Source organism: Nicotiana tomentosiformis, chromosome 12, assembly GCF_000390325.3.
Source record: "Nicotiana tomentosiformis chromosome 12, ASM39032v3, whole genome shotgun sequence".
In the NCBI taxonomy this organism is placed as follows: domain Eukaryota; kingdom Viridiplantae; phylum Streptophyta; class Magnoliopsida; order Solanales; family Solanaceae; genus Nicotiana; species Nicotiana tomentosiformis.
The window spans coordinates 8,107,883-8,171,673 of NC_090823.1; the positions used below are offsets into that span (position 1 = coordinate 8,107,883).

At 36.9% G+C, this 63,791-nt stretch overlaps 3 protein-coding genes across 6 annotated transcripts; all 3 read left to right on the plus strand.

Annotated features, from left to right (window-relative positions):
* Positions 1-4,135: 4,135 nt before the first annotated feature.
* On the plus strand, positions 4,136-6,868 carry LOC104106728 (shikimate O-hydroxycinnamoyltransferase-like). Its single transcript, XM_009615339.4, has 2 exons — positions 4,136-4,753; positions 5,926-6,868. The coding sequence occupies exons 1-2, from the start codon at positions 4,280-4,282 to the stop codon at positions 6,568-6,570; spliced, it is 1,119 nt and encodes a 372-aa protein (XP_009613634.1). The 5' UTR covers positions 4,136-4,279; the 3' UTR covers positions 6,571-6,868.
* A 28,728-nt stretch (positions 6,869-35,596) lies between these two features.
* On the plus strand, positions 35,597-40,790 carry LOC104106727 (vesicle-associated protein 2-1-like). Of its 4 annotated transcripts, none has more exons than XM_009615334.4 (8): positions 35,597-35,620; positions 35,822-35,894; positions 37,745-37,815; positions 37,938-38,019; positions 38,209-38,318; positions 38,445-38,561; positions 39,648-39,722; positions 40,540-40,790. In XM_009615334.4, the coding sequence occupies exons 2-8, from the start codon at positions 35,837-35,839 to the stop codon at positions 40,666-40,668; spliced, it is 642 nt and encodes a 213-aa protein (XP_009613629.1). In that variant the 5' UTR covers positions 35,597-35,620; positions 35,822-35,836; the 3' UTR covers positions 40,669-40,790. The 4 variants fall into 4 exon arrangements, with proteins under 4 accessions (XP_009613629.1, XP_009613630.1, XP_009613631.1 ...); XM_009615335.4 differs by having other exon boundaries at positions 35,599-35,620; positions 35,812-35,894; XM_009615336.4 differs by having other exon boundaries at positions 35,615-35,711; positions 35,812-35,894.
* A 2,878-nt stretch (positions 40,791-43,668) lies between these two features.
* LOC104106726 (bax inhibitor 1-like) lies at positions 43,669-51,129 on the plus strand. Its single transcript, XM_009615333.4, has 6 exons — positions 43,669-43,919; positions 45,154-45,297; positions 45,421-45,512; positions 50,294-50,480; positions 50,589-50,744; positions 50,842-51,129. The coding sequence occupies exons 1-6, from the start codon at positions 43,800-43,802 to the stop codon at positions 50,887-50,889; spliced, it is 747 nt and encodes a 248-aa protein (XP_009613628.1). The 5' UTR covers positions 43,669-43,799; the 3' UTR covers positions 50,890-51,129.
* The last annotated feature ends 12,662 nt before the right edge of the window (positions 51,130-63,791 follow it).

The window sequence follows — 63,791 nt, forward strand, 5'->3', positions numbered from 1 at the left end:
ATAACGGATGGAATAAACAAGCTAGTGGACTTTAAATACTTAAATAGATTAAATTGAAAAAACTATATTCTCCAGCGTATCTTTTGATATACCAGCAAGGTTGCAACATTATATGTTTAATACTTTTGGAGGGGAGTGTAAAGAAATGAACTAAGGCAAACACTAGCTTAACCAATATACCAAGTTTTTCTACAAGTGTTGTGTATAATCTAATAACAAAGATTGTCAATTTGCATAATATACTGTAACCAAATGCAAGAAATAATTAATACTAACATAATGACGGTTAATATATATTTCTTCTCACAGATCACCTAAAACTAATTTTACGCGCCACATGAAAACATCATTGGATAATGTGACTCTAATAGTACTCCTTTTGATCCAAAATAAGTGATTTTTTGGTTGTTTTCACACATATTAAAAAATTTCCTTTTTAGCATTAATTAACAATAGAATTAACCATATTAACCTTTACTATCTCTTCACATAAACACTTCTAAAACATATTCCAACACTATTTACTCCAAGGGTAATGTAGGAAACAAATAAATAATTCATTCTTGGAATATGAAAAAATCACTTATTTTGGACCACAAAAAACAAGCCAAAAAAAACTTTTTGTGGACCGGAGGGAGTAATGTTTCATTTGACCTAAAAAAGTTTAACTTCTTTAAGTTGATAATGTAAAAGAATTTTTATACAATCATGTCTACTAAAAAAGATAATTGTTCATGAAAGTGGGACTAGTAACATGAAAAATACTATAGATTACCACCTATAACAAACATGAGCGGATGTACCGTTTACTCTATAAATTCAGTAGAACCTAGTAACTTTCGCTCAAACCCTATATTTATCTTACAATTTCTTTGAATACAGTTAAACTTTTCTATAACAGTCATCCTCTATAGCATCACTTCACTATAACGGTTAGGTTTTCTTTGGAACAAATTTGTCATATTATGTTATAATATTTGTTCTCTATAAAAGTACTTCGTTGTAGCATGTAGCAGTCAAAAAGTGTTTTGAACAAACGAAGTTCTTATATAAAAGTTTGATTGTATATACAAATTATAAAATCTAGAACTCGATAACTCCAAGTCGTTAAAATTCAGAACCCATAAATTTTAAATTCTAGATTTTTGACCAGTTAAAATATACCGATAGTGTAATTTCTTTTATTGCATCACTTACTTATAAATTAAATCCAAAAGATGATAGCAGCAATGTTTTCAGCTAGAACCCATCATATTTCCCCATCAACATAGCGGCACAATAACTGCAGTTGGTAACTCCAACAAATAATTGATTTTTTCAAAGGCCTCATTACTGTCTGTGTCTGTTCCATTTTGATGACCAATTAATGTTGTCAACTGCATCTGCATTTTGATGACCAAATAATAGTATGTTTGGCTAAGCTTCTTTTATGGCAAAAATACTTTTGTTTTGGTCAAAAATATTTTTTTTCTAAAATTAAGGTGTTTGACCAAGCTTTTAAAAAGAAAAAGGTCATTTTAAGGAGAAACATAAATAATTTTGGAGAAGCAGAAAAAATGAGTTTCTCTCCAAATCACTTTTGAGAAAAATACATTTAGAAGCAGTTTTGTAAAGCTTGGCCAAATACTAATTGCTGCTCAGGAGTACTTTTCAAATTAATTAGTCAAATACAAACTGCTTCTCACCAAAAATACTTTTGAGAAAAGCACTTTTGAAAAAAAATACTTCTCAAAATAAGCTGATTTTTGCAGCTTGGCCAAACGGGCTATAAGTATTCACGTTCACCTGTCTCCAACCTACTCCCTCTGGTCCACAATAAGTGATTTTTTAGCTATTTTCACACAGATTAAAAAATTCACATTTTAACATTAATTAACAATAAAATTGACCATATTAACCTATCTCTTCACATAAACACTCCTAACACATACTCTAACACTATTTACTTCAAAGGCAATGTAAGAAAAAAATAATTAATTCATTCATGAAATCTGAAAAAATCACTTATTTTGGACCACAAAAAAGAGCAAAAAAAATCACTTATTGTGGACCGGAGGGGTAGCATATATCCCCTCAACACACACACACACACACACACAAGAAGTGAAGCTAGATTATGAGGTACGGGTTCGACCGAATCCAGTCATTTTTACTTAAATAGTATATTTGTATTAGGTTCAATTGCGAACCATAGGTTCCACGACAGATTCAGAATAAATAAATTTCAAATTCTGGCTATGGACATGCACAAAAGCCGTATTCCAAGCGAATTGATTATCATTTGGCCCCCTCTTAAACACGAAGAAGGGTGAATTCCAGAGAGAATTGCATGCCAAAGCTCTGACTCCGAAAATGAGTTGACATCAATTATACTCCCTATGGAGTAAAAAGCGTAGGAATATTTATTATATTTTTAATGAATAAATTAAAATTAATATGGCTATTTTCATTATTAATTAATATTAAAAGGTGAATTTCTAATATATGTGAAAACAGCCAAAAAATATCAATTAAAGTGGATCGAAAAGAATAACAAAATAGATTTAGCCTCGGAGTCCTGCTTGGTTGGGACACCCTTTAAAAAAGTCAAGTGAATGAACTTAACCATTGTTTAAATATAGCAGGTTCTAATAGGTTAAAGATTCATTGGTCGAGATCCATTCCTCTTTCTAAAAAAAATAATAATCTAAAAGGGCATAGAAGATTACGGGTTCGAGCCATGGAAATAACCTATTGTAGAAATACAGGGTAAGACTGCGTACGATAGAACCTTGTGGTCCGGCCCTTCCCCGGATCCCGCGCATAGCGGGAGCTTAGTATACCGGGCTGCCCTTTAATCTAAAAGGGCACATATAGAAAAATCTTTGTTTGATATACTATAAGTATATATAACTATGCAACATAAAGATCAATGAATATATTATATATATAACTTTCATGAAAATTATAGCTGTAATTAACTATGTATTAAATGTTACAGGTACTCCATTTTGAAGAGAGTACTCCAATAGCTAATGCCCTCTCATATTACAACTAATGTATTTAGGGCCAGTTTGTCCATAATAATAATAATTATTATTATTATTATTTTTTTCAAAAAATATGTTTGTTCATGAAATTTTGAAAGTTTTTAAAAAAATTTCGAAAATGAGATTTTCACGGTACCAAATTTTCAAAATTTTAAAAAATTTCTCTTCCCCCCACTAACAAAACTGCAACATTTGTTTTTACGTGAAATGCATGTCCAAACATAATTTCAAATTTCAAATACCATTTTCAACTTAACTCCAAATACTACTTTTTGTTTTTGGTTGCAAAAATTATAATTTTTATGTCCAAACGCCTACTTATATATCTATAGCCAAAAAACAGAAATAAAAATTGATACACAACTTGTAGGAAGAAGAAAGAAAAAAAAGACTTTTCCACTTTTACAGCAAAACTTCTTAAATGATGTTAGGTGTATCAGTAAACTAATCTTGATAATGTAATATATTGACTGAAATCTTTTGCAGAGACCCAATTTATGACATAAAAGCGACAGATCACCATCACCTGTACTATTATTATTAATTTTTTTGGGTCCTTTTTTCTTCCTTTTGTGTGTTTCATTTTTTTTATACCATCTCCCGTCCATCCTAACAGTCATTTAACAGTAGGTCTTAAGTTAATAGAGTTGACTAAAGTCAATATCTTAGGGTAAACAGTTTTGGAATTATAATTTAAAAATTCATATATGTTCGTATGATAATTTTAAACGTGTACGTATGTTCGGATTAGGATCCGAGAGGCTGGGATGCGATTCGGCAAAACTGCATGAAAATTAGAAGCATAAGATTCATAAATTTGACTTGAAAGTTGGTTTTGTGTTGCAGTACTTTAATTTGTGTTTTCAACCGTTGGACAAGTTCATATAGAGTATTTGAACTTGTTGGAATAGTTTAGAGGTGACCGAGGGGCTAGAATGAGTTTCGACGTATTAGATTTCATACCTCTTATTATAAGAGTATTTGTCTGAAATATCATTTATCTTTCTCTAAATATGTCACTTAAAAACACTTTACTAATTGGAATAGTAAAAGTAAATCTGAAAAATAATAATAAATACTTCTAACTTTTCTAAAAAATCAAGTAAGCGTCCTAGACATACATTATTTGCAGATAATATTTTCAAATCAACATTTATTTTTTAATTTTGTCTATTATTTTTAACTTCCCAATTTACCTATATATAAAGGTACATACTCAACTAGTGTATTGCACTCAAGTCTCTTAAAAGATGGCAACTTGCAATGGAAATGGAGCTGCAGAATTTTCCTCCAAATTGCAAGTTGAAGCAATCCAAACTGTGATACCAATGAAGATAACCGATCCACGGTTATCAAGGCGAATCGCGGTATCTGAAAATTTTTGCTCGGGCGATTTGCAAAGGCGATTTCACATGGTGTTGTACTATAACAAAGCATCAGAGGCGGATTCAGGATGGATAATTGCGGGTTGGTTTAAAGAGTCACTAGGAATGGCAATAGTTGAAAGTCCATTATTTGGTGGAAGACTAAGGAAATTAGAGGATAATAATGATTTGGAGTTGGTTTCAAATGATTCTGGTGTTAGATTGGTTGAGGCTAATGCTCAAATAAATATGGCTGATTTTATTGATCTCAAAAACAAGGAAAATGTAGAAACTGAGCTTGTCTTTTGGGAAGATATTCATGAAACAAATCCTCAGTTTTCTCCCCTTTTCTATGTCCAGGCAAGTTCAATTATATACTTAGCATAGTGATTAAATTCTTGTTAATTAATGTCACAAGATTCTTGTCCATGTTTTATTTATAATTGTGGTATTCGGATCAACTTATATGCACTTGACTAATTTCATGGTGTATTTGTACCTTCTACTAGCACAAATATCGAGTAACTCTATCTATTAAGACTTTAAACATCTGAAAAGAAATCACATAGTGTTTCACAAGATTCTTGTCTGTCTAGGGATGCCAAATTTGGCCCAAGCCTAATTGACTCACCCAACCTGTCCAAGGTTGGGCTGGTTATTGACCAGCTCATTTATTGAACTCAACTCATCTTGATCCAACCCATCTCAGGTTGATTTTTAGCCCAAATTAATCAATGAGTTACTTTGCTCAAAATATCATAGAAATAATTTTTGTTTTGTTTGATATGTTATACATCACCATAACAAAAGAAAAAAAAATCTTATTTAATAATTATACAATTCATAAGAAAATAACATATATTATTTAAAGCTTGATAAGTATTGGGCGGGTTGGGTTACGACCCAAATTTTAGCCCATCTTGACCCAATTCATCTCAACCCAAGTAACTTTTGGGCGGGTCAATGACCAGCCTATTTATTGACTCAACCCATTTTAACCCGCCCCAAATCAGTCCAACCCGTCCATTTGACACCCGTATCTATGTCAATTTACATAGACAATATAAAGATTTTTTGGCACTATCAAAATACTTTAACTTGTTGTAGTAAGTAATTTACCTCATTTTATCCGTTACTAATTTCACATTTTATGGACAATTTCTTGAAGTTACTTTGTAGATAACCTAATATTATAAGAATTCTTTTCCATTATCTATATATTTTAACCTATTGTAGCAGGTAACCTATCTTATATTTTATCTACATAAACCAATTTTATTGAATATATTACTTATAATTATCTTTGCAGCGATATGATGCTTGTTCTAATTGCTACTTATTTAGTAATTTTATTAATACATATGCATGGTCTGAGCCAAAGTCATTGATTCCGATAGTTCAAAACCTATAACTTGTGCAGTACATTCACCTTTAACTCTTCCAATAATAATAGTCACTTAAAATTATTAAAAGATGTAGGAACGTTGGTAATACACTTTTCAATTTTAACCTTTGAAATAACTATTTTTCAGGTGACAAATTTCAAGTGTGGAGGATATTCAATTGGGATAAGTTGCAGCCTTTTTCTAGCAGATCCTTTTGTCATGACAAGTTTCTTGAAAAATTGGTCCCAAATTCACAACAATTTGATCTCACAAATTGATGCACCAAAAATTCCAGCATTTTACACTCCAAATCTAAGAAAAGTTGGCTTTTTACCAACTATATCAAGTAGCTTAACCACAAGAAATCAAACCACTCAAACTCTAATTTTCAAGATTCCCAAAAATCTCTTGAAAATTAATGATAAATTCCTCAAAAATCTTGCATCAAAATGTGTTGGAGAAACAGAGGGAAAACTTGGTAAACAATTGTCTTCAAAATTCACTTTGTTTGTGAAAGAGAGTACTAACTTTGAGAATGTTATTAGGGTGGAAACTTGTATTAGAGAGGAGATAATTAAGGAAGAATCTGAATTAATAGCTAAAAGTGGTGGATTAATTTCAGCAAGTTGGGATGATTTGGAAGGTGATAAAGTGAGTTTTAATGAAGGAAATAAGGCTGTTAATATTTCATGTTGGATTATTAATGAAGAAAATCAAGATCTTGTGATGATTACTCCATCTCCTGATGAAGACGGCTCTCAACTAAACATTATAATTATAGTTACTAATTAGATTTTTATAACCGACTCCAACCTGTCTGGGAATGAAGCGTCCTTATGGCTGCAAATGAAATTCTTGAGAATGGTTGAAAAAGATGTACTCATTTTCCTCACCCTAACCCGCACTAAGAAAGAAAAAAAAAGAAGAGAAATCTTTGCTCTTTTTTTTTTGCTCTTATTATTTTGGGTTTTTGGGGGACATTGGTTTTCTCTTTAGTAGTTGTTTTAAGGAAATTGGTTGTGCTATGTTATTTAGCAAATATTCTGTTATATTCTTCGAAATGAATACTTCCTTTTGATTGTCTTTGGAAGTCCAAGCTTTTGTTTATCTCTAGAAGAATATAGCTGTCAAAACCACTAGATAAAAGGTTTCCTTTAACATTAATACTCCTCAACATGGCTCGATTTGTACTGGGGATAAAAGGATAATTAATTTCGAAATTAAATTTGAGATAAGTTTATCTTATATTTAGTTGGGATAAAATTACGGTATAACTAATCCTTGAATTAGTTATTCCGGGATTGTAGTATTACTTTTATCCTTATGGGATAATAGGATAATAATTCCGGAATAACTAATTCCAATAGTTAATCCTGTAATAACTTGTTTCCCAACCAAACGACCTCTAAGTTCACAATTTTGTAAAGAGTTTAATTTAAGTGCACGAATTATTTAACGGGAATCTTACATAAATGTCCCAAATAAGTCCTAACTTACCAACCTCTAACCATTAATCATACACTTACCAAAACTAGAAATATGCACACAATCTTTTTCATTGAACAAAGTTTATATCATGTATATGATATAAGTTTGAAGATTTGCACATGATATCTTTTCCATTGAATAAATTTTAAAAAAATATTTAGATACAAGATTTAATTGTTAAGCTCTTAGATTGTCTACAAGGTAAAGCTATCAGATACCTTTTGCAGAAAATTTGGACGCGCGCCAATTCAAATGTTATATCGTTAGCAAGAGAATGAAATCTATGAAACAAGCTACAATTACAAAGTTCTTGAATCAATCTTTAAAAAAATTATTTTTCTAGGTAGCTTTTAAATGTGTGCATAAGAGTTTAAATCTTTATACGTTTATTTATGAAATATGCATATCTTTTGAGATTTTAAATTTGAATAATTTTCTTATCTTTTATATGTAACATTAAAAAAGGAAAAATAATTGATTTTTAAATAATTTTTTATATATAACAACCAAAAAATATTAAAACATCAAATGTTCTTATAGGTGTATAACAACCATTCACTATAAAAGCTAAAAAATATTGAAACAAGCGAGACTGTTATATAAAGGGTTGATTGTAGTTCTCACCATAATATACGAGTTTATTATTCTGCATGAGTTAAGTGAGCTTATGCTTGGTCTGCAATGAAGCACTACACCAATATAAACATGTCAATTTGAGCCATGGCAAATGAGTTCAGATTAATTTTATTATTTTCTTAGCTTGAATCGAGACTTCTGGTTAAGAGTGAAGGATCACATCCATCATATCCGACCTTTTGGTGGTACGAGTCCGACTTACAATACTTCCTCATGCTTGAGGGTTATGGGCTATCTAGCGGTCCTATCGTATTCTTCAACTGATTCAACTTCTTAATTTATCTAGTTTACTAGTTAACCAGAATATAAATATGACTAGCATGCTCCTGCAGTACTAATCGTCTATTCAAAATATATCAACCCTTTATTTAGCGAATCTATCAACAATGAATAAAGCACATCATTCAACTGAGCAAGACTATTAGATATATCCCTATTCTAATCACGAAATTATTCAGCTCAATGCTCTTTGCAACCTAAAATTTTCTCTCACGAGTTCAACACTAGATTCATAGATAGTATTTAATTGGTGATTAAACAATCAAATAAATAAGCATAGGATTGAACAAATAAACTAATACGGCATGTTAATAAGCCAAATCAATATTCAAACAACAATAGTCATGAAAGAACCAAAATCCTAGAACGTGAAGTTTAACTCCATATAGACATGGTAGTTGATGGATATAAATTATTCATGTAATTTCATATGTAAAAAATAAGTTTTAAAATTAAAATATGAATAATGATATCCTATCCTCGCATATTTTCTAACAAATATTGTAGGAAGAAGAAATTATGAAAAAGAAGAAAAAAGGCTAAAAGATAAGAGAATGAAGCAAAGCCACAGTTACACACATCATCTTCATATTCACAATTGTGGAATATACATATGGGCTTATGGAAAGAGATAATTAAAGATGAAAAGGAGCATAGTTGCATATGTGGAACCTATATACACAAGGTCACATTCACATACATGGAACATACATGTCGTAAAGACCCGATCGGTCGTTTTAAGCTCTAGCATGTTGTTCGGCGGTTTGAGGCCTGAGTAGCTTCACTTCAGGTATTATGACTTGTACGTATGGTCAGAATTTAATTTCGGGAAGTTCGGGATTGATTTGGAAAGAAAATTTGAATTTCGGAAGCTTTAAGTTGGAACAATTGGCTAAGATTTTACCTTTGAGTAAACGACTTCAGAATCGGGATTTGAAGGTTCCAATAGATTTGTATGATGATTTCGGACTTGAGCGTATATTCGGGTTGAGTATCAGATCACGCGGGAGCATTTCAGCGCTTATTATAGAAGGTTGGCATTTTAAAGGTTTAAGAATTTTATAAGTTTGGTTTGAAGCGGATTTTGATGTTATCGATGTCTGTTCGGGGTTCCGAACCTTGGAATAGATTTGTTATGTTATTTGTGACTCGTTTGCGAAATTTGAAGTCATTCCGGATTGATTTGATATGTTTCGGCACACGATACAGAATTTGGAAATTTATAAGTTTGATTCGAAGCGTGATTCATGATTTTGATGTTGTTTGACGTGGTTTAAGGCTTCGACTAAGTTCATATTGCATTTTGGGACGTGTTGGTATATTTGGTTAAGGTCTCGAGGGCCTCGGGTGGATTCCACATGGTTAACAGATTGATTTTTGGACTTAAGAAATGCTAAAGCTGGGCACAGCTGGTGTGATCGCTTCTGCGATGTCTTGGTCGTAGAAGCGACATCGCAGAGGCGAGGTCGAGCTCGCATAAGCAAAATGGGAAGGGACTGGCATTAGCTACAGATGCGAAGATTTACCCGCATCTACATGACCGTAGAAGCAGCCTAGTGGTCGCAGAAGCGGTAGAGAGTGAGGCAGGCTGGAGGCGCAGGTGCGAGGTTTGTGTCGCACCTGCGGGACCGTAGAAACGGATTCTTGGTCGCAGGTGCGACTCCGCAGAAGCGGAGTCCTGTACGCAGATGAGAAGGCAGGGGGGCTGAAGGGCGACCGCAGAAGCGGTATTTTGGCCGCACTTGCGGAATCGCAGAAGCAGTCAAGTAGCCGCAGGTGCGAGAGGTCGTTGGACAGTGTGTTCTTTTAAGAACGGAATTTGGCCCCTTTTCTTTTATTTTCACTTGGTTGGGGCGATTTTGGAGAGCTTCAAGGGGAGATTTTCATCAAGCAATGCAAAGTAAGTGATTCCCACCTATTACAAGTTAAATACATGGTTTGTATATGGATTTAAACATGAAAATTAGTAGAAATTTGGAATTTTTGGTAGAAAACCTAGAATTTGGCATTTTTGGATTTTCACCACGAAATTGGACATGGAATTTGGAATAAGTTATATATTTTAGTTCGTGGTGTTATGGGTAAAGTTTATCTTCGAATATTTTTGAAATCCGGACACGTGTGCTCGAGGGTTGATTTTATCGATTTTTCGAGCGGAGTTGGGGATTGTTATTAATTGATTAACTATGGGTAATATAGTATATATTTATAGATTTGCACATTTGTTTGGCTAGTTTTGAAGAGACGGTCATCGATTTGAGGTGTTTGAGAGGCGTTGGAACCGGTTTTGGAACTTCGGAGCGAGGTAAGTCTCATGTCTGACTCTGTGAGGGGGAAACAACCCCTAGGTGATGTATTTGTTATGTGCTACTTGTTGCGGGGGCTACGTACGCACAAAGTGATGAGAGTCCGTACGTAGCTAGATTCATGTTATGTCCGGGTAGACTTAGGTTCCCGCCATGCTATAACTGTACTATTTGAGTTGTCTCTTGCCTATTAAATTCTTTTATTTTACGTTGCGACTTGAGACTAGACTTATGTAGGGTGATAGACTTGCTATTGTAGATATTCGACGGGCTTCATGATTAGCCGCAAAATAATTGTACTCCTCTTACGAATTTCTCCCACGTTATGTGTTCTCATCGAAAGGTTTCCCTTAAAATATATAACTGACACGTCTATTCGTGAGTGGGGTTAAGGAGCCGTCAAAACTTCTTATTCTAATGGGATCGGGCTGTTCACCTCAGCAGGATAGATACATCTATGGTTCGTGCCGTTCAACCCTCGGCAGTGCGCACATTATGATTGATCGAGTCGTACGCCTCAGCAGGATTATGTACCACACTCTCATGGGAGAGGGCCGTTTGCCTCGGCAATAAAATAGATGTATCTATGGTTCGTCAATGTTATGATGGATCGGGTGGTACGCCTCGACATTTCTATAAAATACTCTTATGAAATCGTGCGTAATAATTGGCAAGAAGCCAGCATATCTGTGAGCTTTTTCGAATTGAACTGTGACGACCTATTTGGTAAGGTCAAATATATATATACTCCGATTGAGGAGCTAACTACTAGCTGAGAGTTTGAGTCATTGCTGAGATGAGGATTGTGCCACGTATTATACTTGTTATTTCGCTTATTACTCTAACTCACACATGTTTACTTCTATTGTATCTGTCTTATTGGACCACTAGTAAGTGTTGATGTCGACCTCTCGTCACTACTTATCTGGGGTTAGGCTAGATACTTACTGGGTACGCGTTGATTTACATATTCATGCTATACTTGCTGCACTTTTTGTGCAGGTACATATATGCCTGGTGGTCTTTTTGGCGCCGAGGTGCAGCTATTGCGGGGACTTTACCGTGAGCTACATTTCATGTTACGATCCGCCTGCAGCCTACAGAGTCTCCATCAGATTTATTTATATTCTCCTGTCTAATTTGTATTCCAGACAAATGTTGTATTTTATTATATTTCCTAGTTGATGCTCATGCACTTGTGACATCGGGTTTTGGGGGTTCCTACGGTTTGTTCATTATTGTAGTTCGTGTAAATATTACCCTTTACCCTGTAAATTCTATTTCATATTATTTAATTAATAAAAATTATGATATCAAAATACTAAAATGAGTAATTAAGTGATCAATTACCATTGGCTTGCGTGACGGTGGTGTTAGGCGCCATCACGACCTGTACTGGATTTTGGATCGTGACAACTTGGTATCAGAGTGCTAGGTTCACTTAGGTCTCACGAGTCATGAGCAAGTCTAGTAGAGTCTTGCGGATCGGTACGGAGACGTTTGTACTTATCTTCAAAAGGCTACAGGGCTGTTAGGAGAACTTTCCTTCTTGATTTCCTCATCATGCGGTTTGATTCCATTGAGGCTTGTGCCTTTATTTCCTTCCTACTCAATCTTATGCGACGCGAAGCGCTTTTTATCAATTGGGCGTCGAGGAGTTGTAGTGGTACCGCAGACGTGGTGCAGGATGTTTTCCATGCCTATTCAGGCAGACGATTATCGTCATCTTGCAGAAGGATGTTCTTTTGTTCCAGCTCAGTATTTGTATTTTCTATGGTTTCGAGACTGTGCACGGATTGCTATGATGTTTATGCGTTGTTATCGCACAATGTTGGTGTAATGGTAAGGTGCTCGTTTATGTGTTGAGGCAGTCAATGGCTTGAAGAGATGATTTCTCAGTGCATGATTAATGGGTTCGGCATTTAATTCCAGCGGAGGAAAGGCAATCGGACTATAGATGTCCAAGTTTGGTTGATGAAGTAACGAGACTTGATATTTTCGAGCGTGGTGAAATTTTCATTTTGATGCGGTATCGCCATCATTGTTTGAATGCATTACGGTTCGCCGGTGTTATGGTCTTCTTGGATTTTGCCTTCGAGGCAGGGTGTTGTGAAATGGTGCCTGAGGGGCGGTTGTCAGAGATAGCGGTGTGTAGCGGTTCAGAATCGAATTGGTATTTCTAATGTTGATGGCTTGAGGAAGATGATCTTCTAGGAGGTTTAGAGTTGGTAGAAATTCCTTAGTTCTGGTGCTACATGTATGGATTTGATTTGAGGCAACATTCATGCGGCGAAGTATGAGGAAGGACATGGCGGGAGGTGTCTCGCGGCGGATGAATTACTAGCAGGTCAAGCATGAGAAGCGGAGGTCGAGAAGTTGCTTAAAGGAGATGGTTTGACCGAAGTGAGAGATTCTGTGGAGGACTAGCCGCGTGCCTTGAGAAAGTGTGGAATGGTTTGGGAATCGTGATGGAAGGTGATTTGATCTATGAATTTTATTTGGAATGATGGTTACTGTACGAAGAAAGATTGAATATGGCAGAAAGGAGTTTGCTTGAAATGAAGAGGGGTATGAAGATTTGATTATCGTTTCAGATGCAATATGACTTGAGTTTGGAAGGTCTTGTTGAACTGTAAGTTGATGTCAATTGTCATGACACAAAATCTACTATGGGTCGTGATGGCACCTAATGCCGCCGTCGGGCAAGCCAACGTTAATTTATCAATTTATTTACTTATTTTTTTACTTTTGAGATCATAATATTCATTACTTAAATAGTATAGAATGGAATTACAAGGTAAAAATATAATAACTACGTGAGCTACAATAACGAACAACCAGTAGGAACCCCCAAAATCCGGTGTCATAAGTGCATGCGTAATTTTCTAAGGAGTACAATAACATTACAATACCTGCCTCGAATGTAGTAAGAAAGAATAAAATAAACAGTACAATGGAGATTCGGTGGACGGCGATGCATAGCCTGAAATGCAGCTCACATAAAGTTTCCTCCACATGTATGCCTACGCGCCAAGGTGATCATCAAATGAACCTGTCAGATCCTGCACATTTAGTGCAGAAGTGCAGCATGTGTACGTAAATCAATGCGTACCCAGTAAGTATCTAGACTAACCCCGAAGAAGTAGTGACGAGGGGTCGACATCAAAACTTACTAAAGGTCCAATAAAACAATGTAATAAAACATGAGCATATATGAAGCATACGGCAATGATGGTGTAAATTTGTAAGTTACACGATCTTTCAATTGGCATTTTTGGACCTTCATTGCCGTAAGTTACACGATCTTTCAAATCTATAAGTTACACAATCTTGAAAACCTAGAATTTGGAATTTTTAAATTTTGACCACGAAATTAGATATGGAATTTGGAATAAGTTATATATTTTAGTTCGTGGTGTTATGGGTGAAGTTTATCTTCGAACATTTTCGAAATTCGGGCATGTGGGCCCGAGGGTTGATTTTATCGACTTTTCGAGCGAAGTTGGGGATTGTTATTAATTGATTAACTATGGGTAATATAGTATATATTTATGGATTTGCACATTTGTTTGGCTAGTTTTGAAGAGACGGGCATCGATTTTAGGTGTTTGAGAGGCGTTGGAGCCGGTTTTGGAACTTCGGAGCGAGGTAAGTCTCCTGTCTAACTCTGTGAGGGGGAAACTATCCCTAGGTGATGTATTTGTTATGTGCTACTTGTTGCGGGGGCTACGTACGCATAAGGGGACGAGAGTCCGTGCGTAGCTAGATTCATGTTATGTCCGGGTAGACTTAGGTTCCCGCCATGCTATAACAGTACTATTTGAGTTGTCTCTTGCTTATTAAATTCCTTTATTTTACATTGCGACTTGAGACTAGACTTGTGTAGCGCATAAGAATGCGTGGAAGGAATTCAAAGAGTTATGTTTCAAGCTGAATTAATTCCGCCCGATAATAAAAGAAAGATGGGGAGTTTATCCTAATTGTCATGTAGCCTCTCGAAGATAAGTATGGACGTCATCATACCGATCCGCAAGACTCTACTGGACACTTGCTCATGACTTTAGAACCTATGAATCTAGGGCTCTGATACCACCTTGTCACGACCCAAAATCCAATTAGTCGTGATGACACCTAACCTCACCTGCTAGGTAAACCAAATAACAATAATCTGATTCAATTAATATTTAACTAACTCTAATACACTCCTCAAGGACTGGTAGTATAAATCATGAACTTCTAAGATTAGAATTTACAAAACTGGTGTGAAATAAAAATACATCATTTGTCTGGAATATACATGAACAGATTAAAAATTCTAAAGCTACCATGAACAAGAGGGTGAAATAGATGGAACACATGTACATCTTCAGATCCAGCTCCCGTCGTACACAGCAACATCATCGTCAAAATTTTGCACGCAAGGTGCAGAAGTGTAGTATGAGTACAACCAGCCGCATGTACTCAATAAGTAACAAACACAACCTTAGGTTGAAAGTAGTAACGAGCTGGAACACGATCAAAGTACAACAACAGCTCATAACAATATAACAAAAGTGGTACAGGAAATAACTCAGAAATAAAATGTTTAGCTCATTCACAGTTCCAGAAAATAGACATGCTTTTCAAGTATAAAAGTGAAAACCCAAATCTTTAACCGAAAACACCAAAATATGAGTAAGTTTTAAAATTTGTGATTTTCCTTCAGAAACTTTTCAACAGGTAAATGTTTCATTATCAAATGGCATGAGGAAAAGTACATCTCTATGCCTACATGTCAATGTGTATGAGAAGTCATGAATGATGTGATACCGTACAACATGAGAAAAATATGTCTTTATGCTTGTATGTCAAGTGTGCATGCCAATGCAGTACAACATAGTGAACAACTATATGCATACTCTCAGAGTATTAATCAACTCAGTCCTCCCAATCACTCGCACTCGCACTTAATAGGTACCTACACTCATTGGGGGTGTGTGCAGACTCCGGAGGGCTTCTTCAGCCAAAACGCTATAATCCGTACGAACAACTCACGTGCTATAGTATCAATATTTGGATCCGCACGGATAACTCACGTGCTGCACGGATAACTCACGTGTTATAGTATCAATATCTGGATCCGCACTGACAACTCACATGTTGTACAGACAACTCACGTGCTATAGTATCAATATCTTAAAATCAGGCCCTCGGCCTCACTCAGTCATCAATATCTCCAGTATCTCGGGCTCACAATGTCATGAAACTAGCCCAAAATGATGATATGATGTATTAATAAATAACAACAGAGACTGAGATATGATATGCAATAAATGAATATGACTGAGTATGAAATTGCAATGTAAGCAATTAACTCAACAATAGTAATGACTTCGGTGGGTCCCAACAGGATAAGCATATAGTCTGGACATGGGTTCTAACATGATTCACAATACGATAACTCCAGTATGTAGAGATTTTATGATTACAGATAAGTTCAGGTAACTACACAATACCACAGAAATAACGGAGTCACAGTTCACACAGTGCACGCCCATACGCTTGTCACCTAACATGAGCGTCACCTCAATACCAAACACATAACACGTATAATCAGGGTTCATACCCTCAGCTCCAAGTTTAGAAGAGTTGCATACCTCGAACAAGTCGAGTCCAATATCGAGCAAGCTAAACAATGCTCTGAAAATTTCATTTTGTGTGTATCAACTTCCGAACGACTCGAATCTAGTCAAAATTCATTTATTTTCAGTCAACATAAATTATAGGAATTAATTTCATATGAAAATACTAATTTTCTCCCAAAATCTGAAATTACACTAAAACATCGCTAGTGGGGCCCACATCTCGGAATCCAACAAAACTCACAAAATCCGACAACCTATTCAACCACGAGTCCAACCATACCAAAATTACTCAAATTCGACCACAACTCGGCTTTCAAATCCTCAATTAAAGTCTATGAAATTTTCTAACATTTTCAACCCAAAACACTGATTTAATGATTAAAACAACAATATATTCATATAATTTAACCAAAACTAAGTTAGAATCACTTACCCCAATCTATATGGTGAAAATCGCCTAAAACATCGCTTCAATCCGAGCTCCATAACTCCAAATATGTTAAAATGGCCAAAATCTCGAAATATAGCTTCTGCCCAGGCATTTACTCTTCGCGATCGCGAAGCACAAAATTTTCCAGCCCCAAAAATTGCCCTTCGCGATCGCGAAGAACAAACTCCCCAACTCTTCCAGACAACCTCTAGTATAACGGTCATAACTTTTTGTATAAAACTTCAAATGCCAAATGGTTAGTCTTTCTGAAAACTGGACATCAAGGTCTACAACTTTCATTTTTCGATCATCTCCATTTTTTTATATAGATTATGAGATATAAGCTTCCAAAATTGGGTCAGTGCAGCAGAGATTTTGTTCTACGCGATCGCGAAAGAGCTTCCGCGATTCACAAGGCCCCAAACTGTTGTTTTCTCTTCGCGAACTCGACCAAATGTTCACGATCGCGATGCACACCTCTGTAGACAAAAACCAGCAATTAAAAATGGTCCGAAACCACCCTGAAACTCACCCAAGACCCTCGGGACCTCGTCCACATACCAACAAGTCCCAAAACATATTACGGACCTACTCGAGGCCTCAAATCACATATAACAACATCGAAACGACGAATCGCGCCTCAATTCAAACTTAATGAAACTAAGAAATTCCAACTTCTACATTCGATGCAGAAACCTATCAAATCAAGTCCGATTGACCTCAAATTTTGCACATAAGTCATAAATGACATAATGGACCTATTTAAATTTTACAGAATCGGATTCCGACCCCCGATATCAAAAAATTATCTCCCGGTCAAATTTTCAAACTTAAATTTCTAATTTTAGTCATTTCAAACCCAATTTAACTACGGACTTCCAAATAATTTTTCGGACACGCTCCTAAGTCCAAAATCACCATACAGAGTTATTGGAATCATTAAAACTCTATTCTGGAGTTGTTTGCACAAAAGTCAAAACACCGGTCAACCCTTTTCATTTAAGTTTCCAATATGAAATTTATTCTTCCGAACTAATCCCGAAATACCTTAAACATCAAAACCGACGATTCACACACATCATAATACATCATACGAAACTATTCAAGACTTCAAATAGTTGAAAGGAGCATAAATGTTCAAAATGACAAGTTGGGTCGTTATATTCTCCCCCACTAAAATATATGTTTGTTCTCGAACGTGACAAGAGTTGTTCCTAAGCCTTTAAATCATTGTTCAGCCCTACCACGCACATTCTCGGGGGTAATCCCACGTCACTCTATTATGTATAGGCCTGACAACATAGCTGAAAATCATTAATTTAACCTTAGCCCATAAACCTTATAATTCAATTTCCGACATTCAGAATTTTTTTTCAACACCTGAATCTCACATCTACACACTTTATAAGTCTGAACAAGCTGTATTAATCCTTAACCATAACCTGAGATATAATCACATAACATACTACACAACTCGCATACTCGCGACACCATTTCTGATCACAGTAACTACTCAAAACTAACCAAGTACTAGTATTAAACCCCATATCAAACAAAACCTCGTTCCCAAAACCTTCATACATTGTCGATAATGAAAGAAACACGCAGAATCTTATAACCACTTTCTAAGCCGACTTTCGATATTATCCTCCCAAATATACAGTAATATAATCTGATAGTACTCATTCTAGGTCTAATGACCTCATCTCATCAAATACAACCACTTTATTGACTTGCAACCCCAACACAACCTAATATTTACAACCAATTCCTCAAATTTCGTGAAGAGGATAACCGTACGTGCATGTGCACAATTCCTCAAATACGTTGCTCAAATAATTATTATTTTTTTTATCGTAGAGGAAGGAAAACAATGAAATCAGATGAATTATCAAAGAAATGTAATTCCCACACACTGCACGGACAACTCACGTGCGACACGGACAACTCAAGTGTCAATGATATAAATCCCCGGGCAAGGTCACAGGCCTCCAGTCCAAGCATATCATACATGAGCAATTAAACAAATACACATGTATGTGATAATGAAATAAGATTCTCATGCTCCTGGACTGGTATAAATAATATGCCATAGTGTAGGCATGTGAACAAAGTGTGCTATCACAGCTCAAATCGGCAAGTTATCGCAAAAATAGTAACAACCAAGTTTATTCAGGGAATTAACCTCTTTGTAATCTCAAGTATAGCCTAGATAATTCTCAACAATGGTACAAATATGAGAACATTATAACTTTAAGCTTAACAGTCAACTCTAGGCATATCATAGCCTAAGCATTCTTCTGAGTATGAATACTTGCCCCGATGCCCGTACATGGGCTCAAACCTCACATATATGCACACTCATAGCATGTTGCTATCACAAATAATTAACGCAACTAATACCTCCACTGAGTTTAAATAAAATACTCACCTCAAACAGGTTGCAACCCTAAAACAATATGTTTCTGAGAACTCCCAGTCTTCAGATTCATAGAATGCATAAATCATCGTAACTGATACCTACTTCAGCGCTCAAATGACTAACACATCTTTCATGCATAATCATCCCATGAGGGATACTTCTATAATTCCCCCGTGCCACATAGAAAAAATCTGAATATCGGTAGTTGATCAACCATGTGAGTACTGCAATACCGATGAATATGCGTAAGTCAAAACACAATGCGCCTTCTGAAATGCGCACCCTTCTCAAGAATTACCGAGCAATTATAACATTCATCTAAATATCTAAAACTGACCATTCTGTCCAAACTTTGTGACCTTCCCTTCAAGACTGAATTGCCATCTTGTACATATAAATCTTAACCCCACACAACACACCACATCTATCATGCCATCATGTGAAAAGCACGAGAATCTCGTTATCAACTCTAAGTCACCAACAAATTACATACTCGATTAGTTAGAAACCTTCCTTTTTCTTCCTTACAGGAGGAAACGACAATACACAACACATTCCCTACACCGGAAGAAAATATCTGGTTCAAACTATCAAGAACACTTTGAAATTCATTTGCACATAACCGAGCTATCAGAACTGAATTCCTCTAACTCGACCAAGCCACGCAGATCACCAAAACCAAGAATATTGCCACCAAAACATCTGTAAAGTCTCACCACATCATAATTACCCCTCATAAATACCACAACCGAGACACCCACTCTGAAATGACCTTATGTGAACTTAAAATTGTTCTCTTACCTTTCTTATACTGGAATGTAGAATTCATAGTCATACAAATTACTGCAAGTCCCGGCATCATCAAATGTAAATCTCATATTCTATCCATGCACAAGTCCGGAAAAATTCTCAATTGCTATTTATAAATCTCGAACCCATTAGAACCTTCTTGAGAGTCGCCCACTTTGCTCAAATCTAAATTGCACTACCCAAACGGGCGAAAAGACACATGCCCCATTAGCACAACAACACCAAAAGAAGTAACTCTGCCTTAACACCACCAATCAAATTCATACTTCGTGCACACTACATTCTTCAAAATAACAACTTAATCATTTCATGATTTTCATATTTTCATAAAGTGCAATGTAACCCGTATTGAAGAAAATGTATTTTTTATGTGCTACTTGTTGCGGGGGCTACGTACGCACAAGGTAACGAAAGTCCGTGCGTACCTAGATTCATATTATGTCTGGGTAGACTTAAGTTCCCACCATGCTATAACTGTACTATTTGAGTTGTCTCTTGCCTATTATATTCCTTTATTTTACGTTGCGACTTGAGACTAGACTAGTGTAGAGTGATAGACTTGTTATTGTAGAGATTTGACGGGCTTCATGATTAGCCGCGAAATAATTGTACTCCTCTTACGAATTTCTCCCGCGTTATGTGTTCTCATCGAAAGGTTTCCCTTAAAATTTATAACTCACACGTCTATTCGTGAGTGGGGTCAAGGACCTGTCAAAACTTCTTATTCTAATGGGATTGGGCCGTTCGCCTTGGCAGGATAGATACATCTATGATTCGTGCCGTTCGACCCTCGGCAGTGTGCACATTATGATGGATCAGGTCGTACGCCTCAGCAGGATTATGTACAACACTCTCATGGGAGCGGGCCATTCGCCTCGTCAATAAAATAGATGTATCTATGGTTCGGCAATGTTATGTTGGATCGGGTTGTATGCCTCGGCATTTCTATAAAATATTCTTACGAAATCGTGCGTAATAATTGGCAAGAAGCTAACATATCTGTGAGCTTTTCCAGATTGAACTGTGACGACCTATTTGGTAAGGTCCAAAATATATATACTCCGATTGAGGAGGTAACTACTAGCTGGGAGTTTGAGTTATTGCTGAGAGGGGGATTGTGCCACGTATTATACTGGTTATTTTGCTTATTACTCTGACTCACACCTGTTTACTTCTACTGTAGTTGTCTTATTGGACCACTAGTAAGTGTTGATGTCGACTTATCGTCACTACTTCTCTGGGGTTAGGCTAGATACTTACTGGGTACGCATTGATTTACGTACCCATGCTACACTTGATGCACTTTTTGTGCAGGTACATATATGTCTGGTGGTCTTCTGGGCGCCGAGGCGCGGCTATTGCGGGGATTTTACTGTGAGCTGCATTTCATGTTACGATCCGCAGCCTGCAGAGTCTTCATCAGAGTTATTTTATATTCTTCTATCTAATTTGTATTCCCAACAGATGTTGTATTTTATTATATTTTCTAATTTATGCTCATGCACTTGTGACACCGAATTTTGGGAGTTCCTACGGGTTGTTCATTATTGTAGTTCGTGTAAATATTATCCTTTAACATGTAAATTCTATTTCATATTATTTAATTAATAAAAATTATGATTTTAAAATACTAAAATAAATAATTAAGTGATCAATTACTATTGGCTTGCCTGACGGCGGTGTTAGGCGCCATCACGACCTTTAGTGGATTTTGAGTCGTGACATACATTTGCAAGTCTAACCCATAAAGTCAAGAATGAAAGCAAAAGAGCTATAGATGCATATATGGAATCTATATACGCAAAGGTCACATTTGCATACATGGAACCTACATTTGCAAGTCTAACTCATGAAGTCAAGAATGGAAGCAAAAGAGTCATAGATGCATGTGTGGAATCTATATTTGCAAAGGTCACATTTGCATACATACATGGAACCTACATTTGCAAGACTAACTCATGAAGTCAAGAGTGAAGCACAAGTGCCATAGTTGCATATATTGCATCTACGTATACAAAGATCACTTCGCATACATGGATTTCACGCAAAAGTGGAACATGACAAAAGCTACTCATCTTTTTCTATAAATAGCAAGCTCTCTTTGTATAAGGATATCCAATATTTCGTAAGACAAGAAATAGTCTTGGTCTTCTTTTTTTGTAGTAAAAATATTTTCTTAGTCTTTTAAATATTTCTAGTCTTCTAAATATCTTTTTTTTAGCTTTTCTTACTCCATAATGGAGTAATCTCTTTTCGTTGGGATAGTTGATGAAGCTTGATATATTTTATAATACTATCTCAGTTTTTATATATTCTTGGGTTGAAACGTTTTATTTACATTTCATATTGTGCTGAAATGATGGTTTTTAATTACTCTATTATCACGTCTATATATTTTATCTCAAAGTTATTCATATATTAATTTTGTAATTCTCGCAGAGCAAAATTAATATTTAATAACCGATGAATAAAATAGTAGAGTGAAAGTAATTTTTCAGTAAACTATTATTTCAAGTCAGTAATAGTGCTTGCCTCAGTTTTAATTCTCACGGAGGAATTGTTGTAGGCAAGATTATTGATCCTTAATAAAAATATTCTCACAAAATTTTTACTTTCTTTTAGTACAATTCAAGCAAGAAAAATATTTCTTAGTGAGTAAAATATAATTGTATTAGAAATAAGAAATTATTCTTTAAAGAAATAAATGTAAAAATTGAGATTTTATTATAGTAATATTATCAAGTGAATTCAATGATTTCTAACTCCTTTTTAAAAGTATAAATCTTTCAAAAGTTATTTGTTTTGTTTAAGTAATTAACAAGTTTAAAACCTCACTCATTTTTCATCTATTTGATTCTCTCAAATAGTAGTTAAAATATTAAAAGTCTGTAGCATAGATTATCCAGTCTCTGTGGGATGATATCTTAAACTATACTAGAATTTGACAGAGTACGAGCAGGAAATTCCAATACATATTGACCTCGTCAGTAGTCAAACGACCAATCATCCAAAGAAACTTAAAAATCACCAAGTTTGACAGAAGAAAAGATGAACTTCAAGTTCCATGCGACCGCTCCTTGCTCTCCCTAGGTCGAAGGATCTATAAAAATCGTGTTTACGGTGTATTTATAGGTGTAGGAAATGTTTTAGTCCAATCCCAAGTCAGCTAGAAAACTGAGGACCGCATCTCTCCCGCGCACGACACGTGAACTGCGAATGAGCGCCCAACTCTCTTTCTTCTTTCTTTCCCGCGCTAGCGCGCATTCTACTGAAGTTACTGTTTTGTGTAAGGCCATCCCTCATGGCTCGCCAGCCTCACACGTGAAGCGCAAGGCAGTTGGACGAGCTGCCTTCAACTATTTTTTTCTTGTGTTTTCGATCTTTTTCGCGCCAAATCATCTATTTTCTATCAACTTTCATCTAAACAAGTCCCAACACATAATAAATATATAATGAGCATAAATTAGTACAATAACCATGAAATATATATCAAAATCACATAAAATACAAGGTACAAACATACTCAAGAACATGTACTTTTTGCTAATTACCACCTAACTAGGCAATATACTTCTCGTCAAATATGTGAAGGAAAAAAGAACTACTCATTCTTTAAGGGGGGAGTGCATAGTTAGCCACTAATTAGAGTTTTATTTACTCTTAAGCCACTGTTTAAAATATATTTACTCTTTAACCAATACTTTAATAAACTTTTATCTGCTCGGACGAAAATACCCCTGTGCTAGACATGGTGTCCTTAAGTTCATGAGTGTTGTGTAAATATTAAGGACAAAGTGTCCTAAATTAGCACCTTTTGTTTTAAACTTTAGGTCATCCTGTCCTTAACTTCATATGTGCAGTGTAAATATTAAGGATATGATGTCCTTAACTTCATGAGTGTTGTGTAAATATTAAGGACATGATGTCCTTAACATCTTGAGTGTTGTGTAAATATTAAGGACAAAGTATCATGTATTTGCACCTTTTATTGTTAAACTTTAGGATATCATGTCCTTAACTTTATATGTGCAGTGTAAATGTTAAGGACATGGTGTCATTAACTTCATGTGTGCAGTGTAAATGTTAAGGACACAGTGTCGTTAACTTCATGAGTGTTGTGTAAATATTAAGGACATGATGTCCTTAACTTCATGAGTGTTGTGAAAATATTAAGGACAAAGTGTCATATATTTGCACCTTCTGTTATTAAACTTTAGGACATCATGTCCTTAACTTCATGAGTCGTGTGTAAATATTAAGGACACCACGTCCTTAATATTTTCACAACACTCATGAGAAAAGGGTAAAATTATTTTTTCGTATTAATTTTAATAAAGTAGTGACTATTTTTACTTAGTATTAAAAATAATGGATAAAAATTAAATACCACATTAAAAAGTGGCTATCCTACGCCATTTCTCTTTAATTTGTTTGATGGTATTCGGCTAGAACTATGCCAAATGGCAAATTTTTGCCTTTCATAGTTGGGGTCAAAATTGGGCCTACCTTTACCAAATTGGCCTACATTTATCATTCACCACTAACGAGAATGATTAGCACCACGAATCGCTATCTGTTCAACATGAGACTTAAAATTAAACAACAAAAAACTTATCTTAATCAAAGAAGGGCCTGAATGATTAGGAGCCCGTTTGGACATAAGAAATTTTTTTTTTTTTTTCAAATTTTTTTTACTTTTTTCGAAATCAGCATTTGTTCATAAAATTTCCAATTTTCACTTGAAAATGCATTTTGAAAATTTTCGAAAATTTAAAAAACTGCAAGAAGCTGTTTTTCAAACTTTTCACTCAAATCACTCACAAAACTTCAAAAACAACCCAATTTTATATTCATGTTTAAACACAACTCTAAATTTCAAATACCATTTTCACTTGAAAAATATTTTCCCCCTATTTTAGAATTTTACAATTCCTATGTCCAAACGCCCACTAGATTTGCATAGTTAAGAAGAATATTTTGAAGCTTTTTTTCCAAAAATAAAAGAAAGAAAAAATACATTAACTTGGGATCTTATCCATTAAAATGGAGACAAATGAAATACTATCTTTCTCAATTTATGTGACACTCTTTACCTTTTAAAATGGATAACCCGATGCACAAAGTATCCCGCATTGTGATGATCCAAAAGATCATCTTTAAATTTAATAATTAATTTTATATTCAAAAACCTCGAAAAGTACTATTTATCATTCCTCGACTTGCGTGCGCAGTCTGTATAATTTTTCAGAAAGTTTTTATGTGAAAAATGAATTAAAATGTGAAATAGAGCCTTAAAACTCAACTGAATTGACGTTGATCAATATTTTTAGCAACCGGACCTGAATCAATATTTTGACAGTTTCGGTAGGTCCGTATCGTGATTTGGGACTTGGGCGTATGCCCAAAATTTAATTTGGAGGTCCCTAACTCAAGTTATGGCCATTTAATGGAAACTAGTAATTTAAAGGCTAAAGATTTACAAAAGTTTGATCACGGATTTTACTTTTTGATATCGGGGCCGGAATCCGATTCTGGAAATTTGAATAGCTCCGTTATGTCATTTATGACTTGTGTGCCAAATTTGAAGTCATTCCGGATTCATTTAATATGTTTCGGCACAAGATTTATAAATTAAAATGTTTGAAAATTTAAAAATTCGAATCGATTTGTGAATTGTAATTTCAGCGTTGTTTGACATGATATGAGATCCCGAGTAAGTCTGTATTATGTTACGGGTCTTGTTGGGATATTTGGATATGGTCCCGAGGGGCTCGGGTGAGTTTCAAACGAAATTCAAATCGTTTAGAGCATGTTGAAAGCAGCAGGTTCTTGGCAAAATCTAGTGTAATCGTACCTACAAAATGGTGACTGGAGGTGTGCAGCCTCTCCTGCGGAAAGCTGGTCGCTTCGAATTTCGTAAGTTTTTCCGAGATTTGAGACGTGGGCCCTACTATTAATTTTTTAGATGAATTTCGGATTTTAATTCGAAGAATTAGCAAATTCATACGGAATTAATCCTTACGATTTGTATTGAGTATATTGAATTGTTTATGACTAGATTTGAGGATTGCGGACACGAATTCGCGAGGCAAAGGTTTGTTGGATTCTTGAATTTGGTTGCAAGCGAGGTAAGTGTCATGGTTAACCTTGACTTGAGGGAATAGGACTTAATTGTCTATTTGCTACATGATTTAATGTGCGGGTACAATGTATATGTGAGGTGACGAGTACTTATGCGTTGTGGTTGAATCAAAGCATGCGAGTGGAATTTATTTATTGTGAATAATTGTCTATTTAATTAAGATATTCTTGCTTAAGTTTATTGTTGATTATTTGATCATTATTCATGAAATTATTATTCATTTAATTATTGTTGAATATTTTGGAAGTTGAAGTAAAAATTTGGTTTTGAATTGATTGATAAGTGTCTATCCCCGCATTTAAATGCTCTTCCGAATTTATATTATTATTTTTATGGTAAGGAAGAGTGTAAAAGCACGAAGGGTATTGTCGTGCCATTTGTGAGTGTAAAGGCACGAAGGGTGTTATCGTGCCATTTGTGAGTGTAAAAGCACGAAGGGTGTTGTTGTGCCATTTGTCAGAGTAAAAGCACGAAGGGTGATGCCGTGCCAAATGAGAGTAAAAACACGAAGGGTGGTGCCGTGCTATTTTCATATTAACATTTGCTCATTTTATTGTTGATAAATTAATTGGATGCTAAGTGACACTTCTCGTGCTGAAATTATTATATCCTTCGTCTTCGCATGTTCCCTCCCAATTTATAAATTGTTATTTATTGTATTATTGTTACTTTGTATTTGTATATACTTGTACAGGTTGATTACATACGTGTCTTGTCATAGCCTCGTCACTACTTCGTCGAGGTTAGGCTCGGCACTTACCAGTACATGGGGTCGGTTATACTGATACTGCACTATGCACTTCTTGTGTAGATTTCGGAGTTGGTCCCAGCGGCGTGCTATAGATTTGTCCGGATACAGCTACCAGTGGAGACTTGAGGTATAACTGCATAGCGTTCGCAGTTCTGAAGTCCCCTTCTATATTGTCTCAGCTGTGTATTATATTTCAAGTAGCTTGAATTTTATTCAGACCTTTATTTGTATTATTCTAGAAGCTCGTGCACTTATGACTCCAGTTCTGGGATGGTATTTAGACATCGCTATTATTATGGATTATTCACTTCATTGCAGACTTTACTTCCGCATTTGTTTCTTTGTTATTAATTAATTTAAAATCCTTTTAAATGGCTAATATTACTCTAACGTTGGCTTGCCTAGCAAGTGAAATGTTAGGCGCCATCACGGTCCCGAAGGTGGAAATTTTGGGTCGTGACTGTTGGTATCAGAGCACTAGGTTGCATAGGTCTCACGAGTCACGAGCAAGCTTAGTAGAGTCTGGAGGATCGGTACGGAGACATTTGTACTTATCTCTCAAAGGCTATGAAGTTTAGGAACAATATCACCTCTTTCTTATTCTGTCGTGCGATCTTATTCTATCATCGATTATTGAACCATCATATTCTTATTCTCTCACAGATGGTGAGAACACGTAATACATCTACCGATGGACATGGACCAGAACCCTCGGTGACAACTATGACTAGGGGTAGAGGTCGAGGCCGAGGTCGTGTTAGGGCCGAGGGAGAGGTAGAGGTAGAGCTCAGTCTAGAGCTCGAGCAACAACACATGTTGTAGAACCTCAGGTGGGTCTTTAGGAGGAGGTTCTCGTTCATATTGTTCCGGTTGGACCACAGGTTCCGGAAGGATTTATAGTTACTCCAGTGCTTCAGGAGGCTCTAGTCCGTTTGGTGAGTCTTATGGAGGGTGTGGCCTAGAATGGTACATTTCTAGTGGCACCAGCCGTCTCACGGACTAGGGGAGGAGCACAAAATCCCACTACCCCCGCTCCGGAGCAGATGGCTCCCCAGAATCAGGCTCCAGCAGCCCCACCAGTTAGGGTAATTCAGCCAGTTGTTGCGACGCATGCTGGTGATAGGCCCGCCATATCTTCTGAGTCCTTATTGAGACTGGATAAGTTTACTAAGATCTTTCCAGTTCACTTCAGTGGTACACCTTCTAAGGACCCCACAGGACTATCTTGACCGCTGCCATAAGGTACTGCGGAACATGGGTATAGTTGAGACCAATAGGGTTGATTTTGTTGTATTTCAGATGACGGGTTCCGCCAAGAGGTGGTAGAGAGATTATACATTGAACAGACCAGTTGGATTGCCTGCATTGACCTGGGAACAGTTCTCACGGCTATTTCTAGAGAAGTTTCTCCCTATCACATTGATAGAGGATTACCGCAGGCAATTTGAGCGTCTACAGCAAGGCAGTATGACTGTTACTTAGTATGAATCCCATTTTGTGGATTTAGCCTGTCATGCTCTCCTTTTACTACCTACTGAGGGAGAGAGAGTGGGGAGGTTTATTGAGGGACTCACTCACCCTATCAGGCTTTAGATGTCCAAAGAGGTCGGAAGTGAGAATTCCTTTCAGGCGGCTGCTAATGTCGCGAGGAGGATCGAGATGGTTCTTTCACAGGAGAGAGGGCAGAGGTCTGATAAGAGGCCTTGTTAGTTCGGTGGTTTCAGTGGTGCCTCGTCTGGAGGCAGGGGTAATTTTGGTAGGGGTCATCCTCCCAGACCCTTTCATTCAGTACTTCAGGCATCTCCCGGTGCTTCAGGGAGTCACGGTCCTATTATGCCTTACTCTGGGCAACTAGCATTTAGTTCACATTTAGTTCTTATCAGTGCACCACCACTCCAGAGTCACTACAGTGGTTATTCGGCCCGTTCGGGTCAGCAGTCATAGCAGCCGAGGTCCTGTTATACTTGTGGTGATCTGAGCCACATTGCTAGATTATGCCCATGTCTCAAGGCAGCATGCAGCAGTAGGGTTCTCGTGTTATGGTTCCAGCACCGGTTGCTTCAGCGCCTGCTCAGCCAGTTAGAGGTAGGGGTCAGGCAGCTAGAGGTGGAGGCTAGCCAGTTAGAGGCCATCCCAGGGACGCAGTTCAGAGTGGTGGGGCCCAGCCCCGATTTTATGCTTTTCCAGCTAGGCATGAGGCCGAATCATCTGATGTCGTGATTACAGGAATTGTTCCAGTTTGCCATAGAGATGCTTCAGTTCTATTTGATCCAGGATCTACTTATTCCTATGTGTCCTCTTATTTTGCTTCATATCTGGTGATTCCTCGTGATTCTCTGAGTTCTCATGTGTGTGTGTCCACTCCGGTGGGAGATTATATCATGGTAGATCATGTCTATCATTCGTGTGTGGTTACTATTGGGAGTCTTGAGACTAGTGTGGATCTTCTACTTCTTGATATGGTAGATTTTGATGTCATCTTGGGAATGTATTCGTTGTCACCTTATCATACTATATTGGATTGTCATGCCAAGACGGTGACCCTAGCCATGCCGGGGTTACCTCGATTAGAGTGGAAAGGAACTCTTGGTCATTCAACCAGCATGGTTATTTCTTATATGAAGGCTCGGCGTATGGTCGAGAAAGGGTGTCTAGCCTATTTGGCTTATATTCGCGATCCCAGTGCGGATGTTCCTTCTATGGACTCAGTACCAGTTGTTCGTAAATTTCCAGAAGTATTTCCTACAAATTTGTCGGGAATGCCACCCGACAGAGACATTGACTTATGTATTGATTTAGCTCCGGGCACTCAGCCCATTTCTATCCCACCATACCGTATGGCCCCGCCAGAGTTGAAAGAATTGAATGAGCAGTTACAAGACTTGCTTGATCAGGGATTCATTAGACCCAATGTCTTGTTCCTAGGGTGTACCAGTATTATTTGTAAAGAAGAAAGATGGTTCAATGCGAACGTGTATAGATTATCGGCAGTTGAACAAGGCTACTATCATGAACAAGTATCCACTGCCAAGAATTGATGACTTATTCGATCAGCTTCAGGGTGCCAAGGTGTTTTCAAAGATCGACTTGAGGTCTGGTTACCATCAGTTGAAGATTAGGGCATCTGATGTCCCTAAGACAGCTTTTCGGACTCGGTATAGGTATTACGAATTCCTAGTAATGTCATTTGGACTGACAAATGCTCCAGCAGCATTTATGGATTTGATGAATCGGGTGTTCAAGCCTTATTTGGATTCTTTTATGGTTGTGTTCATTGATGATATCTTGATTTACTCCAGCAGTCGAGAGGAGCATAGGCAGCATCTTCGGAGTATGCTCCAGACTTTGAAAAATAATCAGTTATATGCCATATGAATTTTGGTTAGACTTAGTTGCCTTTTTGGGGCATGTTGTATCAGTAGAAGGCATAAAGGTGGATTGTAAGAAGATTGAGGTTGTTTAGAATTGGCCTAGACCTACTTCAGTTACAGAGATTCAGAGTTTTCTGGGTTTGGCAGGTTATTATCGTCGGTTCGTGGAGGGGTTTTCATCTATAGCAAGCCTATTGACCAGACTGACCCAGAAAGGTGTTCCATTCGGATGGTCAGACGAGTTTAAGTTGAGCTTTCAGAAGTTCAAGACTGCTTTGACTACGATGTCAGTGTTGGTATTACCCACAGGTTCAGGATCTTATACGGTGTATTGTGATGCATCTCACGTTGGTCTTGGTGCAGTATTGATGCAAGATGGAAGGGTAATTGCATATGCATCGCGGCAATTGAAAGTTCATGAGAAGAATTATCTTGTTCATGACTTAGACTTGGCAGCCATTGTCCACTCTTTAAAGATTTGGAGACATTACCTTTACGGTGTCTCGTGTGAGGTATTTACTGATCATCATAGCCTGCAGTATCTGTTCAGGCAAAAAGATCTCAATTTGAGGCAGAGAAGATGGTTGGAGTTGTTGAAAGATTGTGATATCACTATTTTGTATTACCCCGAAAATGCCAATGTGGTGGTTGATGCTTTGAGTAGAAAGGCTGTGAGTATGGGTAGTCTTGCGTATATTTCGGTTGGTGAGAGACCGTTAGCTGCAGATGTCCAAACTTTGGCTAATCAGTTCGTGAGGTTAGATGTTTCAGAGCTCAGTCGGGTTTTACCTTGCACAGTCGCCCGGTCTTCCTTATATGAGCATATCAGAGGGCGGCAGTATGATGATCCTCATTTACTTGTCCTCAAGGACATGGTGCGGCACGGTGATGCCAAACAGGTTGTTGTGGGGAAAGATGGAGTTCTGCGAATGCAGGGTCGTATTTGTGTGCCTAATGTGGATGGGCTTCGTGAATCAATTCTGGAAGAGGACTACAATTCCAGGTATTCCATTCATCCAGGTGCCGCCAAAATATATCAAGATTTATGGCAACATTATTGGTGGAGGAGAATGAAGAAGGGTATAATTGCATATGTAGCTCGATGTCTAAATTGTCAACTAGTCAAGTACGAGCATCAGAGACCCGGTGGTTTGCTTCAGAAGTTAGAAATTCCTGAGTGGAAGTGGGAGCGTATCACTATGGATTTTGTTGTTGGGTTTCCACTGACTCAGAGAAAATTCGACGCAGTTTGGGTCATTGTGGACAGGTTGACTAAGTCAGCACATTTCATTCCAGTGGCAGTTGCCTATTCTTCTAAGCGGTTAGCTGAAATTTACATTTGTGAGATTTTTCGCCTTCACGGTATGCCCGTATCTATCATTTCTGATCGAGGTACGTATTTCACTTCGCATTTCTAGAGGGTTGTATAGCGTGAGTTAGGCACGCAGGTTGAGTTGAGTACAACATTTCATCCACAGACAGACGGACAGTCAGAGCACATTATTCAGATATTGGAAGATATGCTTCGCGCTTGTGTTATAGACTTTGGAGGTTCTTGGGATCAGTTCTTGCCACTTGCGGAGTTTGCTTATAATAATAGCTATCAGTCGAGCATTCATATGGCTCCATATGAGGCATTATACGGAAGGCGATATCGTTCGCCAGTTGGCTGGTTTGAACTGGGAGAGGCTCGGTTGTTGGGTACCGATTTGGTACAAGATGCCTTGAATAAGGTCAAAATTATTCAGGATCGACTTTGCACAGCTCAGTCTAGGCAAAAGAGTTATGTCGACCGTAAGGATCATGATATTGCATTCATGGTTGGAGAAAGAGTATTGCTCCGGGTTTCACTTATGAAAGGTGTGATGAGGTTTGAAAAGAAGGGCAAGTTGAGCCCTAGGTATATTGGACCCTTTGAAATTCTTGAAAGGGTGGGTGAAGTAGCCTATAGGCTTGCACTACCACCTAGTTTATCAGAGGTTCATCCGGTGTTCCATGTGTCTATGCTCCGGAAATATCACGGTGATCCATCCCATGTGTTAGATTTCAGCTCAGTCTAATTGAACAAAGATTTGACTTATGAAGAGAAGTCGGTAGCTATTCTAGCCTGGCGGGTCCGACAGTTGAGGTCTAAGAGTTATCCTTCAGTTCGGGTACAATGGAGAGGTCAACCAGTAGAAGCATCTACCTGGGAGTCCGAGTCGGACATGTGGAGTAAATATTCACACCTTTTCACTAGCTCAGGTACTTTTCTAATTCCGTTCGAGGACGAACGTTTGTTTTAGATGTGGAGAATGTGATGACCCAAAAGGTCATCTTTAAATTTAATAATTCATAATTCTGTGTTCAAAGACCTTGAAAAATACTATTTATCATTCTTCTACTTGTGTGCACAGTCCGTATAATTTTCCGGAAAGTTTTTATGTGAAAAATAGATTAAAATGTGAAATAGAGCCTTAAAACTCAATTGAGTTGACTTTGGTCAACCTTTTGAGAAAACAGACTCGGATCAATGTTTTGACAGTTTCGGTAGGTCTGTATTGTGATTTGGGACTTGGGTGTATGCTCGAAATTTAATTTGGAGGTCCCTAACTCAAGTTATGGCCATTTAACGGAAACTAGAAGTTTAAAGACTAAAGATTTCTAATGACCACGGATTTGACTTTTTGATATCGGGGTCAGAATCTAATTCCGAAAATTGAAATAGCTTTGTTATGTCATTTATGACTTGTGTGCCAAATTTGAAGTCATTCAGGATTCATTTAACATATTTCGGCACAAGTTTTGTAAAAGCAAAAGTTTGAAACTCTTAAGTCCGAATATCAAGGTGTGAATTGTACTTTTGATGTTATTTGATGTGATTTGAGACCCCGAGTAAGTCTGTATTATGTTACGGGTCCTGTTGGGATATTTGGATATGGTCCGGAGGGGCTCGGGTGAGTTTCAGACGAAATCCGGATCATTTAGAGCATATTGAAAGCAGCTCTGCCAATCGCACCTGCGAAATGGTGACCTCAGGTGCGCAGCCGCTCCTGTGGAAAGTTGATCGCTTCTGCGACTTTGGCCTTGGGCTGTGACTTCGCTTTTGCGGAGATGAATCGCGCAGGTGCACGACCGCTTCTGCGAATGGAGGACCGCAAATGCGGAACCTCTCGCTTCTGCGGCTTCATCAGCGCTTCTGCGCAGTCGCAAATGCGACAGGAATGTCCGCAAATGCGAAAAAGACTGGGCAGAGCCCATAAATTCAGAAGTCGTCATTTTTACTCATTTTTGAGTTTTAAGTCTCGGATTTGGGCGATTTCAAAGGGGACTTTCATGACTTTGAATTGGGTAAGTGTTCTATAACCAAAAGTGTTTATATGTCATAAATCCATGTCTATATTCATCACTTATTTCGGATTTAGATGCAAGAAATTAGAATTTTTGTAAAACTTTCCAAAAATAAAAAATTAAGATTTGACGGTCCATTTGATATCGGAATTTGAAAATTTTTGTATGGTTGGACTCGTCTCGGAACGGGTGTTCGGATTTTGTAAGTTTTTCTGAGATTCGAGATGTGAGCCCCATTGTTGAGTTTTGAGATGAATTTCGAATTTTAATCCGAAAAATTAGCAAATTCATATGGAATTAATCCCTACGATTTGTATTGAGTATATTGAATTGTTTATGACTAGATTTAAGGATTTCGGACATGAATTTGCGAGGCAAAGGTTTATTGGATTCTTGAATTTGGTTGCAAGCGAGGTAAGTGTCGTGGTTAACCTTGACTTGAAGGAATAAGACTTAATTGTCTATTTGCTACATGATTTCATGTGTGGGTACAACGTATATGTGAGGTGACGAGTACTTATGCGTTGTGGTTGAATCAAAGCATGCGAGTGGAATTTGTTTATTGTGAATAATTATCTATTTAATTAAGATATTCCCGGTTAAGTTTATTGTTGATTATTTGATCATTAGTCGTGAAATTATTATTCATTTAATTATTGTTGAATATGTTGGAAGGTGAAGTCGAAATTTTGGTATTGAATTGATTGATAAGTGTATATTTTCGCATTTAAATACTCTTCCGAATTTATATTATTATTTTCATGGTAAGGAAGAGTGTAAAAGCACGAAGGGTGTTGTCGTGCCATTTGTAAGTGTAAAAGCACGAAAGGTGTTGTCGTGCGATTTGTGAGTGTAAAAGCACGAAAGGTGTTGTAGTGCCATTTGTGAGTGTAAAAGCACGAAGGGTGATGCCTTACCAAATGAGAGTAAAAGCACGAAGGGTGGTGCCGTGTCATTTTCATATTAACATTTGCTCATTTTATTGTTGATAAATTAATTGGTTGCTAAGTGACACTTCTCCTGCTTAAATTTTTATATCCTTCCCCTTCACATGTTCCCTCCCAATTTATAAATTATTATTTATTATATTATTGTTACTTTGTATTTGTATATACTTGTACAGGTTGATTACATACGTGTCTTGTCATAGCCTCCTCACTACTTCGTCGAGGTTATGCTTGACATTTACCGGTACATGGAGTCGGTTGTACTGATACTGCACTCTGCACTTCTTGTGCAGATTTCGGAGTTGGTCCCGGCGGCGTACTGTAGATTTGCCCGAATACAGCTACCAGTGGAGACTTGAGGTATAACTATACAACGTTCGCAATTCTAAAGCCTCATTCTATATTGTCTTGATTGTGTATTATATTTCAAACAGCTTAAATTTTATTCAGACCTTTATTTGTATTATTCTAGAAGCTCGTGCACTTGTGACTCCAATTCTAGGATGGTATTTAGATATCGCTATTATTATGGATTATTCACTTCATTTCAGATTTTACTTCCGCATTTGTTTCTTTGTTATTAATTAATTTAAAATCGTTTTAAATGGCTAATATTACTCTAACACTGGCTTGCCTGGCAAGTGAAATGTTAGGCGCCATCACGGTCCCGAAGGTAAAAATTTCGGGTCGTGGCACGCATTCACGCTGGGTCCGAAAAAGGACCGCACTCCTAGGGATGTGATATAAACAACCTACCTTAATGCACACATTAGTGGCTGCTTTCACGGCTCGAACCCGTGACCTATAGGTCAGACACTGGCAATTTTACTATTGTTCCAAGAGTCCTCTTTACTATTTTTAGTCGGTCCCAAAAAATAACATCTTTTTATATTTAATAATAATTCAACTTTAAATTTTTCTTTTTATTTTAGTGAAATAATTTCTAATCATACAAATTTCTATTATTTATTTTAGATCATAAATTTTAATAATATTTTTTATTTTTTTAACTCCGTACCCGGTCAAATAAATTAGGATAAAATGAGAACTTCATTACCTAATTTGGGTACGACCATTATTCCAAATCTTAAGATAACACAAAGGACACCTCTAATTATATACATACTGTTGACAGATCAGCTATACCCCACATCCAGAACAGCCACTCCTAAGTCCTAACTTCCACTTTTGACTCGGACCCTTTCCTTTCTCTCTCCTCCACGTGTCACCTCTATAACTCACCTTCTCAACTGAAAAATTTCACTTTTCCCCTCTCTTCCCTCTCAATAGCTCTGCGATTTTTTAGGTAATGCATTTTCACCTCCGAATTTCACTAAGCTTTTTTCTCTGTGTTTGATTTCAGTTCTTTTCTTTTTTTTCCTTACGCCATTTCTCTGGTAATTTGTTTAATTAAGGTTTATTAATTATTATTATTTTGTGTTTCTCACGATTGATATATATAATATATATCTGTTTTTGTACGTTTTTGGTGGTAAGATTTGATCAGGTTGCAGTTTTCACCATGAGTGGTGCTACGAACCAGTTGATATCTGTTAGTCCGCCGGAGCTCAGGTTCCAATGTAATTCTCTCTCTCTCTCTCTCTCTCTCTCTCTCTAATATATATATGTGTGTGTGTGCGCCTCTGTGTGTGTGCGCGCGCGGGTGTGTGTTTGTTCATTTTGGATTTGTTGTTAAGACAATTTGAATATAAGAATTTTTGTTTACATTTCTTATTGAATGTGTGGGTTTATGTGTTGAGATGTGTAATTAGATGAAATGAAATTAAAAGGGGGAGAAATGATTTGGCTTTTGGTTGATTTTTTTTTATATTTATGGTGGTGGTGTTCCGGCCAGCTTGCGTACACCTTGACTATTCATTTGAATACCTGCCCGCCAAGTAGCGCCGGCCAAACCCTAAAGCAAGTAGGCCCCAAGAATTTAAGTGCCCAAAAATTACTATTTTTTATATATAGTATATAATTTATATAATTATTTCTCATTATTAACAAATTTATTTCTTTTGTTTTCATATTAATGTTTAATAACTTAAGTTCTTCCACTAATTAATATAACCAAAATAGTTTTCTGTCAATCTTATTTTATGTTTTTACTGAATTAATTTTCTTTATTCTTTAGTTAGTCGCGTAACTATATCTAATAATCTAACTTATCATTTATTTTCCTCACATAAATTATAATCCACCTGTTCCAATTTATATGAACGTGTTTGACTGGACATGAAGTTTATGAAATAAATGAAGAGTTTTGAAACTTGTGATCTAAAACAAACCATAGAACTTGTGTGGCTAGAAATCATCTCATTAAGGGTAAAAAGGAAAATTTAAAGTTGAATTATTACCAAATATAAAAAAGGGGCTGACTAAAAAAAGGTGTCACATAATTTGGGACGGAGTAAGTATGGTTTCTGGTTTCTCTCATTTCAGTTGTGATGCAATCAACGTTAAATTCGTTCAATTTTTTTATACTTTATAAAACCTTGTTCTCATTCTTTTTCATTTCAGACACTCACTTATCTAATTTTTCAAACAACGATGCTTATTTTATATATATATATATATATATATATATATATATATATATATATATATATATATATATAGAAGTCCTCTTATTAAGGCTTTGCTTTAGGGCTCTGATGCTATTGAGCCGCCCTTGCCGCCAAGGCTAGGGCGGATGGGCGAAATGATTTGGCTTTAAGTAGATTTTATTCAACATTTGACCCAAAAATATTGAGCTCTTTGGACATCTGAAAAACATTTGTGCAGAACGATAACATTAGTAGATAATTGTATTTCTTTTTCCTTTTTTTTCCCCGAAGAATTTGAGTGTTGTCTAAGTGGGGATGTGGAATAAGAACATTTCTTTGATAAACATTCTCAAATCATTTTTCCAGAAACAGTTAAAAGATGAGTTGTTTTTTGCAAAAACTTCTTGAAGAAACTTAAACAAACGCATGTTGTGGAAAAACTTTTTGTACTGACTTAAAAAAATATCCACAGGAAAATGCTACCTAGTATTCTGCCTCTTGCTCTTTTTGCTATTCTCTTTTATTGCTGTGATGAGGAAACTTGTAATTCCATTTGTTTGATTGAGAATGTGAATCCCTATTGCTTGAGAAGTTTGATAACTCGGATATGCAAAGTGCTTAATGTAACGGGATAAGAATGTAAAGACATTGTGAAATAACCTCTTTATACAACATTGAGCATATATTTGAGAGATGAATACAGTGAAGGAACTGTTTAGAGTCATATTACTTATCATGTTCCGTTTTATATGACAATGTTACTATTTGGAGAATCAAGCAGCTTTATCTTCGAAACCTACAATTATATCAAATACATTTGAATATTTTAACTTGTCACACACATTCATGTTTCGTTCTGTTTCTGGCATTTCATGTCTCAGTTGAATTGGATAAACAAAGCTACTGCGATCTTAAAGTCACAAACAGCACAGAGCATTCAGTTGCTTTTAAGGTATGCAGTATGCTTCATCTCAATTGGAATAGTTCTATTAATCCTTCATGTCATTTTAAAGGATTATTGTAACTCGTTTTCATTTGTTCACTCTACTTATACTGCTTGTTTTTCTTTGATAGGTGAAAACTACTTCTCCAAAGAAGTACTTTGTTCGACCGAACACTGGTATTATACAGCCCTGGGATTCATGTTTCATTCGAGGTACCGCACTTGAGCTTGAAACTCTGTGCAATTCACATAATTTGTCTATTTTACAGATAGTTTTAATTGTTGAGCAGAATATGTACGCTAGACACTACTTGCCTAAATTCTATTCCTAAGATTGATATCTTTTCAGTAGGGCGGGTTGGCGTTTTATATTGATTGTTAAGTTTTGTGATGTGTCTGTAGTCACCCTTCAAGCTCAGAAGGAATACCCGCCAGATATGCAATGCAAGGACAAATTCCTCCTACAGAGCACAATTGTGAATAACGATATTGATGAACTTTCTCCAGATACTGTAAGAGTTTTATGTGGAGAGAATCTGTGTAATACGTTTACATAGAGAACAATTCTTCCTATTTTGTGATATTAGTATTATTATTTTTGATGACTGTTCTATTATTTTTTATGTTGATGTATCCAGTTTAATAAGGAAAGTGGAAGAACTGTAGAAGAGTCCAAGCTTAGGGTTGTTTACATATCTCCTCATTCATCTCCTGGACATTCTGAAGATTTTAGACAAAGTTCTGATTTCACCTCTGTAAGTTCTAACTTTAATTTTAGCTCACGTTTTTGTCTACAACTTCAAGTGCTTGTTTGAACTTCGCCTTTCCCACGAGGGGTTGATATTTGTTCCCGGACGTCATAGTGCTGATTTTCTTAGGAGATGATGGCTAGTGGCTGGGATTTATAAGCATGCAGCTAATATTATCTTATTTTTCGAAAACTTGGCTTATTTATTTTTCAGTGATAACTTCTCATATTTGCCCTACTCTTCTCATCCTATATTTGAAAAGCCAGGCATTGCTCCCTTTTGTGATATGAGTTGTGCTTTTGGTTGAACGTCAATGTCTGCCTTTTATCTTACCGCACCTTAGTATTTTTCTAGGTAAATTTTAATTTACAATGTGAATGTAGAACACTTCCTATAATACCCTTAAGAAATATATAAGATAAATCGGGTAGAAAAAGGAGCACTAGAGGGACCATGTTTGAGACAGGATTTCTTTTGCGATAGTTATCTAAGCAGTTCAGAGTGACTAGAAATTCCATGTGCTCTTCTTATTTATCTCTCTCTGCCTCATTTCCGACGAAACTTATATACTCTCAGATGACTGGCCAAACGCGTAGAGCATGTACTATCTTGGGTAACTTTTCAAAAGCACCAATTGCTTTACTTCCTCACTTATGCTATATGACCTTAAAAATAGATTGAAGTGATTTTTCTGTAGCATTAATTATCTGATATCTTAGTGATAAGATTTTGAAAACAAATGGTTCTGTATCCCCCTTTAAGGCAAATAAGAAATACCATAGCTTAGAAGCTGGTACTCTTAAGCTCTGGTTATCTGTAGTGACATAGTGTTCAGTAAGTGAAATGAATATTCTGTGTGACTTGAGAAAATATCTAGTTTGTATTGGTATGGAAACTTTTTATGTGCATTTTCTACTCACATGTGTGTGTGGAAGGGAATAATATTTAAGTACCGTGAGTGTGACTTGAGAAGAGTTCTGCTTGCACGATATTTTCTAGTCTGCAATGATCGAGTCTGTGTACATGAAGATAGAGATAGAGTAGAATCTAAGTGCAAATTTTAATGCTAAATTTTCCCTTTCGATGGTATAGAATCAAGCATTGCAGCGTATCAAAGATGAAAGAGATGCAGCCGTCCGACAAACACAACAGCTTTTACAGGAACTGGTTAGTTTACTTATTTATACTTTCCCATTAATGTGAGTAGCTGCAACTTTATCCATATATGAGCATACACTAGTCTAAACAGTATATAAGGTGGCTCAGTATACAGAAATTAACTAGTTGGAATTATCCTCATTAATACATGATGAATGGTTGATTGTACATTGGAAGTCATATATTTGATTCATTAATTAATAGTTCATGTAAAGACATTCCATCCTTATTTTGCATTGTTTTGAATTTCAAAAGGTAAAAAAGACAGCCTTAGTTTGTGGGAGAAAAAATCTGGAAGTTGCACTCTCAGAAGGGAAAGCGTGATAAGTCTGTTACATTGCAACTTTCTTAGATTTTGCTTGCTTTATATGGAGCAGGCAGTAAGTATGTAAAAGAGAACGGGACAGCAATTAAGCTGGCCGCAAAATATATTAGGGTAGACAACAGTAGCAGCTATCTAAGCTTTCAGAATTTCTTGTCTCTCGGAGAGCAAGAATGAATTGATGATAATTTAGGTGCTTCAATTTTGAGCTCATATCATCTTCCCGACATGTTGTATAATATTGGAAATAGATGAGCTTAAATGGAGCGACATGATCAGTGAGGATTCGTATATCCGATCCTAACTTGCTTGGAAACAAACCTTAGTTGTTGTTGTTGTATCATTTTCTACACATGAAATTTGGAAACAGCTTCTTGTAGAAATGCAGGGTACGGCTGTGTACAATAGACCCTTGTGGTCCGACCCTTCCCCGGACCCCGCGCATAAAGGGAGCTTAGTGCACCGGGCTGCCCTTCTCATATTTTCTGCTTCTCTAACTTGCAGGAAATTATGAAGAGACGAAGAAATCGGAATGATCCAGGCTTCTCTCTAAAGTTTGCAATTGTTGTCGGAGTCATTGGCCTAATGGTTGGCTTTCTGCTGAAACTGTTGTCATCGCCTTCTGTAGAATAGCTCAAGTTTCTTCATTCTTGGATTTTACTGTATAATTTTCTAGTGCTGATGAAGGGAAGAGCTTTCTAGCTCTGTTAATTTTGTGTAAATTGATCAATTTATATATATTTTTTAATTTATAATAGTTTCTCATATATATATATAGACACCATTTCTTTATTGAAGATAGATAAGTAGCGTTTCATATGCTGAGTTGGTAGGGACTTAAAAAATTAAAGGTTATATTACAAGAGTTTAGACTATTGTCTTCAAATTTTTAGGCCACTCTTTAAATTCTTTCCCCGTTAGTTCAGTAGGCTAAATTTCGCTTTTAAAAGAAGTTGGATTAGTTTTTCTTTTGACAGACAACTGTCGCATATTGAGTTAACGGGGATAGAATTTAAATATTAGCTTCAAGAAAAAGGCCATTTGTGCAAATGCCCCTATCACGCCTACAGGCAAAATGACCTCTCTAAGTACATACTGTTTAGAAAACATAAAATTTTGATGACATATTTGGATATGTTTGTAACTTGCTTATAATATTGAGTGTTGTTGAGCTTGGAAAAATGAAATACGATATGCTACGTTGTTAGTGTAAAACTAATTTAATTAGATGAAATTCTTGAACACTAAGTTTGTTCCTAACGTGTCTAGTGAAGAACATAACGGAGGAAGTTACATAATAGACCCCAACTAGTGTGGAATTCAGATATTGTTGATTCATGTAATTTAGCTCAAAGAAAAGAAGTTATGATATGTTGTGGAAATTTGTAGAAACACAGATGTTGCGTCCAAACACACTAACGCAAGTATATGTGGTCATCAAGTAATGGATTAGTGAGTACAGTATCCTTCTCACGGAGACTTATGATTAACTTTTGACTGATTCAAACTTAAACAACTTATCTATTCAAGAGATTTCTCACAAAATGTATAAGTGATTAATTTACTACCTAAGAAACTATCAAGCAATGAAATAACTAGAGATCAACCACAACACTTATAGCATGTTTGTCCAAGCTTCTAAAATCTGCTTATTTTGAGAAGTATTTTTTTCAAAAGTGCTTTTCAAAAAAGAACTTTTGGTAAGAATCGGTTTGTGTTTGGCTAATTAATTTGAAAAATACTTTTAAGCAGTAATTAGTGTTTGACCAAGCTTTTGAAAACTACTTCTAAGTGTATTTTTCTCAAAAGTGCTCCTTAGAAAAGTGCTTTTTGGAGAGAAGCTACATTTTTCTGCTTTTCAAAATCTGCTTCTGCTTCTCCTCAAAAGTACTTTTTCCTTCTAAAAGCTTGGCCAAATACCTCAATTTTAGGCTAAAAGCACTTTTGGCCCAAAAAAAAGCTTGGCCAAACAGGCAGACAATTTCGGATAAAACTCATTAGGATAGGATATTCTAGAGTCATAGGCTAGCTAACAATTTTGTTGCGTTCTTGGCTTAAACTGACTAATTGATTTATCTGAATTGTTGATTGACATGGTTAATATTACTCGTACGAATCTATCAAGTTTTTACTCGCCTATTCAAGATAACTTATTACTTATATATCTATGACATTAAGACTAACAAGAACGCATTTACACTTCTTGTATTTCAATCAAGCAAGACAATTAGGTATATTTATATCCTAATTGCGAATCCGTTTCCCGATGCCTGGGGTCAAGAACTTGCTCTATTTAATCATATATGCAATCTAGAATTCCCACTTTCGAGTTCAACTCTAGATTCATAAGTAGTATTTCACTGTTAGCTACTCAGCAGAATAATTAAGAACATAATTAAATAACACAACCCAATATGATAAAATCAAACTCGTCAATTTAAATTTCAAACGTTAACATTCATGTAGCACCCATGACCCCAGAATAATAAGGTTCTTAGCCACTCATGTTCATACAAACATAAAAAATAATATTTTCAAACATAAAATCAATGAACACTAGAAGAAGAATGGAAGAATTGATCAAATTCGTGCTCCCGAGTGTTTCGTACTTTTGTTCCTCTCTCAAAGTAGCGCTCCCTCCCCAAAATAGGTTTAGGTTGGCTTTTATATGAGTTGGGGTCGTCTTGGGGGTCGAAATAATCGAGTCCCAGTCGAAATAGGACACTTTCACGTCACTAGCGCCTAGGGTAACGTGGGGCGCTAGCCCTGACGCTGGTTTTGACGGGCATTATGTTTTGTGCGCCACAGGTAACGCCCCACGCTGCGTGTGGCGCTCAAATGTGCACTTTTACCTTTTCTTCCCATTTTCGCTCTAATGCGCACACTTTCGTCCCAAATTGCATCCGAATGATTCCTACACATAGAAATACCACAAATTAGCACAAATCATTATATTATACATCCGAAATCTACGAGACATGAGCATAATGCGAGGCAATATACATAAAAATGTGCATATTTTAAGCCGAATATCAACACACAATAAAAAACGGAAGTAACTATCGAAAAATAAAGTAAGAACGGAGAAAAAGTAAAATCTTAAGCAACAAGAGACCAAGGAAGAAAATCGAGGTAACATTAAGGAATAGTTGGAATTACTTTAATTAGATGTCTCGAGTTTAAATTAAAATGGCACTAAATAAAGATAATTAAATCACCAACAATGGTTGTTGTGGAGTGATACATTCTTGGCTAGAGATATCGGGTTCGAGTCTTGAGTATGAAATTAATTTTGTTAGGGATCATTTTACCTCCTAAGATGGGACGTCCCCGGACAAACTCTATGAAGTTTCTCCGTTCCCTAGAATTGGCTTTGGACCTTTCTTGCGCTTAGGCAGAAGAGGCCTTAATCATAACCTTCTAGTCAGATACCACTCTAGAAGGACTAGAATCTTAACCTTTTTCCTCGGATTAAACGAATATTGGCCCTCACTTGAATCCAAAATTTGTCAGGCTCCAATGGGTTACTGGACACCGGGACGGGAAACTTAAAAAAAAGAAAAAAAATAATCAAACCAAAAATAAAAGTTGGGGGTATAAATGTTAATAAAGAAAGTAAATGGCGTTTGAAAACTTTATCTTCTTGCAACTTCCAGGAACTAACGGGTACCGAAACTTTGTGCGTACTATATGAGCAGATTTTCAACGCCCAACAAAAATAATTGAAAAAACTTTTTTGGCGTGTTGAAGAAGCAAAGAGAGAAATGGAGTCTTTCACATCGTTCTTCAATTCGCAGTCGGCGTCGTCTCGCAATCGCTGGAGTTACGATTCTCTTAAGAACTTCCGCCAGATCTCTCCCTTCGTTCAAACTCATCTCAAAAAGGTTAGTATCTCTAACATTTCGTCATATTTTCGGCTAGTTTTGCGAATGTAGAAATTGGAATAATAAATTTTTTTATCCGGTTATTATAGTGTTGAATTTATTTGACGAATTTGAATTCAATTATTTGTGGAGCACGGCCTGGATTCTGTTTTTTTTTTATTAAAAAAAAAAATCTTTTAGCCTAGATAGCAAAGCAAATCAGGTTACAAAAATTAGGAGAATTTTGTATAAGTTTAATGGTTGTTGAATTGTGTTAAGGTCTCATCTCAAAAAGGTTGGTATCCGTAAAATATCGTCATAATTATGCTATTTTTGCAACAATCTCAACTTGTTGTTTTTGGCTTTATTAGAGCTTGGAATTGGGTGTTTTGCGAATGTAGAAACTGGAACAAGGAATTTGTTTATCTGGTTATTATAATGTTGAATTCAATTAATTTGCCTTGCGCTTTTATCGGATTGTTAATTATTTGCTGAGAACAGTTAGAATTGTGGTTTTTTTTATTTCTTTGGCCTAAAGCAAATCGAATTAGGTTAAAAGAAATAGGAAATTTTATGGAAGTTTAATGCTTGTTGAATTGTGTTAAGGCTTTATCTAAAATTTGTTAGAGATGAGACGTTTTTATAGTATATTAATTCACGTGCAAGTTTTATTCGTTTTATTGGGCTAGTACGTGAAAAGAATTTGTTGAGGTTCCGGCGAGAATCGAATCGTGATGTATGCATGCTTGATAACATTAATGTGTGAACCGCCTCATCCGAAAGTCCTGGGGGCTTAGGTCTAGTAGTAAGAGCATAGAACATGATGTGTGTGTTAAAAGCACACGTCACGAGTTCGACCGCAGACAAAAGAACGTATTTAAGTGCTGAAGGGAAGAGGGGCGGCTCCATCATTCATCAGTTTCAGACCATGTGTGTCCTCGGGATTTCTCGGTTAGCAAAAATAATAATTCATTTTTAATGTTTGTCACACTCTTCTTCTTGCTTTACATGAGAATAGCTAAAGTTAAACTGGATGTTTCATTTCGTCTCAGTACTAGAAGTTTTAGGTTTGTCAAGGGACTTTGTCATACTAATTTAAGAAATCATTCTACTTTGGCATTGAACTATGTCGATGTGGCAGAAATTTGGTGGAATCAAACCATTTATCTCTTTTTTCCAGTTTTTCTGGTCTTGGATTGTACCATAGGGTTTTAGTATTGCTTCAGAATGTTAATCATTTCTATCTTGATTGTAGGTCTACCTTTCATTATGCTGTGCTTTAATTGCTTCGGCTGCTGGAGCTTACCTTCACATTCTTTGGAACATCGGTGGCTTACTTACGACGCTGGGATGCGTGGGAAGCATAGTATGGCTGATGGCGACTCCTCTGTATGAAGAGGTACTCTTTAAGTATTTTTCCTGATAGAGCTTATCATTTGCTTCTCTACCTCACATTTGTGATTCTCCACTTCGTGTGTTCATTTGATTTTAACTTGATATATGTGTTAATTGTGGTGATCAGCAAAAGAGGATAGCACTTCTGATGGCAGCTGCACTGTTTAAAGGAGCATCTATTGGTCCACTGATTGAATTGGCTATTGACTTTGACCCAAGGTTTGTGGTCCTCCATCATTTTGTCGATTTAGATAGTTCATGTTTTTAAGAATTGCCACTGTTTCTAGCTTGCAGCCTTAGTTTTTTCGCACTATAGCTAATGTTTTATTTTGGTTTGGAAGTGGAAACACTATAACATTTGCCCTTAGCTTTAGGACATGGCCTTTAAATTTGGAATGATTATTTTGAAATTCATTGTTCTGGTACTTTAAGCTTGCTATTTTAGATTAGCTTTTTTTCGTGGAAATACAAAAGCACACTAAAAGTTTCCCAATGTTTTCCGAGGAAAAGTTGAATGTGCAAATAAGCAACAAAAATTGAAAGAGAGATGATATGTTTGAAGGTCTGGAATTTAATCAAGTTTTGGCTGGGCTGTGGGAGTCTGGATTTGACTGCTCTGTTAAGATGATATTATCTCATCAACAACAACAACAACGGCCCAGTAAAATCTCATCCCACAAAGTGGGATCTGTGGAGTGTAGTGTGTACGCAGACCTTACCCCTACCCCGATGGGGTTGAGAGGCTGTTTCCGATAACCCTCGGCTCAGGAAGACGAGAATAGAATAAGAAGAGACAATTCATCAGTAACGTCAGCAAAAACCGTAGAAATAGTAACAGAAGCATAAAAACAAAAAAATAGATGACATGCAATAACAGTAACCAGTAAGTAAGGCCCAAGGCTAAGAAAAACAGAAAGGATAGTGTGGACTCAATATTAACCACAAGCCGTCTAAGATCAATCCTATCCAACCCCGCCTCACCCCCGGTATGAAGTAGGAGAAGCTCGACTACCCCCTAGCCTACAACTCTAATGCTTGACCTCCAGACATTCATATCAAGGGCCATGTCCTTGGAAATCCGCAGTCGTGCCATGTCCTGCCTGATCACCTTTCCCCAATACTTCTTAGGTCGCCTCTACCTCTTCTGCTACCCACCACAGCCAACCGCTCACACCTCCTCACCGGAGCATCAAAGCTTCTCCTCCGCACGTGCCCGAACCATCTAAGTCTCGCTTCCCGCATCTTGTCATCCACAGGGGTCACGTCCACCTTCTCCCGAGTAACTTCATTCCTAATCTTATCCATCCTAGTGTGCCCGCACATCCACCTCAACATCCTCATCTCCGCGACCTTCATCTTCTGGATATGAGAGTTCTTAACTGGCCAACACTCTGCCCCATACAACATGGCCGGTCTAACCACAACTCTATAAAACTTACCTTTGAGTATCAGCGGCACTTTCTTGTCACACAAGACTCCAGATGCTAGCCTTCATTTCATCCAGCCCGCCCCTATACGGTTAGTGACGTCCTCGTCGATCTCTCCGCCCCTTGAATAACCGACCCAAGGTACTTGAAACTACCTCTCTTGGGGATGACCTGCGATCCAAGCTTCACGTCCCTACTTACTACCCTCGACTCAACGCTTAACTTGCACTCCAGCTACTCTGTCTTAGACCTGCTCAACTTGAAACCCTTAGACTCGAGGGCCTGTCTCCAAACCTCCAACCGCTCGTTAACACCATCTCGCGTCTCATCAATTAGAACTGTGTCATCAACAAATAACAAACACCATGGCACATCCCCTTGAATATGGTGTGTCAGTGCATCCATCACCAAGACAAATAAGAACGGGCTAAGCGCAGAGCCTTGGTGTAACCCCATAACAACCGGGAAATGCTCTGAGTCGCCTCCCACAGTCCTAACCTTAGTCTTAGCTCCAGCATACATGTCCTTGATCGCTCTGATGTAAGCTACCGGCACACCCTTTGCCTCAAGACATCTCCAAAGCACCTCCCTAGAGACCTTGTCATACGCTTTCTCCAAGTCAATAAACACCATGTGCAGATCCTTCTTCTTCCCTGTATTGTTCCACCAACCTCCTAATAAGGTGGATAACTTCCGTAGTTGAGCGACCCGGCATGAACCCAAACTGGTTGTCGGATATAGACACCGTCTTCCTCACCCCCACCTCCACCGCCCTCTCCCAAACTTTCATGGTATGGCTTAATAACTTTATACTCCTATAATTGTTACAACACTTGATATCACCTTTGCTCTTGTACAACGGTACCACTGTACTCCACCTTCACTCATCCGGCATCCTCTTCGTCCTAAAACTTACATTGAACAACCCAGTCAGCCACTCCAAGCATGCTCTACCCACACACTTCCAAAACTCAACCGGAATTTCGTCTGGCCCGGGCGCTCTACCCCTACGCATCTTACACAAATCCCCCACGACCTCCTCCACCTTAATGCGCTTGCAATACCTAAAGTCTCGGAGACTCTCTGAATGCCCCAAATCCCCTAGCAATATATTCCGGCCCCCCTCCATATTCCTCATTCAGAAGACCATGTAAGTATGTATGCCATCTCTGCTTAATCTGGGACCTCCCCATCAATTCGTCCTCGTCTTTGATGCACCTTACTTGGTCCAGATCCCTCGCCTTCCTCTCCCTTGTCTTAGCCAGCCGAAACAACTTCCTATCCCCGCCTTTTTCCCCCAATTCCTCGTACGGACGACTAAACGCTGCATTCTTAGCCTCCGTGACCGCCAGCTTTGCCTCCTTCCTCGCTACCTTGTACCTCTCTCTATTCGCTCTCCTCTCCTCCTCGCTTTTGCTCCCTGCCAACTTCATATATGCTACCTTCTTCGCCTCCACTTTACCTTGGACTACGTCATTCCACCACCAGCCGCCTTGGTGCCTGCCAGAGCAACCCTTCGATATTCCTAGCACCCTTCTCGCCGCCTCCCCAACATAGTTCGCCGTCGTTGACCACAGAGCGCTCGCATCCCCACTACTCCTCCAAGCTCCCATAGCTGATAATCCCCCCTCCAACTCCTGGGCTCTATCCTTAAAGCTCCCCATCTAATCCTCGGTCGACCACGAGCATACCTCTTCTTCATCCTTATCATAATGCCGACATCCATTACTAAGAGCCTATGCTGAGTCGCGAGGGTCTCACCCGGGATAACCTTGCAATCCTTGCACAACCCTCTATCACACCTTCTGAGGAGGAGGTAATCAATCTGAGTCTTCACCACCAAACTTTGGAAAGTTACAAAGATGCTCCTCCCTCTTCGGAAAAGTCGAGTTCGCAATCACCAGCTCGAAAGCCTTGGCGAAATCTAATAGCGAAGTACCTCCTCCGTTCCTATCCCCAAGGCCGAAGCCACCATGCACCTCACCATAGCCACCAACAGCCGACCCAATATTGCCATTGAAATCCCCTACTATAAATAACCTCTCAGCAGGTGGAATACTACGCATAATCTCGTCCAAACCCTCCCAGAAACGCCTTTTAACCTCCCCATCCAAGCCCGCTTGCGGCGCGTAAGCGCTAACGACATTGAGGGTGCACTCGCCAATCACCAACTTAATAAACATTAGTCTATCATTCACTCGCCTAACCTCAACCACACTCTCTAAGATCCCTATCCACCAAGATACCCACTCCATTTCTTACCCCTCACGACCCCAGAGTACCACAACTTATACCCGTCCGCATTCCTCGCCTTCGACCCTACCCACCTAGTCTCTTGAACACAAGCTATATTGACCTTCCTCTTCCGGAGAATCTTCGCCAACTCAATAGATTTACCCGGCAGCGTGCCTATGTTCCACGACCCGTTCCTCAATCTACAAGCTCCTTTTTTCCCCTTACTCTCCTTGCCTCCCGTCTCACCCACTGACCCCCTCCCCACCCCCTTCTCTCCCCGGCAACCCCCGAGGACATGAACTTACTCTACCATCCCAGACCAGAGCCACTATACCTACGACAGACTACGGAAGATCACTAACACAGAATAGGACCCAAACTAGAAGATAACAAGTAGCAACTACAAGTACGCTAATAATATGCTTAAACTAATGCTAACTAAATTGCCGTAATTTAACTATCACAAAGAGAGAGACAGGAAAGCGGGAGGTACCAACTCCCGATGGAAAGAACCTGGAGATATGACTTGGTGCACACCCGAGGCCACAGAATATGTCGTGCGTCCTTCCAACTCTCACCAACCTTTGCACACACCAGCCAGTGATGCTCCGCTCTGCTTGCCCGTACGCCTCGCGCTCGTCTCGGCAACCGCAACTAGTTCCCTGAAAAATCACACACAACCACCACGAAACCAATTGGGGGGGGGGGGGGGTTGCCAACTTGTCGCGAGGGTGAACCTGGACAGACGCGAAAAGGGAGAGACAATAAGGGAGGTCGCCGGCGGGTCTGCTAGGGTTTCAGGACTGAAATTTGGGCACAAGGGTTGGGAAAACGAGCAGCGGGGAAAGAGAGACGGGCTTAGGGAGATGAGAAAGAAGAAGGGAAGAAAGACAAAGGAGGGGCGGTTGGGGTCGCCCGCCAGAAATTACTGGCGGGGAAAGAGAGAGAAGGGGTGGGGAAGAGAGAGGAGAGAGGGAGGAGGGAGGGAGAGAGAGAGAGGATGGCCTACCTTTGGTTGCCGGTGCCGACGGACACGCCGGTGGAATTACAGTAGATAGAAGAGAGAGAACTAGCGGGGGCCGGGAGAGAGGAAATGCGATGAGAGAGAAAGAGCCGTTGTCTCACTTTAATTTCAAGAGCTACTCAAAATATGTGTCAGTTCAAGATGATATTATCTCATATTCTAATAATTTGCTATCTCAATTTTGAGTAGCTTTTGCTTTCATGCTTGTGTATCTGGTTCTTGAGCAATATTATTTCTTGGGAATGACTAGTTAACAGCTTCACAATCTTAATTATTAAAATGTGCTTCTGATGCTTACATTTCTTGTATTGCAGCATCGTGTTAGGTGCTTTTGTTGGTTGTGCTGTGGCTTTTGGTTGCTTCTCAGCTGCTGCCATGGTGGCAAGGCGCAGAGAGTACTTGTATCTTGGAGGTCTTCTTTCATCTGGTCTCTCTATCCTGTTCTGGTTGCACTTCGCATCATCCATTTTTGGTGGTTCTATGGCCCTATTCAAGTTCGAGGTTGAATTCAACTTTCTTTTTGTTGTCTCATTGCATTCTTAACTTGACAGGGAACTTTGAAGGAGGCTATTTTGGTTCTTTTGGTTCTTAATGCCTGTTTCCTGGCAGGTTTATTTTGGGCTCTTGGTGTTCGTGGGCTATATCATTTTTGACACCCAAGATATAATTGAGAAGGCACACCTTGGGGATTTGGACTACGTGAAGCATGCTCTGACCCTCTTTACAGATTTTATTGCTGTTTTTGTGCGAATTTTAATCATAATGGTGAGCGATTATTTCAAGCGGTTTATTCTGCAAAGTGGTGTCCCACCTGCCCTTTTTATGTACTGTCCGTCAAACTGACTCTTCCTTGTTTTCCCAGTTGAAGAATGCATCCGAGAAGGAAGAGAAGAAGAAGAGGAGAAACTAATGCATAAGCGGTTATTCAAAGACTTTGTAACTCTAGAATCTGGCATTTTCTTGTCCATAAACTTCTGTTGACCTTCAACAAGTATGTTGTTAATAGTTTGGTAACGCCTCAGATTTAGCTGTGAGGCTCTGTTGTGCTGCATGCCAATGTGGTTATGGTGGTACATAGATGGATTTGTTTCCGAAGCATAACATACATGCATGTTTACACTATATCCATAACCTACCAGTTTACTTCTTATTTCTGCTCCCTTTTGCTGTGTTAGGTTGTTGGTGATTGTATAGTTGATTTTCCGTGATTCTGAGTTCGAGTCACCCCAAGAACCAGGTGGGGAGTTCTTGGAGGGAGGGAGCCGAGGGTCTATCGGAAACAGCCTCTCTACCCCAGGGTAGGGGTAAAGTCTGCGTACACACTACCCTCCACATACTCCACTAGTGGTATTATACTGGGTGGTTGTTGTTGTTGTTAGACCATCTTCTTTCTTAACGTTTAATTTCTCATATTGATGGGAGAAATGAGAATTCATACCATCGCCCCAACTTATTTAAGACCGAGGCGCAATTGTTGTTACCACTTTCGTCCTTCAACATGGGAAATTCTTACCCTAAGCCATGGGTTGGATGTGGTTTTAGCAGGGCTTATTAGTTATATTCTATGCCCAAGAAGCTGGAGATGAGGAAATGCCTGCCTTGTCTCTAAGGTAAAACTTTTACTTCTATATCATCAGTAACAGTTAAAAAGGAATATTAATGGTTTCAATTTTCAGTTTTTTTATGAGGAGACTTCAAGAAATTTTGATTACTCTAATCTTTTTGTCTCATGTTATGGATCATTTAGAAAAATAAAAATATTACCTTTCTGTCTACTATACATATCTATGTATTTCGCTTCGAATTTCTTGTTTTGGGCATTCAAGAGGAAAGACAGAAGGTTTGTACGACCGTAAGACAACAATTACCATGAGTATGAAATCACATTCTAAAAACCTTGTATTCTTCCCGCATACCTTTTGTAATTTTTGTGAAGTATTTCTTTTAGAACGAAGGTGCAAAAATGAATAAATCCAACAAAAAGCTGATAGATAACATAATTGGAAACATGAATAGATTTTTTATCTTATCCTATATTTGTTGGATTAAAATGATTGAAAAGGCTATGGGCCATAATCTCTTAATACCAAGGGTCGTGATGGGATGGATAAAATTTTTTTATCTTAAACTAGAAGTCTCAGGCTCAAGTCCCGAGTATCGAAAAAATCCTAATATGGAATGCTTTTTCCTTTAACGGGTCTTATGTGACGTGAATCCGGTTAGTCAGTACTCCAATATAAGTACCGAATACTGAGTTGAAACCTAAAAGAAAAGACAATCCTTCAACAAATATTAAGAGAAGAAGGGAGGAGAGAATTCTATCAAAGCATCTCTCATCACCACCTTTTTTCCTTCTATCTTTTATTTTTATGTACATAACGAGGGAACATAATTCAGGACCAATAGTAATACGGAATGTTTTGTGCATGACATAAAATTTGGTGGAAGATTTTTTCAAAAAAAAATCACTTTTTTCGAAATCAACGTTTGTTCATAAAATTTCAAATTTTCACTTGAAGATGCATTTTAAAAATTTTCGAAAATTTGAAAAACTGCAAAAAGCTGTTTTTCAAAATTTTCACTCACAAAACTTCAAAACAATCAAAACTGAAATTTATGTCCAAACACAACTCTAAATTTCAAATACCATTTTCACTTGAAAAATATTTTCATTATTTTTTCGAATTTTACAATTCTTATGTCCAAACGCCTACTTAATATGAGAATATAATTATTCACATTAGTTATTTATAACATTGCTAAAAAGAAAGAAAAAAAAAATTGAACATAGCAAACCTGCAGTCTCTTCTATGTTTTGTCTTCCAATTAACAGTTCTTTTATTAAAATCTTGTACTGTGTATAGTAATTACAAGTCTTTAGCATAATATTCTCTTGGTCTCATGTAGGACAAGACAAAGTATGTGTCTATTAGTTTGCAAATCTTGATCAGTCCCCACCATAACCTAATGTTTTTATCGGTTTTCAATCTCAATTTCCTTTTTAGCAATCCACTAATTAAGAAATATAGCACTTGCTTTAACTTAATCACTTAACATTGTCCTCTTTGTACTGTTTTGGTTTTTATACAGATTTTCTTGTGTAAAATTGTTTACCCACACCTAGTGCTAAACAAGCAAATTAACTCTAACAATTAAAAAATAAAATGCAATTACACATCAATTAACCATAGTTAAGTGTACAACAACAATATTAATATTCCAGTAAAATTTTGTAAGTGGAGTCCGAAAAGAATAGTATATATGCAGATTTTATTCTTAACTTGTGAGAGTAAAAATAACTATAATTAAGTGTGTCAATGCAAAATACATGTCTTGTATAAATATTGAGTGTAGGAAAATTATTGTCTATTCATCAATGTGTGATGAAAATGAGAGTTTAACAAATAGAAAACCAATAATGCCACGTCCAAATCGAGTCTTTTATGACCTCATTCCATTGGACTACATATAATCTAAGGTAAAATGGAGCTTATTCACATGCTCATATCCAATAATAGTCGAGTCATCTTTTTCTTGGAAATAACACATAATAATTGAAAGCTAAACTAATGTACAATAATAATAAGTAAATCTACCATGAGCATTTAGTAAAAGGATGCTTTTTTCCTCCGCCTACGTTAGTGCAGTGTCTGGGTCAGCTTATCTGCATCTTGAGTTCTTGATTATTGATTTAATAGTGGAGCCACATGGACTTAAAGATGATCAATTGTACATCCTTCAACGGAAAATTATACTGTATATCAGGAGCGGCTCAATCACACACGGGACCTAAAGCCAAAGTGTAACATGAGGCCTAAATTTTTAAAAGAAAATTATAAGATATGTTTTTATTTGAAGTATATTCTTCTAACTTTTTGAGATATAAAGTTAATAATTTTTTTCATAATCGATTTTCTCTAATATTTTTTGCTCGATTGATAATACAGCCAACCTATCTAATCTTTCTTGAGATATTGTTGATTTTAGATAAGATTTTACAAAGAAATAGAAGTATAGAACTATTGAAAGCTTAAAAGTATTGGTGAACACTTGAACTAGTGAAATCTCAGAGAAAGAAGGTGACTAATAAAATCTTGGAGAAAGAAGTGAGTAAGAATATCAAAGAGAAACACAAAAAATACATGGGATTTTTTGAAATATGAAGAGATTGAACAAAAAAGTTGACTTGGACAAATTAAGAAAGAGAGAGCAATTTTTTAATGAATGAGTAAAAAATAAAAAAATAAAAATTATGAAAACTATTCATCTACACATTTTTAAGTGAGTCAAAGTATTATTTTATTTATATATCTGAAAATTTTTCTTTCCTTTACATTAAAAACTCTAGCTTTGTATTAAAAATACTAAATATTATTTTTAAATACCTATGAGCCTATTACTTTAAAAAAAATGGGACACCCTAAATTTGGGGGCCTAAGGCACACGCCTTACTCCACATAAGGTTGGAGCCGGCCCTGCTGTATATATAGATTAAATATTAAACTTTTTATGTATATATAAATATATTAAATCTTAAATACCTTTAGCGAAATTCTCGATTTTACTAATTGATTCCACAGAATACATAGCAACCTCCCATCAATCCACTACAAAAGAAATTGAAATTAGTTATGAACATTCTAATATATCGCTAAATCGTTCATAACTAACATAATTTCTTGATAATCTGTCGCTAAATAGGATTAGCGATGAATTTTTCTGTTTAGCTACAGAATTTGTCTGTCGCTAATTTCTATTTTTAGTAATGACTCAGGTATCGAGAAATTCTACGCATCAAGATGGATCTAGGAAGACTGACATAAATGATGCCCTTTGTACAGACAATGCCCATGATTCATTCATTCACCACTCTTAACCACGATCATTAGGTAAAACTGACTGTATTTTGCTTCTTCTTTTTTTACTTTTTTTATTCTATTTCACAAATGTACCCTCCACGCCCCCTCCTTGTCTTTAGTAATATGACGTCCGATTACGAAGACGAATCAAAATAAAAAAGTGTATAATCGAAATGCCGTAAAAGAATTACAGTTTAAAAAAGAAGGTTGTCCGGTGCACTTAGTTCCTTGTAACGATTTGATCGGTCGTTTTGCTTTCTAGATTCTCGTTTCCCTAATTAAAACTCAATGTATGTGTTTTTACTGTTTTATGACCTACAGGGATGGTTGGTTTATGTTTGGAAGGGTTCGGGTTGAACCGGTACACATAGTTCATTAATAGTAGCCTATAATAGTTAAGTTTGACTTGAGTCAACATTTTGAGTAAACGACCTCGGAACCGGGATTTGACGGTCCCAATAGGTTCGTATGATGATGTAACGACCGGGCCAGTCGTTTTGAGTATTACAACCCCGTTCCCCCATTTACTGCTCAAATTGTGATTACGGTTATTATTTGACTTGCCGATGTACTTGGTTCGGGTCCGGTGAGTTTTTGGAATGATTTGGAACACTTAGTTCTAAGGTTTAGAATTTAAGTTGAAAAGGGTTAATCGGATGTTAACTTATGTATAACGACCCCGGAGAATTTTTTGCTAAGGAAATTAAGGTTTTGTGGTGCCAAGGTGGATCAATTGGTACAGAGGTTATAGAAATTTCTCGCGGCTCAGACTTTTGGGTTGAATAATGCACTGAGCAGTAAAGAAAAATTTTCGGCATAAAAGGACATTTCTGCGGCCCACTATGCGGTCGCAGAATCACTCTACGGATCGCATAATGGCCGCATAGTGAAGCCGATGTGAGGCAAAATTTGAGAAAATTTGTGATGCATTATGCGACCGCAGAACATGTATGCGGGCTAGATAATCACCGCAGACCTATCCATGCCACCCTCGTTTTGGAGCTTCAATTATGCGGTCAGTTTGCGGACTGCATACGTATTATGCGATCGCAAATCTGTGTCGGGGCATCAATTCTTTCTAATTTTTTACCCGATCCAATTTTAATTTATAGCCTTTGAAGCCCATTTTGGAGCAAAAATATGACATTTTAGAGAGAGGAAGAATCTGAAGTGCTTTGTTCATCAAGATCTTGTTCAAACTTTGAAATCCAACAAGGAAATATCACAAGATCTTCACCCAAAAGGTAAGGTTCTAACCCCTAGTCTTCAATTTTGAGTTTGGGTAAAGATGGGTGATTAAGAGTATGATTCTTGGGTATAAGAGTATTATTTATACGTATCAATAAGGTTTATGGAAAGATTGTTGAGCTCAAATGGGTAAAGATTGGGTTGAAAATGGTAGAAATCTTCAAAGACTTTAATTGAAGATTTGAGGGTCGAGTTGATATCGGAATTTGGTGAAATTTGTATGGTTGGACTCGTGGTTCCAAGACGTGAGCCCCACAGGTAATTTTTTGATTTTTATTGGAAAAAATAGTATTTTCTTATGGAATTAATTCCAATAATTTGTATTGACTGAATCAAATTAAGTGTGGCTAGATATGAGATTTTCAGAGACCAATTCACGAGGCAAGAGCATAGCAGAGTGAGAAATTACACGGTTTAAGGTAACACTTCTAAACTTGGTTCTCAGGGTATAATTTCATAAATTACATGTTGTATGAATTATTTGGAGATGACGCACATGCTAAGTGACGGGCATGTGGGCGTGCATCATGGAAATTGTGACTTAAATTGATTCCGTGGAGTTGTATAATTAAATAAATGTCATTATCCTCGTATCCTCCACGTGTTAGAGAAATTGAGTTGAGACTCATGTTAAAGATCATGTTTAGGCTATACGCCGATATATTTTGGGACCCACATGGGTCGTATTGTTGTTGAATTATTGTTTAAATTTATAATTTTATACTAAGTCACATCTATCATTTGCATATCATATTTCACTCTCTGTTGTCATTTATTGTTACTTCATATCATCACGTCGGGGTGATTTTTCATGTCATTGAGAGCCCGAGAGACTGGAGATTCTGAGTGATAGTTATGTTTATTTATTTATACATGGATCTGGCTATTATAGCGCTTGGGCTGAAGGAGCCCCTCCGAAGTCTGCACCCCCACAGTGAGCGTAGTTGATATACATATATCTGGGTATAAGTCTTGTTATATATATATATATATATATATATATATATTGAGGGATAGATCTTCCCTAGGCATGGATCTTGCCTGAAGAATTTATATTGAGGAATGAATTTTTTTTGGGCATGAATCTTGTCCGAATCATTGATATTCGGGGATGGATCTTCCCCTGGGATGGATTGGCCATATACAATACTGAGTGATTGAGTATTTTAGATCATGAGTACACGAAGTTTTCATTAAGGTGTATCACATACAGTATGTACATTAGCATGTAGATATAGAGATGTCATATTCCTCACATTGTTCAAAATTGATCTATTTTATTTGTACTGAGAGTAACTGTTGAATATGAAAGCATGCCTATATTTATGTATAGTTATTTCTATACTAGACTGTACCTGCTGAGCTCGTCATTACTTTTAGCCCAAAGGTTAGTCTTGTTACCTATTGAGTTGGTTGTACTCATACTACATTCTACACCTCATGTGCAGATCTAGGTGCTCCCGGATATGACGGTTGCTAAATTTCAGAATATATTATATGGAGATTATCAAGGTAGCTGCTTGGCGTCCGCAGACTTTGACTCTCTTCTTTTTTAGTTATTGTATTGTTCTATATTTTCAGATAGTGATTTTATCAGTCAGATCTTGTATTCATTTAGATGCTCATGTACTCACTGACATCGAGTTTTGGGAGTGTTTATATATGTATTTGTAAAATTTCTTCCGCTTAATTTAAATATTATATTTTCAAACTTAAAAGATATGATGGTTTATTGAGATTATCGGCTTGCCTAGTATTAAGATAGGCGACATCACGACATGTGAGATTTTGGGTCGTGATAGATGATTTTAGACTTGGGCGTGTGTTCGGATCGGGTTACGGATGACCCAGGAGCGTTTCGACGCTTAATATTGAAAGTTGGTGCATTGAAGGTATTTCAAGTTCTTCAAGTTTGGTTTAGAGTGGTTTTTGGTGTTATCGAGGTCCGTTTGGGATTCTGAGCCTGGGAATAGTCTGTATTGTGATTTGTGACTTTCACACAAAATTTGGTGTCATTCCGAGTAGTTTAAGTATGATTCGACACTTTCGGAGTAAGTTAAAAAAAATTTGAAGTTCATAAGTTGAATTGATTTGGTTTTTGGGTGTGAATCATAGTTTTGATGTTGTTTAACGCTTTCTGAGGGTTCGAGCGAGACCGTTTTATGTTTACGAACTTGTTTGTATATTTGGGCGAGGCCCTGGGGTCTCGGGTGCTATTCGGACGATGTGCGGAACATGTTTGGACTTGGAAGAATTACTGAAGCAACAAGGGTCTAGTGCTTTCGCACCTGCGAAAAATTGGCTTCGGGTGCAACACCACAGAAGCGGCTGGCTAGCTGCAGTTAATGGCCCGCAGAAGCGACTTGGAGCTGAAGGGGGCAGTGGCGCAAATGCAAGGGCTTGACCGCAGCATATGCGAAGAACGTGTTGCAGAAACGGAATGTGGCAAGTCGGGGAGGACCGCATATGCGATGCAACCTCTGCAGATTCAGAAGCGGGCAAATATTCTGCAAAAGCATAAATCAGTGAGAGCAGAATGGTGTATTTTAGTCGAGACTTAGGCTCATTTCTTAATTTCTCTCATTTGTGGGTCCAAATTAGAGCTCTTTGAGAAGCGGTTTTTCACCTAGAACTTTGAGGTAAGTAATTCCTATACTATATGAGTTTAAAACATACATTATGGGTGGATTTTAACATGGAAATTGTGAAAATCATAAGTTTAGTAGAAATACCTAGTTTTTTGATAAAAATGGGATTTGACTACGTAATTGGTTATGGAATTATGTAAAAATTATATATTTGAGTTCGTGAGGCTATGGATAATATTTATCTTCAAAAAATTTCAAAATCCGTGCACGTGGGCCCGGGGGCGAATATTAAGAATCTTCCAATTTGGGTTGGGTTATGACTCTAGAAGCTAAATTATGAACTTTTGAGTATATACTGATTAAATTAATATAACATTTGACTAGTTTCAGATTGTTCGAAATCGGCTTAAGGCTTTTAGAGCAGACTAGTGAACCGAAAATGAGTTTGGGAACGAGGTAAGTCTCTTGTCTAACTTTGTAAGAGGGAATTCATTCCCTTAGGCGTATTGTTATTGTGTGTTACTTGTGTGGGGAGCTACGTACGCACGAGGTGACGAGAGTCCGTGCGTAGCTATATACCATGATACGTCCGGGTAGAATTAGATTCACATCATGTTTTTAATTGTATTGTTGTAATTATTACGCGTATTAATTATCTAGATTAGAGCTGAGACTAAGGATTTCAATTTGCAATTTTCGACTTAGCCTCTTATTTCAGAAAATTTGGGGAATACTTAATAAACTGTGAAAAATCCATGTCTTCTCGTCTCGCAAGTACGTGAGCAAGGTAAATTTCTCTACTCTAATAGGATCGGGTCGTTCGCCTCGGCAGTATGATAACACCGCTCTTATGGGATTGTGATGTTCGCCTCGGCAGTACTGAGTACCACTATTCTTATAGGATCAGATCTTTCGCCTCAGAAAATTCGTGCTTAATAATCGAAACGGGTTCCAGTTTGGGTAATTGAGTTAGTGCCTTCACGACTAGTTACGAGATGTTGGTGATGTGATACAGACTCCTGTTGTATTTATTATAGTTACTTTTATTTGTTTTGTTGATACCTGTTGTATGCTCACCATGTCTACTAGCACTTATATTACTATTATTGACCTCTAATAAATGTCAAATTGACCTCTCGTCGCTACTTCTTCGAGGTTAGATTAGATACTTACTGAGTACGCGTTGTTTTCCGTACTCACGCTACGCTTCTGTACTGATATGCAGGTACTGAGACAGGTCCCACCAGTGGTCACGCGGGTGTGTAGTCGATCATCTACGGAGAATTAGTGGTGAGTTGCTTGCCTTGCTACGTCCGCATCACCGGAGTCTCCTTCTATCTTATTTACTATTCCTGTCTATCACTTTCGTACAGTAGTTTTAGTAGTTTTGTATATTTTCTAGATTGCTTATGTACTTGTGACATCGAATTTTGAGAATTTGTAGCACTTATGTATTGTTGTACTTGTTATTTTCACTACCCTAGAGTATGTACTTATTATATTGGTATTTTATTTTAAAATATTAGTCGTAGTTGCATAAAATCTAGTTTAAAATGTTCTCTAAAAAGGAAAACTTTCGTATTAAAATGTTAAAAAGGGGTAAATAAATTGTAGTTATCCTTGTGAGCTTGCCTAACAACAGCGTTAGGTGCAGTCATGACCTATTACGAATTTGGGTCGTGACACTCCCGCTACGTGCGAGGTCCGGAAAAAAGACCGTACTATAAGGGTTTATTGTATTCCCCTGCGTACAATAGACCCTTGTGGTTCGGCCCTTTCACGAACCCCGCACATCGTCGGAGCTTAGTGTACTTGGTTGTCTTTCTTTTTTATTTTTTTAATATATTTTTTTATTGTAACAACATTTCGATTGTAACAGAATTACTGTATAATGGAAAAATATGATGCAAATATATCATAATTCTAATTTTAGTATCATAAGTTCGAATCTTAGTAATCTCTTATTACTATTACTCAACCGGACACTATTATTATTATTATTATTATTATTATTATTTTATGATTCGGTGTCCAATATTTGTATTGGGTTTCGACTAAAATTTAGATTTGTGATGGAAAATTTTACATAGGTGGATAAAGTGTTTCTTAACAAAGGGAAATTATTACTAATTTACTCATACCTATTCATATATATGTGCATTGCTAATTTTTGTTTACTATTGAAAAACGAAAAAAGAAAGAACTGATATTAGTTGCTGATTGAATATGTTTTTTTTTCCTTCTTTCAGAAATGCTTATTAAGCATTAGATTAGGTATTTGAACAAATTAGTTGAGGAATAGGTAGTTTATTTCTCCAATCCAATAATCAAAGCCTCCAACCTAATGGCAGTCCGTGGTCCTTCATAATCAGCCTGCAATTATTGCCACAATTGAAAATTTGATTACTTTATTAGTTAATGACATGATTGAGTCTAATTTGTTTGACAATTTTGTGTTAATTTTTTCTTTATTACCACCCATGGTTGTGGTAGGGTGAAAAAATCCATAGCATCCTTACCGGAGCTTTCGGGTTTGAGCCAAGAGAATGAAAAAAATCGGATAGAGAGCACTTTTTCTTTTAATGGACCTTACGCAACGCAAATTTAAATTAGTCGAAACCTCAATACAAACAACTAGTGAAAAGCCAAAAAACCTTTCTTTTTTTTCTTCTTTTCCTATTTATGTTCTTTTGGCAGTAGATAAATGAACCTCAAACTACAATACTCCTCCTTTCCGTCTTGCAATTTATACTCCCATTTTCCCTAAATGATTGTTTGATTTTCTTTTTATTTAGGGGGGATTGGTTTCCGCATTACAACCCTGATTAGTTTAAATTTACATAATGCCCATTAAAAGGAGAAATATTTTCTAAGAGGATTTTTTACATACCTATAACTCAAACCCCAGATCTCTAATTAAGAAATAAGGGATCATTTCCATGTTACTGCTACTATTAGTGTAATTGTTTAACTTCACATGACGAGAGTCAAATAAAATTATACTCCTATGAGAAAAAAAGGTAGAAAAAGCTAAAAATTGGGGCATTGGATTTAGCATGTTTGGCCAAGCTACAAAAACCAGCTTATTTTGAGAAATGTTTTTTCTCAAAAGTACTTCCGGTGAGAAACAATTTGTGTTTGACTAATTAATTTGAAAAATACTTCTGAGCAGCAATTAGTATTTGACCAATTTTTTAAAAACTGCTTCTAAGTGTGTTTTTCTCAAAAGTGTTTTTCAAAAAAGTATTTTTGGAGATAAACTACTTTTTTTCGCTTCCCCGAAACTGTTTTTGCTTCTGCTAGAAAAAAATGCTTTTAGATTTGAAAAAACTTAGCCAAACAAGCTAGGAAATTTTGAATTAGTAACTAGTTTGAAAAGGACGACACCCTCAAGGTTTGCTTTTCGGTCCCTCCATTGGTGAGTGATTATTTATATTAATTAATTTGTTTATTGCCCAAAATAATTATGTATTCTTTTTTTAAAAGCCACTAATATGTATTCCATTTCTAGATATAATCATTATTTTCTACACTTTCTAAGTAAATGTGTTTAAATAATTTGTTACCAAATAATGATAATGTAAACAACTTTTATATTATCAAGTCACTCAAAAAATATCACAAGATGTAAGACTCGTACTTTTAAAAATAAAACAAATTATTTGTTATCTTAAGTAAATATGAATTGATGACATATTTTTTTTAACACTAACAATATATATAACATAAACTCTTATTATAATCATTTTCCGTTCGTGAAACCCAACTATGACCTAACAGGTAATGGCTCAGACCAAATTGGACAACCTTCTTCAATCTTGTTTTTCTTACCTTACCTTTTCCTTTCTTGTGAGCTTCCTTCTCTATTTTTCTTTCATCTTAAAATTTTAAATATATTAACTCTTAAAATTTTCAACTAGTTCGAACTGTGAGCGAAGGGGAGCCTTGGAGAAACGATAAAGTTATCTCCACATGTCACGAGTTCGAGCAATGACGGATCCAATTTTTTTAAATTATAGGTGCTTAACTATTTTTAATTTGAAAATTACTACTCAGACTAGGTGTTCAACTAATATGTATCTATATGAATTATTAGTTTTTTTTTATATATATCAAGTAATAGTGTTGTGTCCAAAAGCAATGGGTGCTTAAGCACTCATATTAGACAATGTAGATCCGCCAGTGGGTTCGAGCCGTAAAAATAATTACTAATGCTTGCATTATGGTATATTGTCTATATCATACCCCTTGGATGCAGTCTTTCCCCGGATCCGACATGAATGCGAGATGTCTTGTGCACCATGCTGTCCTTTTTAGTTCGAGCTGTGAGCTATAGATGGACTCTCAAAGTTGCATAGTCTCATTTCGGGATATTAGGATTTATGCTCAATTACAAATGCTATTTTAATTATATGACGCTTTTTCACAAGAGATTAGTGTGAAAAATACAAAACTCATTGTAGATTATTTTTTCTATTCAAATTGTAGTTGGTCACACGAGATCATTTGTTGTATATTTACCCTTGGAGGGTTGAGAGAGTTTAGATTTTAACTTCTTATTTTAGTTTTGTTTTTCTTTTTGGAAGGGGGGTTCGAGGTGTTTTCAAATTAATTGATGACTCGATTGTTGAATCTCATGAGAGGTATGTGAATTTTTGTGCCACGTGGCACCAATGAAACATTTTATTAAGGCACTAGGCACACATTTAACCTGTTTAACAAAAATCTTTTTTCATTACTAGATAGTAATTAAGAGTTTTTGTTACAATAATTAAATTTTAAATTAAAAACTTCTTCATTTAAATTTATCTCCAAAAAATTTGTGTAAATCAAGTTAAAATAATAATTGAAACATGACAATTAGATTGGACATGCGGAGTATATATCTTTCCATTTAAATTGCTCATTTATATCACCACATTTTTGCACTTTACTTTACATGAATGCTTTTAATTGTCAACTATATTTCATAAAGTTTTATTGACGTATATTGTGTTAAAGGTCACATACTTTAACTTATTTTAGAATCATAATAGTAGAGTTTTCTGAATTACAATAGAGTTATTTGTTTTACTATATGTGAGTTATTTGTAACATGTTAACCAACTATTATAATT

What these genes read in the sequence shown, in the direction of transcription:
- LOC104106728 (XM_009615339.4), top strand. Translation starts at nt 4,280, where the DNA reads ATGGCAACTTGCAATGGAAATGGAGCTGCAGAATTTTCCTCCAAATTG. An exon ending in CTCCCCTTTTCTATGTCCAG is followed by an intron (nt 4,754 to 5,925) that starts GCAAGTTCAATT and finishes ACTATTTTTCAG; the next exon opens with GTGACAAATTTCAAGTGTGG.
- LOC104106727 (XM_009615334.4), top strand. Translation starts at nt 35,837, where the DNA reads ATGAGTGGTGCTACGAACCAGTTGATATCTGTTAGTCCGCCGGAGCTC. An exon ending in AGCATTCAGTTGCTTTTAAG is followed by an intron (nt 37,816 to 37,937) that starts GTATGCAGTATG and finishes TTTCTTTGATAG; the next exon opens with GTGAAAACTACTTCTCCAAA. An exon ending in ATGAACTTTCTCCAGATACT is followed by an intron (nt 38,319 to 38,444) that starts GTAAGAGTTTTA and finishes TGATGTATCCAG; the next exon opens with TTTAATAAGGAAAGTGGAAG.
- LOC104106726 (XM_009615333.4), top strand. Translation starts at nt 43,800, where the DNA reads ATGGAGTCTTTCACATCGTTCTTCAATTCGCAGTCGGCGTCGTCTCGC. An exon ending in TTCAAACTCATCTCAAAAAG is followed by an intron (nt 43,920 to 45,153) that starts GTTAGTATCTCT and finishes TCTTGATTGTAG; the next exon opens with GTCTACCTTTCATTATGCTG. An exon ending in TGGCCCTATTCAAGTTCGAG is followed by an intron (nt 50,481 to 50,588) that starts GTTGAATTCAAC and finishes GTTTCCTGGCAG; the next exon opens with GTTTATTTTGGGCTCTTGGT.